Below are 72,089 nucleotides of genomic sequence, written 5' to 3' on the forward strand. Positions count from 1 at the left end.
TGATCTCCCACTAAATCTAATGTATTTACAATAAATAACAATGACAAGTAGGGGATACATTTTTAGGGGTGGGAACGGGCTATAAACCAAGCCCACTTTTATTACATATGACATTCATATCGGGCCATAAACCAGGCCCATTAATAAAACCAACAATAATAAAGACAAAATGTAAATTCCTAACATACACCTACAAAATTGGTCATGGCAATCGATCATCCTTATCCAATAACATTTAATTCAAAATTAATTTATTGGATAACATGCTGTGGCAATTCAAATTTAAACAAGATAAAATCATATTTTATATATAAAATCTCATTTCACATATAAAATCATATTTTATCTCTATATCAAATAAAATCATATTTTATCTATAAAATCCAATTTTACAAATAAAATCATATTTTACTTAATATATCATAAGATCATATCTTATCATCAATTGTACCAAAATAATTGATTTCAAAATTCAATTTACGGATAAAATATTAAAATTTTCCAAAAATTCAAATTTATCCAAAATCAATTTTAAAATTTACGGACTCGAACAATTCGATCCGAAATCTCGTGAACCAATCAAAAACAATTTTTGACCGGACCAAAAATAAAATTTTAACATATTAAAATTAATTTTTAAATAAAAATATAATTTTTCCCGCGGGCCGCCCGGGACACTCCCGGGCCGGCCCGCACCCGGGGCGCGGGCCGGGGGCAGCCCGGCTGCCCCCTTAGGGCAACAACAATTGCTGCCCTGGCGGCGCCTGGCGCCGCCGCTGGGCGGCGCCGTGCGTCGCCCTGGGCGGCGCCGTGCGCCGCCCTGGGCAGCGCCGAGCGCTGCCCTGCGCAGCGCCCAGCGCTGCGCTGGGCGGCGCCGTGCGCCGCTCTGGGCGGCGACGGTCGCCGTCCTGGGCGGCGCCATGCGCCCCCTTTGGGCGGCGCCGTGCGCCGCCCGGGGCAGCAACAATTGCTGCCCCACCGGGCAGCGATCCAATCGCTGCCCGGGTTTTGCCCCGAAAAAAAATTTTTTTTTTTTTTTTTTTTATTTAAAAATATTTATTTTGTTTCAAAAACCGAGACTCAAAAATTTTGTACAATTGATTAATTTAATCGTTTGATCTGAGCAACCTGGCTCTGATACCACTGTTGGTAAACGCGGCTCTCAGATCAATCACGATTGATACCCGGTGCAGCGGAAGTTTAAAAATTTTATCATGGAACAATTCCATGGTGTGTGTATCAACCATTCAACGATTAAATTATTGTGTGTGTAAAATTCAAATAACAATTATTAAATTTTACCTTCAATCTCGCAACGAGATTACTGGACACCAACAGATTTTATCTGCTCTTGTTGTCTCTCCCTGGAACCGATGAACTCCTTCAATCAGGTCCACGAATAGAGGTTTAATCCCTCTGATAGATTGCACTAGAAAATCTATCAGAAGTTTTCTGCGAAGAGAATAAACGAATCTGATTCGCTATTCCAGACTGCAATTCAAAATCACAGACCGGAAAATCTCGGGCAGAGGGGGAGGGGTCGGCCGAACAGAGAGAGAGAGCTAGGGTTCGAAATTTTCTCTGTCTCAAAAATTATGACCTGTTGTGTGTAATTTCTGTACTGCAATAACTTATTTATAATGCAGGCCACTAACACCTTAGGGCCCATTAGTCATAAGTTAGGGCCCGACAAGCAAAGCCCGCATGTTCAGAAATTAATATAAAATTCATCGTGACTCCGATTGATGAACCGATTTCACCAATGTGCACAGAAACCATTTCTGCACATTTTAAAGTCAAAATAAATTTTCCTGAATCCGAATTCAGTGGTTTCCAAAAATGGACATCCCTATGTCATTTTAGGAAATCCTACTCCCTTACTCTTATTTAAGAAGTCCAACTCCTTAGTTCATTAAATTTAACTCTTTAAATTTAACTATCTCAACGGGGATTAAAACTCCATTACACTGTGTGACCCTCAATGGTTCAGGGATACAGCTAGCCGTGGGCTCACAACTCCTTGTGACTCGGAACAACACTTTCCGACTTGCCCAACGAATCATGGTAAAGCGCCTAGCAACATCGCCCCATGATTCCCTAGGTATCACTGATAGTGCCTACAAGAACCAGTAGATTTTGGTTAGCGTACAGTACGGTCCCTTCATTCATATATCCCGATCGAATCAACAACCATTGGTATATCGAGAGTCGCTCAAGATTCGATAACTTTGCAATACATCTTGAAGATCAAATTAGTGACATCGCATGTGCTACTAAGAAACCATTTCTTAAATCACATCAAGTACTCTGGCCAGAGATTTGTCACACTAATATCTCCTCAGATCGCATAGGATATCCACACTCGCAAGTATGTGGTGAATCCTTGACAACAATGCATCGACTCCTATATGTGTCGTAACTGTACCCAATCTCGACACCTGATGACCCCCATAGAGTCGGTAAACGAGTCAAAGCACAGCACTAGCATATAGAGTCTCCATGATGTTTCAAGTCGTAAGGACTAATGGTGTACAACCAAAACCGCGGACTTTATCCACTCGATAAGTGATAACCACTTGGAAAGTCCGGATAGGGTAGTTCGATTATTCATCCTATGAATATCCATTTGCATGCTTCGAACATCTCCATGTTCCCTACCAATGAAACGTGGTACTCCGCATCGCAAATGCTAGTCTCAAACTAGAGCGATCCTTATCCTTATTATCGGACGGCTCAATCGACTAGGAACGGTTTTAGAATATACAGTGACTATAAGATGTATTTCATGATAGACATCTCCATGTTCTACCACATCTTACATACACTATAGTATATTCAAGGTCTTTATTAAAACAACAATAGTATATCACAATATAACAATATGAAGTAATATAAAGTCATTGCCATAAAAGTGTAAATAATATTAAACAAAAGATTGTTTATACAAAGAGTCATCAAAGCCCATAGCCACACAGTTGGCTCACTGGGCACCCACTCTTACATCAAAGACACAAGAATGTCCCTTATACGCCTCAGCAAAATGGTGTTGCTGAACGTATGAATAGAACTTTACTTGAAAGGGTGAGGTGTATGCTTGCATGTTCTGGACTTTCAAAAAAGTTCTGGGGTGAAGTTGTTTGTACAGCAGCTTATTTGATAAATAGAACCCCTTCTGTGCCTTTGAATGGTAAGTGTCCAGAATTTGTATGGTCGGGTACGCAAACTGATTTGTCAAACTTGAAAGTTTTTTGTTGTTCTGCTTTTGTGCATGAGAAACAAGATAAACTTGAACCTAGATCCGTAAAATGTGTTTTTCTTGGATATCCTGATGGGGTTAAGGGTTATAGATTGTGGTTAAGGGATCAAACTGGTTTTAAATTGTTAATCATTAGGGATGTTGTTTTCAATGAATCTGATTTTCCATGTTTATCAGCTTCCTTACCCATTCCCCAAGCTGCCACTACTCCAAACAAGGTGGAGCATTTGCCTGGTCCAAGTATTGTTTCTGAAAATGTGTAGAATGTGTCTGTTGTGGATGAAGTGTCTGATAATCTATCTGAAAATGCTATTGATGAATCTGAAGTGCATGAGGAAACTGCTGAAAATGTGCATGAAAATGACTTGAATGATTATCAATTAGCTAGAGATAGATCTAGAAGGAATATTAGGTCTCCACAACAATTTGATAACTTTCACATGACTTCTTATGCATTCAGTGTATTTGAATCTATTGATAGTGTTGAACCCAAGTCATATGACGAAGCTTTAAAATCTGAAAATTCTGGGAAATGGTTAAATGCGATGAAAGAAGAAATTAATTCTTTGCATGTTAACAATACTTGGATTCTTGTGCCTAAACCTGAAAATTGTTCTGTTGTGGAATGTAAGTGGTTGTTTAAGGTCAAGAATGAGTGTGAATCTGTCAGATTTAAAGCTAGGTTAGTAGCTAAGGGTTTTACTCAAAAAGAAGGGATAGACTATACCGAAATATTTGCTCCTGTTGTGAAATTTACTACTGTTAAAATTATGCTTACTCTTGTTGCTCAGTTTGATTGGGAGTTAAAATAATTAGATGTTAAAACTGCTTTTTTACATGGTGAACTAAATGAAAAAAATTTTATGAGGCAACCTGAAGGCTTTGCTAATAATAAGTATCCTGATCATGTTTTTTGCTCAAAAAATCTTTGTATGGCTTGAAGCAATCTCCTAGGCAATGGAATAAAAAGTTTGATGAATGCATGCTCTCTTTGGGTTTTACTAGAAGTAATTATGACCATTGCTTGTATTTCAAACAAAATGCTAAAGTTCCAGTTTTCCTGCTCTTCTATGTGGATGATATGCTATTGATTAGTTCTTGTGTGAAAACTGTTGAGCATGTCAAAAATTGATTGAGTGCTAAATTTGATATGAAATTCCTAGGAGATGCTAAACGGATTCTTGGCATGAATATTTATAGGGATAGAAAGCGGTCTATCATTTTATTGAATCGGGATACTTATGTAAGAAAGTTTTGAGTAAATTTTCCATGTCAAATGTCAAAACTGTCAATGTGCCTCTAGCTGATCATTTTGTTCTAAGTAAAGAGCAATCTCCTAAAACTGAATAAAATATTAAATGCATGAAGAATGTGTCTTATTCTAATTCTATTGGTTCTGTCATGTATTTAATGGTTAGCACAAGGCCTGACATTGCATATTCTGTGAGTTGCTTGAGTCGGTACATGTCTGATCCCGGAGTTTACCATTGGGAAGCTCTCAAATTTCTGTTGAGATATTTGAATGGTTCTGTGAATCATGGTTTAAAATTTTTCAGATCTGAAACTGATGTTAAATTGGTTGGATACATGGATTCTAACTATGCCAATGATAGGGACAATAGAAAATCTATAATTTCTTATGTGTTTACATTGTGTGGTGCTTGTATTAGTTGAAATCTCAATTACAACACATTGTTTCCCTTTCAACCACCGAATCTAAGTATGTAGCTGTCACTGAAGCATTAAAAGAAGTTATTTGGTTGAAATGACTCATTTTTGAAATTGGTTTTCTCGAAGGTGAAGTTGTTATATTTTCTGATAGTCAATCTGGAGTTCAATTGTGTAAGAATCCTGTTTTTCATGATAGAACTAAACATATTGATGTTAGCAGGGGCGGATTTACTGTAGGGCAAAAGAGGGCCACGGCCACCCCGAAATTTTTTTAAAATTTTATTAGTATAAGTATGTATTTTTTTGGTTATTGTATATATATTATGTGGCCCAATATTGTATCAATTGTTTGCATTTGGTCTAGTGGTTAGCCTTCCAAAATTATTCTCCCTCTGAAAGGAGAGATTCAGGTTCGAATCTTCAAACGCCACCCTTTCAATTTATTATATATTATTATTATTTTAGCACCTTTAATTAAAAACACTATTACCAATTTTTTTTAAACTTAGAACTTTTTATTTAAAAGCCACCCTTTCAATTTTTTTATTTTTATTATTATTATATATTATTATTACTTTAGCACCTTTAATTAAAAACATTATTACCATTTTTTTTTTTAAAACTTAGAACTTTTTATTTAAAACTATATTACAACTTTTTATTTTTTATTATTTAATTTTTATCATGATTTATTTAAAAAATTAAATAACGTTGATTTTTTAATTTTTTATTTAAATCGGATTCAATAAACATCTTGCTCGCTTTTTTAGTAATTTGAAGTGATTTTAAGGTTTAATATTTTGGGACTTTTTGGTAGCTGATAATTTCATTGTTTTTAAACCAAGTTTGGTAAATTTTTCGAATTTTCTTAACATCAAATTTGGTTATGTTTTTTTTTTTCATTTTGTTTCATAACTTCTCTAATCTATTTCGTTATGTTTTTGTGTTTGTTCTATGATGTGTTTTATTTTCTTATACCTACCGTCTTGATTGAATCTTATAAATTAATTACTTGTAAGTTGAAATAGTTTTTTTCTAATTAGAAAACTTACTTATCGACTTGGACAAAAAATAAAGTCGTGTTCACTTGTGCAGTTGTGCTTGCAAAATTAAAAAAATACAATAAAAGCTTAATTATAAACGAAAGATTACATATTATTTTTTTATTTTTAATATTTTGATAATATATAGAATGAAACATATATATGAATTGAGACTGTGACTCTCGCTTAGCATGTTTCTTTTGTTATAAACTTATAGATGAAAAAAACAATTATAAAATATAAAAAGATAACAAACTCTGATATGTACTACGATTGATTTTGATATATAATCAAAAATATCTTTTACAAAATATTTGGCTTTTCTCTTTTGGGAAAAAATTTAATGTTAACTTTTGATATTATATATATTTATTTTTTAAAATATTGTATTCATGTTATTGAAAATTATAGAAACATATAATAATTATTTTCGTCATTTTATATGCGAGCACGGCCTCCCAGAACATGGAGTCCTAGATCCGCCCCTGGATGTTAGATTCCACTACATTCGTGATATGGTTGCAAAAGGTATTGTCTATCTTGAAAAGATTCCTTTTGAATTTAATCCTGCTGATATGAAAACTAAGTGTTTATCTGTTGAAAAGTTTAGATCATGTTTGAAAATTTTAAACTTTGATACTTTCGACTGATTAGTACTAACTTTGTGTTTTGTTGTGGGGCAATGATGATAACTGTAGCTGACTCTCCAAAACCGATGAACCGACGTTGGGCCAAAAGGTGGAGATTTGTTGGGCTTTGGCCCAATTAATATCTTATAACCCAGCCCACTTTCAAAGCTTAGTATTTATTCTCTTCTCTTGCCCTAACATCAATGAGTGTGTTCCATCTAATTTCCTTGCCTCTGTGTGAGCAGCCGCACTCCAATCTGTGAAAAGAGAGAAGAAGCTCGTGTGCTTCAGCCTTACCTTTGCTTTGTGCAACTCTACTTCCCTGCGCTCGTCTCTCATTCGTCCTGTTTTTGGGAAGGGAATCTCTGCTGGGTTTGAGAGCTTTAAACGTGTTGTGCGTTTATAATAGGGGAAATCCTTATTGGTCCTCGTCTTGGGTTGTCTGTTGAAAAAAAGAGTCGATTTAGTTATCTGAGCCCCGGTGCTTGCAGATTTCTTCCCGTTTATTGAACTGTCGTTCCTTTCCTTTTATTTTCTATTCTTTCTTCTTGTTGCTGTTGGTTCCTTTCTATTGCAGGTAAGGGAAATTTCAGAAAGAAGAAGACAATGGCTATAAAGCGCTGGACAGTGGATACCTAAAGGGGTTTTGAGTTTGAACTCAACTGCTGAAAATTTAAGCAATTTAAAATTCAAGTTTATCACTAACATGCAAGATTAAAATTATACTGAAGAAATCAATAAGAAACAAGTCTTGGTGTCGGTCGACTACACCCTTGATATTTATTCATTCAATCATTGATTGCCTAAAAATAATTAATACTATCGAATATTCATCATTGAAAATTTAATTCCTATTTCACCTTAATCTTAGTTAATTAAACACCAGCGTTCTAGATTAACTCTTACCAATAAATCAACCCGGATACCAGCGATCTAGATTTAAATTTAAGATAGCATTCAAATGAGTAAAACAGATGAATCTAGACAACACAAATACCAGCGATTGTATTTAATCTAGTCAATTGTTGTTCCTACGATTTAACAAGTTCACCAGCGGAAAATATTAAACGCAGTTGCTTCGCAAATTAGTTGATTCAAACAATTATGGATTTGAATTCTAATTTAGCATTAAATTGTACAATGAAATTCTAGGGTGATCAATCCGAAAATCTCATAAACAAGCATAACAATCGATTTCAAACAACTCTCGATACTCAAATAAAATCAAACAATGAAAATCAAAATCTTCCAAATAAATAAATTCAAGGGTTCGTCTTCCTCAACCAAGAATAAAAACTTAGCCAACAATCTTCATTAATTCTCCAAAAAATTTCATGAAAGAAAAAGTAAATCTAAGAATAGGAGAAGAAAAACCTAGCCGCCAAGATATTCTCTTTCGTTCCAGCCGTCTAAGTCTGATAATAATCCTTAACAAAACGGAATAAAAGCCTAGTAAAATTCTAGAGTCCAAAATAAAAAAAAATTCCAAATTTTAAAATTCTTCCCCGAACAGACCCTCTCGCTGGATCGGTAAACTTTTGCAGATCGAGCAAGCTAAAATTCCAACCCCTATTGTTTTCATTCTTCATACGGCCGCTTGATCGGTAGAACTTTGCAGATCGAGCGGCCAAGCTTCCTGTCTTCAAAATATTCTTACTTCATGACCCTCGCTTGATCGGTAAAGTTCTGCCGATCGAGCGAGCAAGCTTCCTACCTTAATAAATCGTTTGCACATCAAACTAGCGCAAACGCGCCTCTTCATCCTCAATAGCGCATCATGTTGTGCATGTTGGAAACGCGGCTCTCAGATCAATCACGATTGATACCCGGTGCAGCGGAAGTTTAAAAATTTTATTATGGAACAATTCCATAGTGTGGGTATCAACCGTTTAACGATTAAATTATAAGTGTGTGTAAAATTAAATAACTATTATTAAATTTTACCTTCAATCTCGAAGCGAGATTATTGGACACCACACAGATTTCTCTGCGCTTCTTGTATCTCCCTGGAACTGATGAACAAGCTTTCCTTCAATCAGGTCCACGAATAGAGGTTTAATCCCTCTGATAGATTGCACTAGAAAATCTATCAGAAGTTTTCTACGAAGAGAATAAACGAATTTGATTCGCTATTCCAGACTGCAATTCAAAATCACAGACCGGAATTTCTCACGCAGAGAAGGGAGGGGCGGCCGAATTCCTTTTAGAGAGAGAGCTAGGGTTTTCGATTTTCTGTCTCTCAAATTATGACCAGTTGTGTGTAATTTCTGTACTGCAATAACTTATTTATAATGCAGGCCACTAACACCTTAGGGCCCATTAGTCATAAGTTGAGGCCCGACAAGCAAAGCCCGCATGTTCAGAAATTAATATAAAATTCATCGTGACTCTGATTGATGAACCGATTTCACCAATGTGCACAGAAACCATTTCTGCACATTTTAAAGTCAAGATAAATTTTCCTGAATCCGAATTCAGTGGTTTCCAAAAATGTACATCCCTATGTCATTTTAGGAAATCCTACTCCCTTACTCTTATTTAAGAAGTCCAACTTCTTTATTCATTAAATTTAACTCTTTAAATTTAACTATCTCAACGGGGATTAAAACTCCATTACACTGTGTGACCCTCAATGGTTCAGGGATACAGCTAGCCGTGGGCTCACAACTCCTTGTGACTCGGAACAACGATTTCCGACTTGCCCAACGAATCATGGTAAAGCGCCTAGCAACATCGCCCCATGATTCCCTAGGTATCACTGATAGTGCCTACAAGAACCAGTAGATTTTGGTTAGCGTACAGTACGGTCCCTTCATCCATATATCCCGATCGAATCAACAACCATTGGTATATCGAGAGTCGCTCAAGATTCGATAACTATGCAATACATCTTGAAGATCAAATTAGTGACATCGCATGTGCTACTAAGAAACCATTTCTTAAATCACATCAAGTACTCTGGCCAGAGATTCGTCACACTAATATCTCCTCAGATCGCATAGGATATCCACACTCGCAAGTATGTGGTGAATCCTTGACAACAATGCATCGACTCCTATATGTGTTGTAACTGTACCCAATCCCGACACCTGATGACCCCCATAGAGTCGGTAAACGAGTCAAAGCACAGTACTAGCATATAGAGTCTCCATGATGTTTCAAGTAGTAAGGACTAATGGTGTACAACCAAAACCGCGGACTTTATCCACTCGATAAGTGATAACCACTTGGAAAGTCCGGATAGGGTAGTTCAATTATTCATCCTATGAATATACATTTGCATGCTTCGAACATCTCCATGTTCCCTACCAATGAAACGTGGTACTCCGCATCGCAAATGCTAGTCTCAAACTCGAGCGATCCTTATCCTTATTATCGGACGGCTCAATCGACTAGGAACAGTTTAGAATATACAGTGACTATAAGATGTATTTCATGATAGACATCCCCATGTTCTACCACATCTTACATACACTATAGTATATTCAAGGTCTTTATCAAAACAACAATAGTATATCATAATATAACAATATGAAGAAAGATAAAGTCATTGCCATTAATAAAAGTGTAAATTACATTAAACAAAAGATCGTTTGTACAAAGAGTCATCAAAGCCCTTGGCCACAAGTTGGCTCACTGGGCACCCACTCTTTCAATCTCCCACTTGCCCTATAGCCAACTAGTCATACTACGTAGACCCATTGCTTCGCGATGTTTGTCAAACAATGGTCCTGGCAAGGGCTTAGTAAGCGGATCAGCGATATTGTCTGCAGAGGCCACTCGTTCGACAGTGATGTCTCCTCTTTCCACAATCTCCCGGATGATGTGGTATTTCCTCAGTACGTGTTTGGATCTTTGATGAGACCTTGGTTCCTTTGCTTGAGCAACGGCACCCGTGTTGTCACAGTACACCGGGACTGGACCAACAAATTCAGGAATGACGCCCAACTCTTGGACGAACTTCCTCATCCAAACGGCCTCTTTAGCAGCAGCTGATGCTGCAATGTATTCAGCCTCAGTGGTGGAATCCGCTGTGGTGTCCTGCTTGGAACTCTTCCAAGAGACAGCACCGCCATTGAGCATGAACACAAATCCAGAGGTTGACTTCGAGTCATCCACGTCACTTTGGAAGCTAGAGTCGGTATAGCCTTCCAATTTCAGATCTCGTCCTCCATATACCATGAACATATTCTTAGTCCTTCGCAAGTACTTAAGAATGTCCTTCACGACTTTCCAATGCATTTGACCAGGATTAGCCTGATATCTGCTCGTGACACTCAGAGCAAATGCTACATCCGGTCTGGTAGATATCATCCCATACATGATACTACCTATAGCTGACGCATATGGTACATGTGTCATATTCTCTATCTCTGCATCAGTCTTGGGACACATAGACTTGGATAAAGAAACTCCATGACACATGGGTAGATGTCCTCTCTTGGACCATCCATTGAAAACCGTTTCAATATGGTGTCGATGTAGGTTGATTGAGTGAGTCCTATCATTCTCTTAGATCTATCTCTATAGATCTGTATCCCAAGAATGTAGGATGCCTCACCCAAATCCTTCATCGAGAATCTACCTGATAACCATATCTTTGTTGACTGCAACATCCCTACATCATTCCCAATGAGTAGGATGTCATCAACATAAAGTACTAAGAATGTCACAGCATCCTTAACTACTTTTTTGTACACGCACGGTTCCTCCGGGTTCTTGATGAAACCAAAATCTTTTATTGTTTCATCAAATTTCTGGTTCCAACTTCTTGATGCTTGTTTTAGACCATAAATTGATCTCTGAAGCTTGCATACCTTATGCTCGCTTCCCATGGATGTGAACCCCTCAGGCTGCCTCATATAGATTTCTTCCTTAATGTCTCCATTAAGAAAAGCAGTCTTCACATCCATTTGCCATATCTCATAGTCATACCATGCAGCTATGGCAATAAGGATTCTTATGGACTTGAACATTGCAACTGGTGAAAAGGTTTCATCATAGTCAACTCCTTGTCTTTGAGTGTAACCTTTCGCCACCAATCGCGCCTTGTAGGTCAATACCTTACCATCAGGCCCAAGCTTTCTCTTGTAGATCCATTTACACCCTATTGGAACAATTCCATCGGGAGGATCTACTAAAGACCAAACTTGTTTGTATGCATCAAATCTAATTCTGACTGCATAGCTTCAAGCCATAAATTTGAATCCACATCAGAAATTGCTTCCTTGAAGTTTCTTGGATCACATCCAATGTCGGGTTCATCTTGATCCCCTTCAAGAAGAAGACCATATCGAATAGGAGGTCTAGAAGTCCTCTCGGATCTTCTAGGTGCAGGCGTGTCCAGCAATGGTTCCTGAGGTGTAGGATCGTTATTTTGTATTTCGGGTTCTTCTCGAACTTCTTCGAGTTCCATCATCTCGCCTTTCTTATCCAATAAGAACTCCTTCTCCAAGAAGGTGGCATTCCTTGAAACAAACACCTTTGTTTCAGCAGGATAATAGAAATAATATCCGATTGAATTCTTCGGATACCCTACAAAATAACATAAGCTGGATCGACTATCCAACTTATCTCCCACTGTCCGCTTCACGTAAGCAGGACATCCCCAAATCCTTAAGTACGAATACTTAGGAGCTTTGCCATTCCATAACTCGTATGGTGTTTTGTCCACTGCTTTAGTGTGGACGTTGTTTAACAACAATACCGCCGTTTCAAGCGCATAGCCCCAAAACGAAGGTGGAAGCTCAGTGAAGCTCATCATGGATCGAACCATGTCCAACAAAGTTCGATTACGACGCTCCGATACACCATTCAGCTGTGGCGTCATAGGAGGAGTCCACTGAGAGAGAATCCCATTCTCTTTCAGATAGTCCAAAAACTCGGTACTTAAGTATTCTCCACCTCGATCCGATCTAAGTGCTTTAATACTTTTACCTAGCTTGTTTTCTACTTCAGCCTTGAATTCTTTGAACTTTTCAAATGCTTCAGACTTATATTTCATTAAATATAAATACCCATACCTTGAATAATCATCAGTAAAGGTAATGAAGTAGGTGTGGCCATATTGAGTCCCAACTCTAAATGGACCACAAACATCTGTATGGATCAAATCCAACAGATTTTGACTACGCTCAGGTTTCCCCTTAAAAGGAGATTTAGTCATTTTTCCTTTTAGGCAGGATTCACAAGTAGGTAGAGAATTAATATCAGACATATCAAACATGCCTTCTCCCACTAGCTTGTTCATCCTCCTTGAGGAAATATGACCTAGCCTAGCGTGCCAAAGGTTTGCCGGGTTTTGGCTATCGATTTTCCTTTTGTTTGTTGTCGCCGGTTTATCAACATAATTTATTGGAACGTCTTTTAGTTTTAAGTTGTGTAGATCGTTTTCAAGTTGTCCATTTCCAATCAAACATTCATTCTTGTAAATATTGCAAATCTCATTCACAAAATTGCAAATTTAACCATCTCTATCTAGCATAGAAACAGAAATAATGTTTTTAATTAAATCCGGAACAAATAAAACATCTCTTAAAAATAACTTAAAACCGTTCTGCAAAATTAAACAAACATCTCCAATGGCTGTAGCTTCAACTCTGGAACCATTCCCGAGCCTCAGCTGGGTCTCACCCATTCTAAGCCTGCGACTTCTTGTCATCACCTGCAAATCATTGCAAATGTGAGATCCACATCCGGTATCCAATACCCAAGAAGTAGTATTAAGTTAAATGTTTATTTCAATATAGAACATACCCTTTGCAGTTCCCAACTGCTCTAGATATTCCTTGCAGTTGCGCTTCCAATGACCGGGCTTCTTGCTGTAATGGCAAACATCCTTGGATTTTCCATTGTTTGAAGCCTTTGTCTTGTGCTTCTTCTCGGGTTCGACTTTCTTGGGTGGGGCAGAACGTTTCTTACCCTTCGTACTTGGCCCCTTCTTAGCAGAAGATGAGGAGCCCACCAAGAAAGCTGGTTTATCCTTCTTTAGTGTGGATTCATATGTCACAAGCATATTGACCATCTCTTCAAGGGTGGCCTCTATCTTGTTCATATTAAAATTTACCACAAATCCGTCAAACGAAGAAGGAAGAGACAGAAGCAGTAAATCCACGTTGAGTTCATGCTCCAACACCAAATCAAGGGTCGCTAACTTTTGTATGAGCCAAATCACTCGTACCCCATGATCACGGACCGAAGTCCCTTCACGCATGCGACACGTCATTAGCTCCTTAACAGTAGCGAACCTTTCAGCCCTCGATTGAGCCCCAAAAAGTTCCTTGAGTTGAGCGTGAATGTCACAGCATTCACGGTGTCCTCAAATCGCCTCTGGAGTTCATCAGACATCGAGGCTTGCATATAGCATTTGGTCTTGATGTCATGGTCCCACCATGCATCAAGTTTGGCCAATTCCTCCGGACTTACGTCAGCTGGTGCTTCCTTCGGAGGTGATTTCTCTAACACGTAGAGCATCTTCTCCGAAGTCAAGACAATCTTCAACTTCCGGAACCATTCCGTATAGTTTGCGCCAGTCAACTTGTTTTGTTCGAGGATCGAGAATAATGGATTACGCGAATTCATTGTATGAAATACTGAAAAGAAAAACAGACATATATCAATGATTGTTTAAGCAATTTACTAAGACATAAAATAGGCGAATTTAATTTTATGAATCTCACTCCCACTATTTTAACGATTTCACTACCCTCTAGTGAAAACGGGAAACTTTTTCCTTAGTGAGAACATGGAGTCCAATTGACAAACTTATGGTCCCGAATAATATCAGCCAACCATAATTCTCAAAAGGTAGAGCCCAATTGCTTCCAAAGCAACCCCCATGTATTTACCTCATGTCCAATAAGGGCCCAATAATATGACGCCGTTTATAGTGACATGTCAAGATGACCCATCAATATTAAGTTGTGATGGACGGTCGCCATGTGGATCCCCCAATAATATGAGCCGATCCCATGGGAGTTCCACCCAACTTACAACATTTGTCGATCCAATGTACAGCTTTCCGACGAACGGGCCCCCCCAATAATATGAGCCGGACCGTATCTGCGGGTAGCATCTCATACATTGACCGTTGATGGAAGGTAGGAATATTTAAACAAATTTAAATTTCCTTTATTTATCTTGATATCAATTTTAAATCATATTTAAAATGAGGGATTTTTAATTATAAAAATTTGTCTCATCAATTTCAAATTATTGCATGCTTGCCGGATTCACGCAATTATGTCTAAAACATGTATACAATCATAATATCATATATTATATATAGGATGATCGATTCCATTTCTAATTGACTCGTGGTTGCCAATCACGAGTCTTAGTCCAATCCTAGGTAATATGCAGTATGCAATGCAATCCTATTACATTAGCTTCCAATTTACATTTCTTCGTCTTTATTGTCTGCTGGGCCCACCATCTATAAATCTTGATCTCCCACTAAATCTAATGTATTTACAATAAATAGCAATGACAAGTAGGGGATACATTTTAGGGGTGGGAACGGGCCATAAACCAAGCCCACTTTTATTACATATGACATTCATATTGGGCCATAAACCAGGCCTATTAATAAAACCAACAACAATAAAACAAATGTAAATTCCTAACATACACCTACAAAATTGGTCATGGCAATCGATCATCCTTATCCAATAACATTTAATTCAAAATTAATTTATTGGATATCATGCATATGGCAATTTAAATTTAAACAGGATAAAATCATATTTTATATATAAAATCATATTTTACATATAAAATCATATTTTACCTTTTATTAAATAAAATCATATTTTATCTACAGAATCTAATTTTATAGATAAAATCATATTTTACTTAATATATACATAAGATCAAATCTTATCATCAATTGTACCAAAAATAATTGATTTCAAAATTCAATTTAAGGATAAAATATTAAAATTTTCCAAAAATTCAAATTTATCCAAAAATCAATTTTAAAATTTTCGGACTCGAACAATTCGATCCGATGCCTCGTGAACCAATCAAAAACAATTTTTGACCGGACCAAAAATAAAATTTTAACACATTAAAATTAATTTAAATAAAAAAATAATTTTTTCCCGCGGGCCGCCCGGGACACTCCCGGGCCGGCCCGCACCCATGGGCGCGGGCCGGGGCAGCCCGGCTGCCCCTTTAGGGCAGCGACAATCGCTGCCCTGGCGGCGCCGTGCGCTGCCCTGGGCGGCGCCGAGCGTCGCCCCTGGGCGGCGCCGTGCGCCGCCGTGGGCAGCGCCGAGCGCTGCCCCTGGGCGGCGACGTGCGCCGCCGTGGGCGGCGCTGTGCGCCCCCTTTGGGCGGCGCCGTGCGCCGCCCGGGGCAGCGACCGTCGCTGCCCCACCGGGCAGCGATCCAATCGCTGCCCGGGTTTTGCCCGAAATTTTTTTTTTTTTTTATTTAAAATATTTATTTTGTTTTTTTAAAAAAAAAACCAAGACTCAAAAATTATTGTACAATCGATTAATTTAATCGTTTGATCTGAGCAACCTGGTTCTGATACCACTGTTGGAAACGCGGCTCTCAGATCAATCACGATTGATACCCGGTGCAGCGGAAGTTTAAAAATTTTATTATGGAACAATTCCATAGTGTGGGTATCAACCGTTTAACGATTAAATTATAAGTGTGTGTAAAATTAAATAACTATTATTAAATTTTACCTTCAATCTCGAAGCGAGATTATTGGACACCACACAGATTTCACTGCGCTTCTTGTATCTCCCTGGAACTGATGAACAAGCTTTCCTTCAATCAGGTCCACGAATAGAGGTTTAATCCCTCTGATAGATTGCACTAGAAAATCTATCAGAAGTTTTCTACGAAGAGAATAAACGAATTTGATTCGCTATTCCAGACTGCAATTCAAAATCACAGACCGGAATTTCTCACGCAGAGAAGGGAGGGGCGGCCGAATTCCTTTTAGAGAGAGAGCTAGGGTTTTCGATTTTCTGTCTCTCAAATTATGACCAGTTGTGTGTAATTTCTGTACTGCAATAACTTATTTATAATGCAGGCCACTAACACCTTAGGGCCCATTAGTCATAAGTTGAGGCCCGACAAGCAAAGCCCGCATGTTCAGAAATTAATATAAAATTCATCGTGACTCTGATTGATGAACCGATTTCACCAATGTGCACAGAAACCATTTCTGCACATTTTAAAGTCAAGATAAATTTTCCTGAATCCGAATTCAGTGGTTTCCAAAAATGTACATCCCTATGTCATTTTAGGAAATCCTACTCCCTTACTCTTATTTAAGAAGTCCAACTTCTTTATTCATTAAATTTAACTCTTTAAATTTAACTATCTCAACGGGGATTAAAACTCCATTATACTGTGTGACCCTCAATGGTTCAGGGATACAGCTAGCCGTGGGCTCACAACTCCTTGTGACTCGGAACAACGATTTCCGACTTGCCCAACGAATCATGGTAAAGCGCCTAGCAACATCGCCCCATGATTCCCTAGGTATCACTGATAGTGCCTACAAGAACCAGTAGATTTTGGTTAGCGTACAGTACGGTCCCTTCATCCATATATCCCGATCGAATCAACAACCATTGGTATATCGAGAGTCGCTCAAGATTCGATAACTATGCAATACATCTTGAAGATCAAATTAGTGACATCGCATGTGCTACTAAGAAACCATTTCTTAAATCACATCAAGTACTCTGGCCAGAGATTCGTCACACTAATATCTCCTCAGATCGCATAGGATATCCACACTCGCAAGTATGTGGTGAATCCTTGACAACAATGCATCGACTCCTATATGTGTTGTAACTGTACCCAATCTCGACACCTGATGACCCCCATAGAGTCGGTAAACGAGTCAAAGCACAGTACTAGCATATAGAGTCTCCATGATGTTTCAAGTAGTAAGGACTAATGGTGTACAACCAAAACCGCGGACTTTATCCATTCGATAAGTGATAACCACTTGGAAAGTCCGGATAGGGTAGTTCGATTATTCATCCTATGAATATCCATTTGCATGCTTCGAACATCTCCATGTTCCCTACCAATGAAACGTGGTACTCCGCATCGCAAATGCTAGTCTCAAACTCGAGCGATCCTTATCCTTATTATCGGACGGCTCAATCGACTAGGAACAGTTTAGAATATACAGTGACTATAAGATGTATTTCATGATAGACATCCCCATGTTCTACCACATCTTACATACACTATAGTATATTCAAGGTCTTTATCAAAACAACAATAGTATATCATAATATAACAATATGAAGAAAGATAAAGTCATTGTCATTAATAAAAGTGTAAATTACATTAAACAAAAGATCGTTTGTACAAAGAGTCATCAAAGCCCTTGGCCACAAGTTGGCTCATTGGGCACCCACTCTTTCAGTGCAAACAACATGCGCAAATGCTCTTGTCAATCCTTATCTGCACTACTTGTTGCGCAAACGCGCATGATTCTTCTTTATGTGCACTACTTGTTGTGCAAACAACATGTGCAAATGTCATCCAAGCCTTCATCCGCGCTCCATTCTTCTTCCTTGCTCATTTCCTTCCCTAAATCAAACCAAAAACATTCATTAGTAACTATACAATGAATTTAATCAACGCAAACTCTTCTAATCACACCAATTAACACACATAAATATAGAAAAATATCATCACATCAAGGTTCAACGATTGCTACGAAGAAACAAAAGAATATTGATGGTGAATCATCTCCATCTCTTTTCTCCACACCATCTGATACACAGACCTTCGAAGAAAGATGACGTGCAATAAGGGAGCATAACCATTAGACTGATGGGAAGAAAGGCCTTCAAAAGGGCAGCCATGAGAGGAGAATGATCGAAAGATGTTAACATGGTGAAAATGTTGAAAACAATAGATGATGATGATGTGAAGACTACTTGAACTAAATGGTATTATGCAACAATTATTCATAATATAGAAAAAAAAAAGATTGAAATGAGGATGATGGAGCACGAGACGAGGTTGAGGGAACAAGAAAGAGTGGAGATGGAGCAAGAAATTTGAATCATGGATAAACATGTTAACGATTTAAGAAAAACTGTCATTCGACGTCAATATTACATGATGATGCAAGATTCTTCAAAAATAATTCAATCAATTATTTATTTCGTCTGTATTTCATTATATTTTAATTTGTTGTAATCTTTTAAATTTCGTGTATTTTTTTATTTCGTGTATTTTGTTATTCTGTGTTTTTGTATTTCAAGTTTTAATTTTTAATTTGCATTTTTAATTTGTTATATTTATGTACAATTATATTATGTTTTTAAAAAATAATTATTTAATAAAATAAAAAAATCATATTTTCAACATTACTATTACATCATCACCACACCACTTTAAGAACATACAGAGAAGCTATCAACGCTAACATCATCATTTAGTCAACTAATCAGCTTCACCACACCAATTTTATTACATTGTCGAACATGCTCTAACAACTCATTGCATTCCAACTTTTTTTTTTATAACCATTGTATTCCAACTTATGAAGCAAAAAAAAAAAAAAAAAAAAAAAAAGCCACCACATCCAAGATTTGCAGGCCTTCAGCATTTTGCTTCCGAGATATCTTATGCCATGAACGACGCCACCAGTCAACAGACCAGTGACAACCTGTCTCGCACTGGAAACTGAAACTTTCCGTCTCAAAATCTTGCGAACACATTCTGCAACCTCTTCCTTGGAATTGATCACCCGGTCTGCACCGTTCGATCTGCAGAAAGAAGCCTCCTTATCACATACAATACTTTACGTTACCCTTTATTTGGTTTTAGTCCTCCAAACACATTTTTCATCCCTAGAATGAAACAAACACAATCACTTTATTTTTGGTTTTTTTTCCTAAACAATTTTCACACATTTGAAGCATGTTTCTTACATGCAATTCAACTTTTCAACCACTTCTCAAATATGTATTTTATTATTGTACTATACTTCACTCAAATATATTGATTTTATGGTTTTAAAATATCTAAAATTAATTGACATCCACACAAAAACAAATTCAAATTTATTTAACAATATTTACCAAACAAAATACTTATTACTGGAGATATACTGTATAAATTAAACTCTGAAAATAATACCAAACATTCTCCTTTTATTTTTCAAAACTACTTTTTAAAATATTACGTGAAAAAATTATCCCAAAACATAAATAAAATCAAATACTGCATTCAATATTGTGAAAATCGTAACAAAGTAAAGATTTCAAGGATATCAGACATGAAAATTCAACTCAAATGCATTGATTGAATTTGAGGATATGGTAAAATTGTCATGCCAAATACTAATTAAGTTGATTCTTAAAAGAGAGAATACATATATTTCATAGCAATTGACTGCCTGAGATCGTCAGAAATCATACCAGCTCCAACAATAATTTTCTTTTCTCCAAGTTTAGAACCCATGAGATCTCTTAGTTGCCAAGGAAGGGATGATACTAAGGAAGAAACAGTAGACAAGTCGCAGTCCTGGTTTGACAAAGAAATAGATCAAATATGTTCAAAGACACAATTACGTAATAACCTCCTAAAAACTAATGAATTACATAAACTTCAAAAGTACACAAATTAATACACTTCAAACATTCCAAGTCTCATAAAAAGTCATAACTCAAAACTCACCGGACATTGATGTTTTCAACATGTCTCCTATTTTAAGATGTCAAGTCAATAACTCCTCAATTCACCATTAACTTTCAAAATTCCAAGTTCTACATTCAATTATTTCCAAGCTCATACAACATGCAGATACATAACAACTCAGTTTGCTTAACAAGGGAATAGTAGGATAGTGAAGATAAGAAGTCGAGGGAAAATCAACTCTTAACCGTGAAAATTAGTTTTGTAAACATATCTCAAAGATTTGTTAACCTGCATTATATTTATTTGTGTTGAAGATGAGAATCTAAGCAAGTCCTGGGCAGCATATTCTTCCAGTGTTGGTTTATACATAGTTTGGAATAAATTAAACTGTCCTTGTACAATCTTTTTCACCTGAAAAATGGAAACAAAAAAAGAGAATATTTAGAGGATTTTAGAGTAGAAAATAGAAATGGTAACAGCTAAAATCATTTTTTATTTTTCATTATTTGCTAATGAAGTCATTTTTAGAATAGCCACGGTGACAAACTCAACGAGACAAAATAAATTTCAAGAACACGACTTTAGAATAGGAGCTCTCTCTCAATTAATATTTAATTGATTATGATACTTATCCTCACTGTATGCTCAACCCTATTAATGGTTGGTTGAGATCAAAATAGTCAGCTAAAACTTTAATGTCTTGCAAGTAGAGGACTTTTACCATCATTCATGTAGGACAATTAAATGTGTAGGATTGTATAGATGATTGAACCGCAAGGGATGCAGTTTCATAAGCATAGGACATGCATGAAATCAAAGTTAAATTCTCTTTGAAGTTGATTATTAGTGATTTCATCATTTTTACCTTGTTTTTATCCTCTGCAAAAAGCATTCGAATGTCCCCCGAGTATGAGAGACCACATATTTTGGCATATAATTCCTCCTGCATTTTTGACAGATTATACAATAAATGCTTCATGATTTTCCTCACACCAAGCATAAAAAATATATAAAACAGTAATTGTGATGAAACCTCGTTGAATTTTGAAGGTAAAAGTAGGAGAGCTGCAGAGGTTGCAGCCTTCAAATTTACGGAATTCAGTTCTGCTATACCCAAGGAATCCAAAATGATATTAACCTGGAAAATAGAAATGTCTATGATGTCATATGGAAGATATGAATCTAATATGTGTGCCTTATCTACAGAAAGAATACAACATACTGGGAAAAGTAGAACTAAAGTGCTAAAATAAATGATTGCAAAAATAAATAAATTAAAAGGATTAGCTAAAATATGAACTTTCGACATATTTGATTGTTGTCATACGATAATTCACATAAACGAAATTTTCATGAGTTAACAATGGGAGAAGGCAGAAATGGTACACATACGACTGCAAAATCAAATACAATCACAACGATATATCAACCCACAAAATAATACAAGCACAGAGTTAACACTTGGGGAAACGAGAGAAATGTTTGTTAACTCAAATAGTCAAATTATAGCTCTCTATATGCCATTGAAAACGATAATATTCTTCCTATAGAATATCCACAAGATACAATTGCGGTGTCCAGATCTAATCATGTTTTCTTCCAAGTCTTTTAAACACGTATTCTGTCCATTCCATCACTCTTCTTATTTCCTTCATACTCTTCATTGGCAGTGCCCCTTAAAACCCCACAAATAAATCAAATCTAAAGCAAAAAGAGATAACAGAGTTCCAATTCTTAAATTTCTCTTCAAGATGTAGCCTTTTGAGAGATACTCGATAGATATTTTATTTCTTTGACCTAGATTCATCAATGAGTTGCAAGAGTAATTTTCAAATTCATAATAGAGACATTTTTTTAAAAAATCCAAACATTTATAAGCTGTAATGTAATTCTTATAACCAAAATATTTCTTTGTAGTGAAACATTATCAATTACAAAATTTTGAACAAAGAATCAAGTGGCTTGGAAATCCTAGTCACAGTTAGTTATTCAAGAAACCAGAGGAATGGCCAAAGCAGGTAACTGTGAGGTTGGAAACGTAATTACTTGTATGGTGGATGATAGCTTCACATTGGCACACATGAAAATGGAAAAAAGATAAAAGACAACCATGAGAAAGAGAATGACACATCGGTTTCTGCAGACGGCCGCTCAAATAGAACCTCTCCCGTCCTAAAACATCCTGAACCAAATCATGCATTCGGACAACACCGTACTTGAACCTCTAGCAAAGAATTTGCATAAAAATTTCAGAGCAAGTAAACAAAATTATCTGTAAGTAATTCAAACATCCAAGTATATTTTAGCACTCAAAAAATATAGATGAAAATAGCCAAGAAATATTTTAACTAATAGAGCTTATTTACCCTGTCGTTGTGAGTTATAAATGGATTGAAGTGTACGCCAACCCCAATATCATCAGCAACATCAGTGATCTATCTAACCAAACATCGCATCAGAATAAAACAGCAACCAGTCGTGCTCCACCAAGGCGCACCATATTTAAGACGAGAAGATAAAAGCAATACCATTCGTGCTCCACCAAGGCCATCCAAGACGCATAATGGCTCGGGTTGTTTTTAAGATTCTTAATTTAAATAAGAATATATCATCCATCAGCGATTAAAAAAAAAAAAACACATTACAAAATTCAAGACAATGAAGAGATTCTAATCATTTCAAGGAAAAATCCGCAAATACCTCGGCATGCCATTGTCGGGGGTCTGCTACACCAAGAATGTAATCTATCATGGATGTCTGGAAAAACAAAACAAACATAAAAACCAATGAAGGTGTGTTGTTGGTAACTTCGAGAAAAGGAAAAAGGATACCTTGTCCGAATTGTTTGGATGGAGGGAGGACCCATAGATGCAGCAGAACTCAACTGGAGGAAGAATTTCTAGCAAACTTGTCAGCTCAAGTCTTTTGACGCTATCCATTCACTATCACTTCTCAGAATGTGAAAACTGCTTCAGTAGTCCGTGTATATATATATATATATATGATGGAAAAGCCCATTTATGTGAATAACTGATACCAGAAACTAAAAATATATATTACGTTTGAATATATCACGAGAACATTCGTCGAACAAGTTAGATGCCTGGCTCGTTTTCAAGTTTCAACAATGCATGCATTCACATTTGCCGATAAGTTATTAATTTGGAAAAGGTTGGTTGTAACAAATAAATCATACAACCAACGTTAGGCAAATTCATTGGGTTGCCATGATTACTAGCAGATGACAGTTATGCTCTGATATCAAATGTGTGGTCCAATGCTAGACTCTAAATCGAGCATATCCGAGTTTATGCTCTGATACCAAATGTGAGTGCCCATGCTCCTGATTAACGTTTAATGACCAAATAATCAAGTGATGCAAACAGCGAAAACGAGTAACATTTTTCTTTTTTGGACCTACAGAAATTTTGGCATGACCTCCTTGTAATTAGGAGGTCCTGAAAAATCAAAACAACACAACCTCTTAATACTCGAAAATAGAGTCACATTCAACAAATACAAATCCTACAGCCACACTGGCCAGGACTAAAACACATGCAGAGCCGGCAAGGCTCGATCACTCTACAATCAAATTCAAACCAATAACAAAGTGTATATACAGCTACTCGGGGTATCTCCCCGGCAAAAATCCAAACTAGACACAATACATATAAATATTTGGGAACACCACAACTACTAGTCTTATTGGGAACCGCAGCTTGACGCTCCAGCTCCAGCTCCAGCAGACGCGTCAGAATTCCCTGGAAATCCTGCTATGGCATCAAAAACAACCACAGCATAAAAAAAAACAAGGGTCGGACCCTGTACGACAGAACAGTAAATTACGATGTATATAAATGACATGTAATAATACCAAGTGAATGCAATGCAATTGTATGCAATGCGTGAATGATAACAATGAAATAACGGATACCAAGTGGAGTACCAACGAATAACGTCATCAACAGTGGCCAACCGTGCCAGGTTGCAACATCAAATCGCCGCTCGACCATGCACGTAGCATCGAGGGTACGGGAGCTACCCGCTCGCCCTCATGAGTGTACTAAATCCTATGTCACTCGCTCCATCGATGACTCAATAAATCTCAACAGATCGATATCAACAGCAATCAAAGGAGTCAAGGCTCAATATGCTATGTCATTTGATTAAAATGTTAAAATGTCTAGCTGACGAATATCCCTTTCGTTTTATTTAAAAAATATATATATATTATTTACTTAAAAAAGAGAAACTAAGGATAATTACTCAACTCAGCACATAATCTCATAATTATGCATGAATGCACATATAAATCATCCAAGGCATATAATAGCAATTAACAAACTACTTCATACAATTACATGGCGTTATAAGTATTGTCAGATACATGTTTGAGCGAACCTCGCAATCAAACAAATTACCACAATAGATCTTACGAAACTCTGGATCATTCTCAGTTATCCAACCCTGTTGGCAATTATCATTTATCATCAAATTCTGATATATATACATATACAATTCCTAAAATATGCAGAACTTGCCAAAAAAAATCAAATATACGATCCTAAGGTCGAAATATCAAATTTTAATCATTCTTAAATCTTCCGAAAATTACATTTGACAATCCTAAGGCATCGTACTTTCAAATATGAGATTTCTACGGCCCTAGAAGGTCGAAAATCCCAATAATACTAATCTGAATTTTCTAGAAATTCTATAAAATTCCATAAATTCGTATTAGACTCTCTAAAACATCTAAACATCCAAACATTAATTATTAAGAACTGAAACTCGAAAATCCTCAATTTAATAAATCTGAAATTTCCGGAAAATACCCATAAATTCCCTGAACTACCATATACAATTTCTAAGGCATCCAAGATCCAAATATTCAATAATTCAACTCAATAATTCGAAATCCCATATATATATATTCTGAAAATTCGAAATAAATTCCATAAAAATAAGAAATTTGATCGATACCTCCAATCGGCTCAAATATAGTACCTACACCCAACAAATAATCATATATCAATCATATAATTTCGAATGAACAAAAAGCCCCAAATTTCGAAACTCTAATTTTCGAATTATACCTTCTAGGCTACGAAAACAAGCTCCAAATGACTAAACAATCTCGACCCAAAGCTGAAAAGCGGCCAGAAATGGAAAATAGGCGGCGAACTACGGCTGCCGGAAAATGGGTCCGACCAACAGCGCTTGAAACCTTGCAAAAAGGGTAGTGGAAGATAGCTCTTGAAGAGAGGATTCCATAACTACACACGTAAAATTCCGATCACTGACGGCGGAGTTCTCGGCGGTCAAAGGTGGCGAAAATTTTGAAGGGAAATGCAAGAAACGGAGGAGAGGGTGACGGAAAGAAGATGATGGAGAGGAGAGAGACCGATATATTGAGTTATTTTTTAAAATAGAATTTATTATAAATAAAGGATTATTAAAAATGTCTCGAATACTTACGTAAAATATTGAAAATGCACATTTCTACTCTGTTAAATTTTAATAGTCATCTTCAACTCTGACCTTTTATAAAATTAGCACACATGCATCTTCATATGAGCGATTGTTGCGCACGCGCCCTTCATGCGACTGAGTCAATATTTTGATTTTTTTGGCACCACATACCCCTGTGAAATATTAAAATTACATATTTGACCCCTTGAGAGTATAATTTTTAAATCTATTCAACTCATAAAATCCAATTATAAAATATTTATCAAACATTCACATTTTATGAATTTTTATTTTTATTTTAAATTTATTATTATTAATTAATTTGTTTCTAAAAAATACTATTATTATATCTTGATATCATTATTTTATTAAATCACTTCGTGTTTTCAATTTTTCCATAAACATGCATTCGTTAACAAGGATTATATACCTAAACGTACTAAAATATTGAACCAATATGATAAGTTCATGCATATTACTTTTTCAATTTAAGACTATATATGTTTGAACCAAAATCTAAATTTTTCGAGAATATGTATTGCACAATTTACAGTAAATAATAATTAAAAAATAAAATTGTTATATAATGATAAAATTTACTATTAAAATATATTTTTTGTATAACTAATACTAAGATAAAATAACTAATATTTTCATAGTTATTTAATTAAAATATTTGTTATTTAATTAAATATAGAATTAATAATAAATTTTATCATTATATAATCATTTTATTTTTTTATTATTTATTGCAAAATTGTGTAATGCATTTTTTCAAAAATTTAGATTTTTGTTCAATACTATATAGTTTTAAATCGAAAAAATAATATGCTTGAACATATCATTTTAATTAGTTTAATATTTTGGTACTTTTACGTATTTAAATCTTTGTTTATGAATGCATATTTAATGGAAAAGTTGGAAGCACTAAGTAAATTTAATAAAATAATGATATTAAGATAAAGTAATAATATTTTTTTAGAAACAAATTAATTAATAATAATAAATTTAAAATAAAAATAAAAATAAAAATTCATACAATGTAAATGTTTGATAAATATTTTATAATTGGATCTTATGGATTGAAAATATTTAAAAATTAAACTCTAAGGGGGTCAAATATGCAATTTTAATATTTCACATGGATATTTGGTGCAAAAAAAATCAAAATATTTGTCCAATCGCATGAGGGGCGCGCGCGTGTGCAACAATCGCTCATATAAAGGGGCACGTGTGCTAATTTTGTAAAAGGTCGAGGTTGAAGATGCCTATTAAATTTTCACAGGAGAAAAGTGTGCATTTTCAATATTTCACAAGGGTATTTGGTGAAAATAACTCTATAAATAAATGCTTTAATTTCATATATGAACTTATCACAAACTATTTTAACACAACAATTTGATTATTTTTAGGTTGAGTGATCCAAAGAGGTTAAACTAAATCATTGAATATGAATTTTCTATTTATAACTCCATCGGACATCAACCATCTTTCGTGATTGATTACCAAAGAATTTTATTTACAAAGTTCAAGAGCACTCCTTGCAAATTGCAACATACAATAATAATGTTGTTAATATGCTAGATCGTACACCGTGAACCAATATATATTAATGATATGAAAATGGGAGTTAGTGCAAAATATATGAATTAAAGACAATAGACTACAACTCACTAAAATATCAATCTAAAGTTTCTTTGAGTGTACCCGTAGTTTCAAGTTCATTAGGTTCCCTCAAAACTGGTGAAACTAAGGATAATGCTCTAAACCGAGCTTGCTCTTCTTCATCTTGTGTAGTATTCGCCGATCTCTCTTCTTCCAATAATGCATCGGCAACATGTGGTGTCAAAAAATTATTCCCTTTATAAAATACCAGGAAGTCGTTATTTCTTGACAGTAGCATGCCACCGGTTAATTTTTGCATCAAATTAATATCGAGCATATTCAGGTATTGTAAGTTTACATGCATTATTTCAATGCTTACTTACGGTGAATCAAATATTGAAGAGCATATCTTCAATCACAATAAGCAGAAGATAATTAATTAATTTCAAATTTGAGTATTCTTGCATTACAACTCATATGCTCGTTACATTCTTGAGAATAACACTCCCATACACTAACACCTTCACTACTATGCATTGATGGTTTCACTCTTTGAAAGCATGCATTTACAATGAAAGCACATAATCATGCAATCATATAATTCTTGAAAGCATAAAGCATGCTCGCATGTAATGCACGTAATCACATATAGCATTCAATCTTATGCAATATAAATCAGTCAAACAAACTCAATCTACCCCGTTCATCCTTCTCAGTCCGAGAAACTTAAGCTCTGATACCATATGCTGTGGGAACCTCGGGTTGCTAATTTTATCTTAGAGCAAATTAATCATTAATCATGATTTAATGTGGGATAATAAAATCAAGACAAAAATTTTTTTTAAAATATACACGGACTCCGTGCACGGGTCCGTGCATTAACATGTAGTGACATTTCTAGGCTAACTGAATGTTTATATAATTTTTTTAAATATAAAAATATTACTTACAAACTGATAAAAAAACATAAAGATCACCAATATCTAATTTAATAAACCATTATACTCGTAAATTTATTATATAAACTAAATTAAAACAAAATGTTCAAATTCTTCGCGCTTTCTGTTGTGCAAAATTGTCAACTAAATCATCATAGTCAAGATTAGCTACCATATTTTTTTCAATAGATAATATTGCCAAACCATTCAACCTATCTTGTGACATAGTTGATCGGAGGTAGTTCTTTATCAACTTCAGCTTGGAGAAACTTCTTTCAGCAGAAGCTACTGTAACTGGTATGATTAATAATATTCTATAAGCTATCCAAGCATTAGGAAACCCATGATGAAAATTTTTGACATACTCCAAGACTTCATGTGGTTTGGTAATCAAATCTGGTAATGCTTTCCTCAATAACTGCAATTCAGAAAATAGTTCAAGCCCACTAATATCATAAGCATCCTCATGTTTCAAAAATTTCTCAAGTGTAGCACATGAATTGTTCAAACTCTCATCATCATCTTCTTTCAACTTGTTCAAGTCAAATAAAAATCCAAAAATCTCTTCATATTTCTGAAACTGCTCAAATCTTGTCTTGAGTGAAGAAAGAGCATGATCAACTATCTACAAAAAATAATTTACATGAAAATATTCTTCAGCTCCTTGTATTGGTTCATCTTGAGAATTTTCATCGAAATTTTTTTTTCTATGACGAATACGAGTTTCACGAAATATGGGTTCAACCTCCATTTCTAAGGCAATCTTCTCAACTTCACTCTTCGCATTTTCAAAACCAAAATTAATGTATTCTTCCAAAAAGATAATCAAACCTTTTAAGAGACTAATACCCTCAGAAATAACCATATCCTTTCTTTGGAGAATCTTGCTGATTTTATTTACTTTTTGCAATACTTCAAACCATATCACTATGCCCAAAAGGAATTCAAAGCTTTGAAGTTCATAATTTTCTAAAGACCCTGCATCACTGACTGTTGTTGCATCACCACTATGTTCAACTAGATGTAACAATGCTCCCTTATTTGAGGAGCTTGAAATCTTACAGCTTTTACGCTATCAAGATGAAAGAGTGGGTGCCCGGTTAGCCAACTTGTGGCTAAGGGCTTTTATGACTCTATGTATAAACAATCTTTGTTTAATATAATTTACATTCTTTAATGGCATTATCTTTGTCTTTCTTCATATTGTTATATTGTGATATACTATTATTGTTTTGATAAAGACCTTGAATATACTATAGTGTAAGTAAGATGAGATAGTGAATAAAGAGAGATCACTATTATGAAACACATCTTATAGTCACTGTATATTCTAAACAGTTCCTAGTCAATTGAGCCGTCCGAAAATAAGGATAAGGATCGCTCGAGATTGAGACTAGCATTTGTGATGTCAAGTACCACGTTTCATTGGTAATGAACATGGAGATGTTCAAAGCATGCAAATGGATATTTATATGATGAATGATCGAACTACCCTATTCGTACTTTCCAAGTGGTTATCACTTATCGAGTGGATAAAGTCCGCGGTTTTGGTTGTACACCATTAGTCCTTACTACTTGAAACATCATTGAGACTCTATATGCTAGTACTGTACTTTGACTCGTTTATCGAATCTATGGGGGTCATCAGGTGTCGGGATTGGGTATAGCTACGACACATATAGGAGTCGATGCTTTGTTGTCAAGAATTCACCACACGCTTGTGAGTGTGGATATCCTATGCGGTCTGAGGAGATATTAGTGTGACAAATCTCTGGCCAGAGTACTCGATGTGATTTAGGTTACTTGGTTTCCTAGTAGCACATGCGATGTCACTATTTGATCTTCAAGATGCATTGCATAGTTATCGAATCTCAAACAACTCTCGATGTACCAATGGTTGTTGATTCGATCGGGATATTTGGATGAAGGGACTGTACTGTACGCTAACCAAAACTTACTGGTTCTTGCAGGAACTATCAGTGATACCTAGGGAATCATGGGGCGATGTTGCTAGATGCTCTTACTATGATTCGTTGGGTAAGTCGAAAATTGTTGTTCCGAGTCACAATGAGTTGTGAGCCCACGGCTAGCTGTATCCCTGAACCATTGAGGGTCACACAAGTAATGGATTACTAAACCCCGTTGAGATAGTTAAATTTAAAGAGTTAAATTTAATGAAAGAGAAGTTGGACTTCTTAATTAAAGGGAGTGGAATTTCCTAAAATGACATAAGGGATGGGCATTTTTGGAAATCACTGAATTCGGATTCAGAAAAATTATCTTGACTTTAAAAGATGCAGAAATGGTTTCCGTATATATTGGTAAAATCAGTTTATCAATAAGAGTCACGATGAATTTTATATTAATTTTTATAATAACAGGCTTGGCTTGTTGGGCTTAAGTTATGGATTATGGGCCCTAAGGAGTTAGAGTCCTAATATAATCATAACTTAATCTAGTCTAGAAATTATCTATAAATATATGAGTAGTGTTCGAAAATCATAAGCATTCCATCTTGCAATTTTCGAAAATCACTCATAATATTCAAGGGGAATTTTCGAATTCCTCTGTCCTTTTTGAGAAAATTCGGCCTGTAATTTTTGTGAAAAATTACATTCCGAATTAACAGATCAAATCTGTTTATTCTCTTCGATAAACATCTGATTGATTTCTAGTGCAATAAATCAGAGGGTTTCTGTTTTCTATTCGTGGACTTAATTCCGAAGATTGATCGTGAAGCCATCGGTTCCCAAGATTTACAAGATTAAATTCTGTTGGAGTCTATAATCAAGCCTTTGCTTGAAAAGGTAAAATATTATTAATTGTGATTATTATTATTTTACTTATATAATTTAATCGTTAGGATTTGATACTCATAATATGAAATTGTTCCATATAAAATTTTAAACTTCCGCTGCACCGGGTATCAAGATCTTTGATCGCGAGAACGACACGTGTTCCAACAGTGGCGTCAGAGACAGGTTGCTCTCAGATCAAACGATTAAATTAATTGATTGTACAAAATTTTTGGCCTTGGGTTTTTGAAACAAAAACAAAATTTTAAATTAAAATTTAATGGGCACATCGGGCAGCGAACATCGCTGCCCTGCCCGGGCCCCATTTTGGGGCGCGGGCTGCCCGGGATTGTCCCGGGTAGCCCGAGAAAAATTAAAATTAATTATAATTAGAATTTTAAATTTTTGAAATTTTAGTTTTTGGTCCGATCGAAATTTTTTTTGATTGGTCAACGAGGCATCGGATCAAATTGTTTGAGTCCGAAATTTTTAAAATTGATTTTTGGATAAATTTGAATTTTTGAAAAATTTGTAAATTTTATCCGTTAAATTAGATTTTATAAAATTAATTATTTTGGTACAATTGATGATAAGATATGATCTTATGAAAGTATTATATAAAATATGATTTTATCTTTTAAATTATGATGTCATTGCATGTTATCCAATGTTTTAATTATTGAATTAATTATTGGATAAGAGGATGATCGATTGCCATGACCAATATTGTAGGTGTATGTTAGGTTGTTTACATTTGGTTTTATTGTTGTTGGGTTTTATTAATGGGCTTGGTTTAAGGCCCAATTTGAATTGTCAATTGTAATAAAAAGTGGGTCTGGTTTATGGCCCGTTCCCACCCTTAAACATGTATCCCCTACTTGTCATCGAAATTTATTGTAAATTTATTAGACGTAGTGGGAGATAAAGATTTGAAGACAATGGTGGGCCCAGCAGACAATAAAGACCGAAGAAATGTAAATTGGAAGCTCAATGTAATAGGATTGCATTGCATACTTGCATATCACCTAGGATTGGACTTAGACTCGTGATTGGCAACCACGGGTCGATTAGTATTGGAGTCGATCATCCTAAATATAATATATGATATTATTGGTGTTTGCATGTTTAGACTAAATTGCATGAATTCCGCAAGCATACAAATATTGCATGATGTGACAATTTTCAAAATTAAAATCCCTCATTTTAAATATGATTTAAAATTGATATCAAGATAAATAAAGGGAATTTAAATATTGTTTAAATTTTCCTACCTTCCATCAACGATCAATGTATGAGATGCTACCCGCGGGCACGGTCCGGCTCATATTATTGGGGGGGGGGGGGGGGCCGTTCGTCGGAAAGCTGTAAATTGGATCGATGCATGTTGTAAGTTACGTGGAACTCCCATGGGATTGGCTCATATTATTGGGGATCCACATGGCGACCGTCCATCACAACTTAATATTGATGGGTCATCTTGACATTTCATAATAAACGGCGTCATATTATTGGGCCCTTATTGGACATGAGGTAAAAACATGGGGATTGCTTTGGAAGCAATTGGGCTCTATCTTTTGAAAATTATGGTTGACTGATATTATTCGGGACTATGATTTGTCAATTGGACTCCATGTTCCCACTAAGGAAATCGGTTTTTCGTTTTTATTAGAGGGTAGTGAAATCGTTAAAATAGTGGGAGTGTAATTCATAAAATAAATCTCGCCATATTTTATGTCTTAGTAAATTAATTAAGCAATTACTGATTATTGTCTGTTTCTTTTTAGTATTTCATTACAATGAATTCGCGCAATCTACTATACTCAATTCTCGAACAAAACAAATTGACTGGCGCAAACTATACGGAATGGTTCCGTAAATTAAAGATTGTTCTAAACTCAAAGAAAATTTTCTACGTATTAGAAAAGAATCCTCCAAAGGAAGCACCGGCTAACATAAGTCCGGAAGAATTAGCAAAACTTAATCAATGGTGGGACCATGATATCAAGGCTAAATGCTATATGCAAGCTTCAATGTCTGATGAACTCCAAAGGCGATTTGAGGATGCCGTAAATGCTGCTGACATACACTTGCACCTCAAGGAACTTTTTGGAGCTCAGTCAAGATCGGAGAGGTATGCCACCGTCAAAGAGCTCATGACATGCCGCATGCAAGATGGGACTTTTGTCCGTGAGCATGGGGTACACATGATTGGGCTAATTGAGAAATTGGTAACACTAGATTTGACATTGGAGCATGAATTGAATACGGACTTATTGCTTCTTTCACTTCCTTCGTCGTTTGACGGATTTGTGGTGAACTTCAATATGAACAAGATAGAGGCCACCCTAGAAGAGATGGTCAATATGCTTGTGTCTTATGAAGCCACATTAAAGAAGGAAAAACCGGTACTATTGGTTGGCTCCTCATCTTACTCCAAGAAAGGGCCAAGTGGAAAGGGTAAGAAACGTTCTGCCCCACCCAAGAAAATAGTACCAAAGAAGAAGAGCAAGACAAAAGCTTCAAACGTGAACATATCTGGAGATGTTTGCCATCACTGCAAAAAACCCGGTCATTGGAAACGTAACTGCAAGGAATACCTCGAGCAGTTGCGAACTGCAAAGGGTATGTTTTATATTGAAATAAATGTTTCACTTAATACTACTTCTTGGGTATTGGATACCGGATGTGGATCTCACATTTGCAATGATTTGCAGGTGATGACAAGAAGTCGTAAGCTTAGGATGGGTGAGACCCAGCTGAGGCTCGGAAATGGTTCCAGAGTTGAAGCCAAAGCAGTGGGAGACGTTTATTTAGTTTTGCAGAACGATTTTAAGTTACTTTTAAGAGATGTTTTATTTGTGCCAGATTTGATTAAAAACATTATTTCTGTTTCTATGCTTGATAGAGATGGTTTTTCTTGCAATTTTGTGAATGGGATTTGCAATATTTACAAGAATGAATGTTTAATTAGAAATGGACAACTTGAAAACGATCTATATAACTTAAAATTAAAAGATGTTCCAATTAATTATGTTGATAAACCGGTAACAACAAATAAAATAAAAAACGATAGTCAAAACCCAGCAAACCTTTGGCATGCTAGGCTAGGTCATATTTTCTCAAGGAGGATGAACAAGCTAGTGGGAGAGGCATGTTTGATATATCTGATATTAACTCTCTACCTACTTGTGAGTCCTGCCTAAAAGGAAAAATGACTAAATCTCCTTTTAAAGGAAAACCTGAGCGAAGTCAAAATCTATTGGATTTGATCCATACAGATGTTTGTGGTCCATTTAGTATTGGTACTAAATTTGGACACACCTACTTCATTACCTTTACTGATGATTATTCTAGGTATGGGTATTTATATTTGATGAAATATAAGTCTGAAGCATTTGAAAAGTTCAAAGAATTCAAGGCTGAAGTAGAGAACAAACTAGGAAAGAGTATTAAAACACTTCGATCTGATCGAGGTGGAGAATACTTAAGTACCGAGTTTTTGGACTATCTAAAAGAGAATGAGATTCTCTCTCAGTGGACTCCTCCTATGACACCTCAGCTTAATGGTGTTTTGGAGCGTCGCAATCGAACTTTGTTGGACATGGTTCGATCTATGATAAGCTTCACTGAGCTCCCACCTTCGTTTTGGGGCTATGCGCTTGAAACGGCGGTATTGTTGTTGAACAATGTTCACACTAAAGCAGTGGATAAAACTCCATACGAGCTATGGAATGGCAAAGCTCCTAAGTATTCGTACTTGAGAATTTGGGGATGTCCTGCTTATGTGAAGCAGACAGTGGGAGATAAGTTGGATAATCGATCCACCTTATGTTATTTTGTAGGGTATCCGAAGAATTCAATCGGATATTATTTCTATCATCCTACTGAAACAAAAGTGTTTGTTTCGAGGAATGCCACCTTCATGGAGAAGGAGTTCTTAATTGATAAGAAAGGCAAGATGATGGAACTCGAAGAAATTTGAGAAGAACCCGAGATACAAAATAACGATCCTACACCTCAGGAACCATTTATTGACACGCCTATTACTAGAAGATCCGAGAGAACTTCTAGACCTCCTATTCGATATGGTCTTCTTCTTGAAGGGGATCAAAGTGAACACGACATTGGATGTGATCCAAGAAACTTCAAGGAAGCAATTTCTGATGCGGATTCTAATTTATGGCTTGATGCTATGCAGTCGGAAATAGACTCGATGCATACAAACCAAGTTTGGTCTTTAGTAGATCCTCCCGATGGAATTGTTCCAATAGGGTGTAAATGGATCTACAAAAGAAAACTTGGGCCTGATGGTAAGGTATTGACCTACAAGGTACGATTGGTTGCAAAAGGTTATACTCAAAGACAAGGAGTTGACTATGGTGAAACTTTTTCACCAGTTGCAATGTTCAAGTCCATAAGAATCCTTATTGCCATAGCAGCTTGGTATGACTATGAGATATGGCAAATGGATGTGAAGACTGCATTTTTTAATGGAAACATTAAGGAAGAGATCTATATGATGCAGCCTGAGGGATTCACATCTGTGGGAAGCGAGCATAAGGTATGCAAGCTTCAGAGATCAATTTATGGTCTCAAACAAGCATCTAGAAGTTGGAACCAGAAATTTGATGAAACAATAAAGGACTTTGGTTTCATCAAAAACCCGGAGGAACCGTGCGTGTACAAGAAAGTAGTTATGGATGCGGTGACGTTCTTAGTGCTTTATGTTGATGACATCCTACTCATTGAGAATGACGTAGGGATGTTGCAGTCAACAAAAATATGGTTAGCAAGTAGATTCTCGATGAAAGATTTGGGTGAGGCATCCTATATTCTAGGGATACAGATCTATAGAGATATATTTAAGAGAATGATAGGACTTACTCAAGCAACCTACATCGACACTATATTGAAAAGGTTTTTAATGGATGAGTCCAAGAGAGGACATCTACCTATGCGTCATGGAGTTTCTCTATCCAAGTCTATGTGTCCCAAGACTGACGAAGAGATAGATAAAATGACATACATACCATATGCATCAGCAATAGGTAGTATTATGTATGGGATGATATCTACCAGACCGGATGTAGCCTTTGCTCTGAGTGTCATGAGCAGATATCAGGCCAACCCTAGTCAAATGCATTGGAAAGCCGTGAAGGATATTCTTAAGTACTTAAGAAGGACTAAGAATGTATTCATGGTTTATGGAGAAAGAGAATTGAAATTGGAAGGCTATACCGATTCTAGCTTCCAAAGCGATGTGGATGACTCAAAGTCAACCTCTGGATTTGTATTCATGCTCAATGGCGGTGCTGTCTCTTGGAAGAGTTCCAAGCAGGACACCACAGCGGATTCCACCACTGAGGCAGAATACATTGCAGCATCAGCTGCTGCTAAAGAGGCCGTTTGGATGAGGAATTTCATCCAAGAGTTGGGTGTCATTCCTGAAGCTGTTGGTCCAGTTTCGGTGTACTGCGACAACACTGGTGCCGTTGCTCAGGCAAAGGAACCAAGGTCTCATCAAAGATCCAAACACGTACTGAGGAAATACCACATCATCCGGGAGATCGTGGAAAGAGGAGACATCACTGTCGAAAGAGTGGCCTCTACAGACAATATCGCTGATCCACTTACTAAGCCCTTGCCAGGACCATTTTTTGACAAACATCGCGAAGCAATGGGATTACGTAGTATGACTAGTTGGCTTTAGGGCAAGTGGGAGATTGAAAGAGTGGGTGCCCGGTTAGCCAACTTGTGGCTAAGGGCTTTTATGACTCTATGTATAAACAATCTTTGTTTAATATAATTTACATTCTTTAATGGCATTATCTTTGTCTTTCTTCATATTGTTATATTGTGATATACTATTGTTGTTTTGATAAAGACCTTGAATATACTATAGTGTAAGTAAGATGAGATAGTGAATAAAGAGAGATTACTATTATGAAACACATCTTATAGTCACTGTATATTCTAAACAGTTCCTAGTCAATTGAGCCGTCCAAAAATAAGGATAAGGATCGCTCGAGATTGAGACTAGCATTTGTGATGTCAAGTACCACGTTTCATTGGTAATGAACATGGAGATGTTCAAAGCATGCAAATGGATATTCATATGATGAATGATCGAACTACCCTATTCGAACTTTCCAAGTGGTTATCACTTATCGAGTGGATAAAGTCCGCGGTTTTGGTTGTACACCATTAGTCCTTACTACTTGAAACATCATTGAGACTATATATGCTAGTACTGTACTTTGACTCGTTTACCGACTCTATGGGGGTCATCAGGTGTCGGGATTGGGTACAGTTACGACACATATAGGAGTCGATGCTTTGTTGTCAAGGATTCACCACATGCTTGCGAGTGTGGATATCCTATGCGGTCTGAGGAGATATTAGTGTGACAAATCTCTGGCCAGAGTACTCGATGTGATTTAGGTTACTTGGTTTCCTAGTAGCACATGCGATGTCACTATTTGATCTTCAAGATGCATTGCATAGTTATCGAATCTCGAACAACTCTCGATGTACCAATGGTTGTTGATTCAATCGGGATATTTGGATGAAGGGACTGTACTGTACGCTAACCAAAACTTACTGGTTCTTGCAGGCACTATCAGTGATACCTAGGGAATCATGGCGATGTTGCTAGACGCTCTTACCATGATTCGTTGGGTAAGTCGGAAATTGTTGTTCCGAGTCACAATGAGTTGTGAGCCCACGGCTAGCTGTATCCCTGAACCATTGAGGGTCACACAAGTAATGGATTACTAAATTCCGTTGAGATAGTTAAATTTAAAGAGTTAAATTTAATGAAAGAGAAGTTGGACTTCTTAATTAAAGGGAGTGGAATTTCCTAAAATGACATAGGGATGGACATTTTTGAAAATCACTGAATTTGGATTCAAAAAATTATCTTGACTTTAAAAAATGCAGAAATGGTTTCTGTGTACATTGGTAAAATCAGTTTATCAATAAGAGTCACGATGAATTTTATATTAATTTTTAAAATAACAGGCTTGGCTTGTTGGGCTTAAGTTATGGATTATGGGCCCTAAGGAGTTAGAGTCCTAATATAATCATAACTTAATCTAGTCTAGAAATTATCTATAAATATATGAGTAGTGTTCGAAAATCATAAGCATTACATCTTGCAATTTTTGAAAATCACTCATAATATTCAAGGGGAATTTTCGAATTCCTCTGTCCCTTTTGAGAAAATTCGGTCTGTGATTTTTGTGAAAAATTACATTCCGAATTAACAGATCAAATCTGTTTATTCTCTTCGATAAACATCTGATTGATTTCTGGTGCAATCAATCAGAGGGTTTCTGTTTTCTATTTGTGGACTTAATTCCGGAGATTGATCGTGAAGTCATCGGTTTCCGGGATTTACAAGAAGAGCAGATTAAATTCTGTTGGAGTCCATAATCAAGCCTTTGCTTGAAGAGGTAAAATATTATTAATTGTGATTATTATTATTTTACTTGTATAATTTAATCGTTAGGATTTGATACCTATAATATGGAATTGTTCCATATAAAATTTTAAACTTCCGCTGCACCGGGTATCAAGATCTTTGATCGCGAGAATGACACGTGTTCCAACACAAGACGGCTTTCCCAACGTGTGTTCGACCATGATTTTAACGTAAGTCCTTCTCTATTTCGACCTTTTACAAAATATTTAAGGACCTCCTATCGTTTTGTTGAACTGGAGAATAATTTATAAATTCTTTGTATCACTCCAAAAAAATGATTTAGCTTGAACACAACTCATGGCCATATCACAAAGGGCACGGTTAAGAGAATGACAACCACATGGAGTGTAAAATGCCCTTGGATATTCTTTTAGTACTCTAATGCTTACTCCTTTGTATTGTCCTTTCATAGTTGAACCATTATCATAACACTGCCCTCTCATGTCATTAAAATCAAGATCCAATATTCCCAAAACAGATTTAAGCCCATTGAAAGTGCATCCCCGAATGTTTCAAAAACTTTCAAAAATTGAATAAAAAACTCTTCCACTTTTATAGGATTCTTAGAAACATCAACACATCTCAATATAAGAGACATTTGTTCTTAATGGCTAACATCCGGAGTACAATCAAGAATTACAGAGAAATATTTTGCCCCTTTAATGATTTCAATGATCTTATTCCTAATCTCTCCAGCCAACAACAGTATTAATTCATTCTGAACATTATGACCAAGATAATGGACACGACGGATCTCCTTTCTTCGAATGCGTCTCAGGTGTTCTTCCATGATCGGATCAAAATCAGCAATCATCCGAATTATACTTAGAAAATTTCCACTATTATGATCATCAAGCTTTTCATCATTACTTCCACGAAACGTCAAATTACTGCTAGAAAGAGTTTTTACAACGCTTATAATTCTTTTCAAAACATCTCTCCAAAATCTCTTTTCTTTCTCAATGAATTTTTGATTAGAAGAATCAATTGTTAGCTTTTTTCTCAACCTTTTTTCTGCCTCCATCTAGTTCGTTAAACTATTAATATGATCACTGCTTCTTTCATGCTCATTAAGTCTCGCATGAATATTTTTCCAATCACCATAACCCACAGTTGTTATCAAATGACTTGAAATAACTATCTCTTTTGAATAACACACAACAAAAGCAAAACACTTTATCCTTCTTCGGAGAGTACACTAGCCATGATCTATCAAGTTTTTCCCCATTTGACAAAGATCGGATATAATGTTTATCATTGAAGCTTCTACCTTGGTCATTAACCGGATACACAATATCCATAACTCTTTTTGGGTCTTTCTCTATTAATAAATCAATTTTCCTTTGAGGCATATTATTCTCCCAATTTCCCGGATCGAACAAATCATCTAATTCTTCATAAATCATATCTATATTTTCATTCAAATTTCTAGTATCATCTGCATCCCCCATTCCATTATTTCCTTCAATTTCAGTCCTTTCAAGACTATTATTTACTTGAACTTCATCATTGAAAACTATATTCTCAGTCAAAATTTGATCTGTAACTATATTCGTAGTATTCAAATTTTGATCATTGACACTAGCATTAAAGATTGGATCAGCACCCACTACAACATCATCCAAATCTGAATTTTTATTAGTAGTCAAATCTTCAACCGCGGAAACAATGGGTTTTATGTACCTTTCCATGGACCTAGTGAGAGATTTTGTAAGAATTTCTTGTCTTTCTTTCTTTTTCCTCTTTGAACTTTCAGATTCAAATTTTTTTTTTCCCTGTACAATGAGAATCTAACAAAATAAATAAAAAATTAAATATTAATAAATAATTATTGTTGATATGAAATTTAAAACCCAATCGCAATACACAAACATAAAAGAAAAATAAAATTCATTAAAAAACGTGGCTAACTTTTTTTTTTTTGCACGCTCCACTAGGGCTAACTATTTATTTTTTTCCCTGGTGTTGGATATGCAATCTTTGTATATTTGATGGCTCATGCTTTGTGTTAGAAGAGGTTTATAATGTTTACCGTAAATACAAGGGGTTAGTTATATATTTTAACATGAACGATTACCAACATAAAATAGCTTCCTGCTTTGACCAAAATTAAAAAATTTAACATTCAATTTGCCCATCATCACCTGTAATAACTAATAAATTAATGTGTAAATTTTAGGTTTTAGGAAAAATAGTAAAAAATAAAAATGTTTTTTTAGAAAACAATATCCTAATGGCTTTACATAATATCAATAGCTCGAAGCCTCAAACTACAAAATTCAAAAACACAAAAAAACAAGATAGATTTTTCAAATTGGAGAAGATATACAATTGAATAAAAAAATTACCTGGATGCACCTAAAATTTGAGGCGAGGAAGTTTTCTAGAGACGAACGAAGCTGTATTCCAAAATATAAAATCGAGCACGAGAGAGACAAGTGAAAATGTCAACGGGTGCGATGGTGGTTTGGCGACAGCAACAACTATTATGAAAAGAGAGAAAGAGAATTTGAAATTGACGAGAGAGAAGAATTTATGGGGCCTTTTCAATATTATTATTTTATTGTTCTTGGACCATGTTTTATTATTTAATAAATAAAAGTTAAAATATCAAATCTATATATAAATATAATATAATATAATATATTATTATAATTTTTTGAGGCCCCACATTATGGGGAGGCCCTAGGCAGCCCGCCTAGGTGGCCTCCCCCAAGAGCCGGCTTTGCACCTCCGTGTTCGGGTCCATGCTAATCAATACACTAAAATCCCAAGTTTTTGTTTTCTACAATGACCCCGTGCACCTTCTGTGCCCAGGTCCGTACACAACATTAAAAATTTTCCAAGTTTCTGCCTTGGATTCCAGACCACACGGACCCCTGCACGGATGTTGGCATGGGGTCCTTGCCTTCTTCAATCCGGACACCTTTCAACAAAATCGGGTACACGGACCCATGCACAAGGCATGCAAGGGATCCGTGCCTTGGTCTCAAAGTTCAAATTTATGAACATTTCAAATCTGAAAAATAACAACTAGAATCTTTATCAAATCATCAACTAATATACATGCATTCATTATTAATCTAATCATCTGAAATACGTGAATTCTCAAGCTTAAATGAGTACTCGACAATTAAAACATATACAAGACCGTAGAAGCTACTAATCTTTAACACATAACAAGTTCTTGTTTTCCAGCATGTTAAACAAAGTTTCAAAGTCTAAAACAACATGCCATCTGCTTAAACCCGAGTCACCACGTCTAATCTTCTCGATCTATCCCGGTCGTCTCTGACTCCATCCTGCCCCACCTATTGCCATGCACACATGCAAAACACATTAATAGCCGGATAACTCCGGTGATAATATAATTCTTTGTATAAACAACATAACATGAGATATCATAATCATGAATGCAACACATGTTTCAAGGATAGACTATCAAATCTGATATCAATAAAATCTTAGTTTTTGGGATCCCAGGGAATAAAATCTCAATCAAACCACCGACTCTCCCAATCGAGGTGGCGTCAAGTATCTTAACTCCCCTGACTTTGGTGCAACTATAATGATTCATCTAGCTTTGGAAGTAAATCTATCTTTCGTGCTACTCAATTACAGCTTGCCAAACGTCATTCGCAATCTAGGTCATTCGACCCTTTATGTTTTTCAGGTTAGGGTTCAAGATGAATGCAACATAATCTTGATGCATTAAATCATACAAATCTGTAAAACATCTTGAATAGAAAATCACATAATCAGTCAAAGCAACAATGATCATCTAAATCAAATAAAGGCACATAAACAAGCAAGAGCAAATAAGTATGTGATTTCAAAAGGGAATACTTGAGAATCATATCTATATCGAGTGTTCTATCCCATCTGGATTTGCTGTCAATTTATACCTTTAAATCTTAATTCTGAAAGTACTTCAAATCTAAAAATACATCAACAAACACATATCATAATCTGCTCAAATTCATGGCAAATCGATCAAATCAACTAACTTCAAACCTTCTTTATTTCTTGGCCGATTCGAATGGTAAATTCCCGAGCTCAAAGTACTATAATACCAAGCTGAAATAAATGATAACAAGCCACAATATCAGCTTTGAATTTCAACAAATCTCAGCTTCAAGAATAATACAAAAATATTGCTAATTCTTGAATCGACAGCGTAACGGCTAAAAATCGATTACCGAAACTATGTCTAAATCAAACCAACATTCATATACAACATAATTCCCCAACATATCAGAAATATATTCAACCAAAACCAGCTCATTCAGAAATGGAAACTTTTGAAATTCATAAGAAAATCATAACAATTTCAATCAGCGTTCTTTCTTCGATCCGTCTTCGAATATACAATACATGCTAGCTCAATCATATGTATTATCAATAATAAAAAAATTCCATCTTCAAATTTAAAATCAAGTATGATAGAACTTAAGAAAATTTGTACCAAAACGTAGCTCTCGGAGTGGTGATCGCAGATATATATTCAACTCTGAATTCTGACGGCCGGATCGCGAGAAATCGAAGCTTCAAAAAGTTGAAAATGGTGTTGGGAAGGTTTCTGATTTCTTATCCCTTTTCTGTTTATGATTCACGTTGGTGATGATGCTAAACAAGTGGGACTAAAGATATATATTAGCCAAATTGTAGTTTAGTCCCTGAACTTTGGCATAATTGCAAATCAGTCCCCGAAGAAGCGATGTAATTCAATTTCAATCCTAAATAATTTAGGAATATTAGAATTTTATTCTAAACTCTAAATATTCTCAAATTAAATATTTTTGGATTAAAATTAAGAAATCCCGGGCCTTACACTTGGCGAGGTGTCCAGAAGTCGTAGCGGAGTTGTGCCCAAGTTTTGGGGCTTTCGACAACAAATGGCTGACGACGGACGGAGGTATATACTCGAAATTCTATAAATAATTTGGGAATATCTATTAGCTTAGTTATGACTTTTAGATATGGTTTAGAGATATAGTAATCTTATGATTATAGGCTTGGACAGTAGAGCGGGATTTGCTTATCTGTTGGTTATTTAAGGTACAAAAGTACTGTTCGAGATACCCTGACTGAGTATGCATGTATTATGTGTCGCATTGTTTATATGGCATGATTTTATCTGCATATATTATGACATTTTATTATGCTGCATGCATGATTATCTTGAGTTTGTATCCTTATGATATCCTGTAGTAGGGTGTTTACCCTATCTTGTAAGTGGATGGTTGGGCACGTGGACTCGTGTCAGGTCACCGGTATTCCACTGTTGGGTATGGGAGCCACCTCCTGATGCGACGGAGCAGCATGCTACATACCTAGGACCCAAGTCTGTTCTTGATCAGATACTCTTGACCTCAAGTCTTGGTACCCGTACACTTGCATACATTCACATATAATATTTGTATACTCATACTCTCGTGCTGAGCATATTATGCTCATGTCCTCGTAATATTTGTGGGACACCCTATTCTATGGAGCAGGTTTGCGTTTGGATGAGGCGGGTGGTTCCGGGAGAGCTTAGGCTGCTGGTTGACAACATTTGGAGATGTTTGTGTTCTGTCTAAGCTTCCAGTATTTATGTTATTTGGGTTTATAAATTACTTTCGATATGGTTGTATAACTTAAATATTTACATATTCATTTCCTTGGAATTGTACCTGGTTATGTTTTTCGCTGTTTAAATCTGATTATTGTTTAATTAATTTAAATGCATGCATTAGTTCTTGATTAGTAGATGATCACGGTGAGGGTCACTACAATGATGCAAACCAAGAATAATAGAAAACTCGTCTGGAGTAAAAAGAATCATAATATCGTCACCAGCAGTCAAATAACATGAATCAATATTCTCAAATCTATTCAATATGAAATCAACTCTAAGACTACTGATATCAAGTTTGGCATGTCGATCCAATTAACAAAAAGAGTATTATATATCTTAATTCTTTTTTGTTGTCCTATAATTGGTTTTAGTTGTTCCATCGCATATTTATATATATATATATATACATACATATACACATATATATTAATAGTAAACTAGAATATGATCAAGAATTGTGATCCTCTTTTTAAAATTCAACCTATATGATAGAAACATAGAGGACATGGATATGTCAAGAAATATTGTTCAAGATCTCGGAAAAAAATTACATTATAAATAAAAACAACATGAATACAAACATACAAACATAAAGGATGTGGATATTATATAAATATTCAAACACGATAAAAATACATTACAAGTAAAAGCAACATAAATACCAAATTGAGCATATCCTAGTGACAATAGAGCACTACAACCAAGTTTCTAAAATTCATCGATATTGTTCAACCAATTGAATTTCTCATTTAAATATAGTCGAACAAAATATGAACGAACACATTTACAAAATAAAAAAAAAACAAAATCCTGGAAATTTGGGAAAAGGATTACCATAACAGATAGAAAATCAACACCACATAAGAAGAACACAATCCTAGAATTTGGGGGGAAAATGGGGTTCAAATTCGGAGCATTGGTGCACTTCAAACCTCGAGCTAATTTCAAACCCTCTGGAGCGTCGTCTCTTGTGGGGCCTTGGGTTATTAATCTCAAATCTTAAAGGGGAATTAATGAATAAGAATCATTAATTAAACAAAGAAGGATTAAGGATCAATTTTTTTTAAAAAAAAAAAAATCAAGCCCTGCGCTCGATCGGAGCAATTCGTGCGATCGAGCGCACACAAAAGTTCAAAGTTTCTGTTTTTCAAATTCAGGCCGCGCTCGATCCCACGTACTCATCCGATCGAGCGCACTCCAAAAACATAATTTCATGTTTTCGAAAATCAGGGGCAGCGCTCGATCCTGCGAGTTCATGCGCTCGAGCGTGCTCCTATTCCAGAAAAATCTGCAGAACTTGTTTGCTATCAAGGCATGATCATTCAATCAAAAGCAATACAAAACCAGCTCAAGTCATGTTTTAATAACTCTCAAACATGCATATATCCATGTAGTAAGTTTCTAACAACAATCAATGCGATTATTACATCAAACTAGTCGTTCAAAAAGCAACAAACGACACAACTATCGCAATTCTCAAAAGTGTACTTCAACCCACATTAAAATATCATGTTTGATGCATCTAACATTCTAATTTCAGCTATAACCCGAGTCCACAAATTGCTACACTCTCTCCTCCCAAGCTGTCAATGTCGTCTTTGACCAGCTCCTGCCCCCTCTGTTGTCATGCACACATACAAAACAAAGCAACAACCGAATAAACTCCGGTAAGAAATCATTCTTAGTATAATCGACATATAAAGCGTTAAATAAACACATCAACTCTATTCATAATCGACTCAACAATAGAGTAAATAACACATATATCGATCTAGAATTGATTCATAAAACGTCATTTCCATCAAGATTCGTAACCGATCTTGACATGGATATCCATCTATCGTAGTCATTCTTGACTCGAAAATAAGGCCGCCTCATACCTTGGCATAGAATCAATTCAATATCATATCATATCATTATCATATCGACTCAAACTCAAAGATCCACTACCTGTGATGGATCGACAACATCATATAAAATCAAAGCGACAAACAAGTATGTGATTTTGGCGGGACAACTCAAGAAACATCATTCTCGAGTTTCAAATCCCTGACTTGCGATGTCGTCATTATACCTTCGTATATGTTGGTTCTAACTACTTCAAATCTGAAATATAACATCAAAATATATATATCAGACTTCATTCAATCTTACCAATTCAGAATCGAATCAAAATCATCATCAGATCATCAATCAATATCATTTCAAACCTCGACTTCTTCTTATTTGATTCAACTCGGCGTCTTGATTTGTTAGCCTTCAAAATCAACTGAAACTGAACAATAAAAATGCTATAACATCTTCAACATCTAAACAAACATTTCAGCTCAGACATAGGCTATCAAAACAGTCTCAAAACTCTAATCGATGGCGTCGCGATTGAAACTCGATAACCGACGAAATACCGAAATCATTTCTAATTATTCCAATTCTTCATACGTATACTCAAATCCATAAAACATCATCCAAATCATCTTATCAGCAGCCATAATAATATATATACATGCTGGACTCATGACTGAAGACAAATAACATAAACTATTCAATCCGGTTTCGAATATACGAACGATAGAATGCCAAGAACAAGTTCATAATATCAGAATCTGATCTTTGCCAAATACTGATTTTGAAACCCAACTAAAACATCACAATACTTACACGAGATCTAAGCCCTCGTCGCAAGGATTCCAGAACAATTTACGGAATCTAAATCGGATAATCGGATCAAAAGATACGGCAAATCGAAAATCATGAAATCAAAGAAAATTAAAGAACTTCGACTCTCTGTTCAACTTTCTGAATTAAATATCCAAGATACACGTGACATGCTGAATATTACACTAAAATCAGATAACTTTAACCAATATTGCAATTTAGCCCCTCAATTCTTCAATATTTGCAATTTGGTCCTCGGCCCTTATTTTAATTCAATTTCAATCCTAATTAATTTAAGAATATTAGAATTTAAATCGAAACTCTAAATATTCCCAAATTAAATATAATCGGATTAAAAATTAAATAAGTTCGGATTAAAGAAAATAATCCCGGGTCTTACATTTCTCTCCTACTAAGACATGAGTTCGTCCTCGAATTCATAAACAGTCAAGATATGCATTCGGTATACTCATAAGAATAAAGAATAACAGAAAACTGAATAAGAACTCATATCAGTGAAACAGATAAGGAAATCTCTGCCTCATGTCTTCTTCAACTTCCCACGTTGCTTCTTCAACTCCGTGCCAACTCCATTGAATCTTTACCAATGGAATGGTCTTCGTTCGTAGTTGTTTTTCCTTTCTATCGAGTATCTGAATCGGCTGTTCAAAATAGCTAAGAGTTTCATCCAACTCAGCTTCATCCGGTCGCAAGATATGAGATTCATCAGGTTGATACTTTCGAAGCATCGAGACATGAAATACATCGTGTATACCAGATAAAGAAATAGGAAGAGCGAGTCGATAAGAAAGATTGCCTATCTTCTCAAGTATCTCATACGGCCCAATAAATCGCGGAGATAACTTTCCTCGCTTGCCAAATCTAACTGTACCCCTGAACGGTGAAATCTTCAAGAACACTCTATCTCCCTGTTCAAAAGATAATGGCCGACGTCGAACATTCGCATATCTGGCTTGTCTATGTTGCGCTGTTCTCATTCTCTGATGTATCAACTTCACCTTCTCAGTCATCTATCTAATCATATCCGGCCCTAACTCAGGTACCTCAGACACATCATTCCAATATAATGGTGATCGACACTTCTTCCCATATAACGCTTCAAATGGTGTCATATCTATACTCGTCTGATAACTATTGTTATAAGAAAATTCCACGAGTGGTATAGAATCTTGCCATGTAGTACCAAAATCAAGTACCATAGCTCTCAGCATATCCTCGAGCGTCTAAATAGTTCGTTCAGATTGACCGTCAGTTTGAGGATGGTAAGCGGTACTCAAATGTAAGCGTGTACCTAGAGCTTCCTGTAGGCTATGCCAAAAGTGCGAAGTGAATCTTGGATCTCGATCAGATACTATCGACTTTGGCACACCGTGTAGTCTTAACACTTCTCGAATATAGAGATCTGCCATCTGATCATGACGATAAGTCATTCGGTAGGGAATAAAGCACGCAGATTTTGTCAATCTGTCAATGATCACCCAAATAGCATCACATCCTCGGGATGATCGTGGCAATTTCGTCACAAAGTCCATGGAAATATGGTCCTATTTCCATTCAGGAATAGACAAACTCTGTAATAAGCCACCTGGTTTCTTTCTTTTAGCCTTCACCTTTTGGCAATTCAGACATTTTGACACAAATTCAGTCACATCAGACTTCATTTGTTTCCACCAGTACTGATTTTTCAAATCATTGTGCATTTTCCTGCCTCCAGGGTGAATACTGAATCGACTACAATGAGCTTCCTTCAAAATATTCTATCTCAATTTTAAAAGATCGGGAACAACAATTCGGTTATTAACATACAAGATATCATCATCACTAACCTTGTACTCAGATTGATGTCCTGATCTGATCATTTTAATCGACCTCTTAACATTCAAATATGATTTCTGCGCTTCTTTGATTCGAATCAACAGTTCTGGCTCAACACTGATAGCACAAATTCTGATCGGTCTCCTATCTATCTCAAATATATATCCAGAAATACAGCAATCTTCAATCAAATTCGATACACCTATAGTAGACAAGAATAAAGCACATATCTTCCTACTTAGGGAATCTGCTGCTGCATTCGATTTCCCTGGATAATATTTGATTTCACAATCAAAATCTTTCAATAAATCGAGCCATCTTCTTTGTCTCATGTTCAGCTCAGATTGTGAAAACAGATACTTCAAACTCTTGTGATCAAAAAAGATTTCAAACTTTTCACCATATAAATAATGTCTCCAAATTTTTAATGCAAAGACGATAGCTGCCAATTCAAGATCATGAATTGGATATCGAACTTCATGTGGTTTCAGTTGTCGAGAGGCATAAGAGACAACATGTCCTTTCTGTATTAAAACACATCCCAAACCTCGGTGAGAAGCATCACAATATACAACAAAATCACCAGTACCTGAAGGGATTGTCAAAATTGGTGTTGTAGTCAACCTCTTCTTCAGCTCAAGAAAACTGGTTTCACACGCTTCAGACCACACAAACGGTGCATTCTTCTGTGTAAGCTGTGTAATAGGCTTTGCAATAGACAAGAAGTCTCGGATAAATCGACGATAATATCCTGCCAAGCCCATAAAACTTCTGATTTCTAGCACAGATATCGGTCTCTGCCAACTGATCACAGCTTCAACTTTACTTGGATCAACTAAAATACCATCTCCTGATATAATATGACCCAGAAAAACCACCTGTTTCAACCAAAACTCACATTTGGATAGCTTAGCATACAGTTTTTCTTCCCTCAACGTCTTCAAAACTGTTCTCAAGTGATTAGCATGATCACACAAATTCTTAGAGTATATCAAAATATCATCGATAAATATAATCACGAAATCATCTAAATACTTTTGAAATACTCTATTCATCAATCCCATAAAAACTGCAGGTGCATTCGTTAGACGAAACGGCATGACTATAAATTTGTAATGGCCATACCTGGTTCTAAATGCAGTCTTAGGGATATCCTCATCTCTTACCCTCAATTGATGATAACCGGATCGTAAATCAATCTTTGAATATATTGATGAACCCTGCAATTGATCAAACAAATCATCGATATGAGGTAAAGGATAGCGATTCTTTACCGTTGCTTTGTTCAATTGTCGGTAATCAATACACAGTCTCATCGATCCGTCTTTCTTTCTCACAAATAATACCGGAGCCCCTCAAGGAGAAACACTCGGTTTGATGTAACCTTTGGCTAATAATTCTTCAAGTTTCTCTTTCAACTCTTTCAATTCAATTGGTGCCATACGGTAAGGTGCTTTTGATATCGGTTGCGTACCTGGCATCAATTCAATACTGAAGTCTACCTCTCGATATGGAGGCAATCCCGGAATCTTATCAGGGAAAACATCATCGAATTCACAAACCACTGGAAAGTTAGCCAAGTTTGGATTAGTCTTCAGTATATCAACTGCATAAATAAGGAATCCTTCTGCCCCTTTCTGTAACAAGTCAGTCATAGAAAGAACAGATATCAAAGGAATTCGGGCTCGTGAACCCTTACCATAGAATTTCCATTCGTAAGTCATATCAGGTCTGAATCTTACAATCTTCAGAAAAAAATCAAATGTAGCTCTGTACTTGGTTAGAATATCGATACCGATAATACCATCAAAATCAGATAAACCAAGAATAATACAGTCCAGCTCAATCTCAAAACCTTCATACTGTAGTACACAATTCCTGACAGACTTCACAGATACTAAACCTTTTCCCAACGGTGAAGATATAAACACTACAGTAGCTAATGGTTCAACAGTCAATTCATGTAACGCAACAAATTGCTCAGAAATAAAGGTATGTGATGCACCAGTATCAAATAAGACATAGGCAGGATAACTAGAAATGAAGCATTTACCTACAATCACATCATCTGGTGCAGCTTGTGCTTGCTCTTCAGTCAATGCAAACACTCTAGCCTGTTGCCTCTACTGTTGGCTCCCAGCTTGACTTCCTCCAGTGCGGCTCTGTGATGATGGCTGAGGTTGGATGCACTCAGGATGCTTGCCTCTCTGGCTGTGTCACTGATCGAGATGATCCAGCACCCTGAGTACTTCCAGAACCTCGCTGTGGGCATACTCTCACAAAATGTCCCGGTTGCTGGCAAATATGACAGGTGCCAAATACTCCTCTACATTGCTCATTGGTGTGACGTCCTTCACATTTGGAACAGTATGCATCAGATGTACCAGATTTCTTTCCCCTTCTGAACTATGGAGATCCACTTGAACTCGAAGAACTACTACCAGACCTCTTAAACTGCTTGCTCTTTCCCTTAAAGAAATTTTTCTTACCACTATTGCTACCTCCAGAATCAAATCGAGGTGGTGGTGGAATCTGTGGCTGCTCTTGTGTTTGTTACATCGGCTGTGGCACAAACTGTGCTCCTCGTTGCCTCAATATACCTGCTTCAGCTCCTTTTGCACGATTCAAAGCATCAACAAAGGTATTCGGTCTTCCCGAATTGACAAGAGTGAACACATCAGGATTCAAGCCATTGATGAATTGATCGGCTTGAGCTTCATCACTCACAGTAATATGTGGAGCAAACTTCAACAAGCTAGTGAACTTTGCAACATATTCTTCGATATTTAACTGTCCCTGTTGCAAACTTGCAAACTCTGCCCCTTTGTCCTTTCGATAAGAAATAGGAAAGAACCGTTGATAGAAATCAGTTCGAAATACTAACCAGGTAATAACAGTACATTTTTGTTCAAACGCTCGCTTCGACGCTATCCACCAACTCTTTGCAAGGCCATGTAATTGATGAATCACCAATCTCACACGACGATCATCATTATAGTCAAGGGATTCAAATAACTGTTCGATATCCTCCAGCCAATTCTCATAGTCAACAGAATTTTCAGTTCCTTGAAAAGTTGGTGGTTTAAATGACTGGAATCGTTTCAGAAGTTTCTCCATCGTATTAGCATCACCAAACACATCAGCAGAAGTACTACTCTGTCCATGTTCAGGTGTTGTCATTGGTATCTGTGCAGCATTAGTCTGCTCTGGCTGATTCATTGCCAAAGTCTGTCTAGTAGTCGATGCTGGTCGGGGAGGCATATCTGATAATCAAACAGATTAGTGTGTAATTCATCATCACATCATAACACAATTTTGTTTCAGTCCATCCTCTAATAAGCACACAATGACTTCTCAAGAGATCGAGTTCTGATTTAATTGCAGTCTAACATGCTTCCACTGATATCAGATAACATGCAAATCTTAAAGCTTTAAATCAATTCAGATAATAAACATGCTTCAAGAATAAATCAGAATAAAAGACTCGATCTACCCCGCTCATCTATTCTCAGTTCGAGAAACTTAAAGCTCTGATACCACCTATTGTGGGGCCTCGGGTTATTAATCTCAAATCTTATGGGGCAATTAATGAATAAGCATCATTAATTAAACAAAGAAGGATTAAGGATCAAATTTAAAAAAAAAAAAAAATCAAGCCATGCGCTCGATCGGAGCAATTCGTGCGATCGAGCGCACACAAAAGTTCAAAGTTTCTGTTTTTCAAATTCAGGCCGCGCTCGATCCCACGTACTCGTCCGATCGAGCTCACTCCAAAAACATAATTTTCTGTTTTCGAAAATTAGGGGTCGCGCTCGATCCTGCGAGTTCATGCGCTCGAGCGTGCTCCAATTCCAGAAAAATCTGCAGAACTTGTTTGCTATCAAGGCATGATCATTCAATCAAAAGTAATACAAAACCAGCTTAAGTCATGGTTTAATAATTATCAAACATGCATATATCCATGTAGTAAGTTTCTAACAACAATCCATGCGATTATTACATCAAACTAGTAGTTCAAAAAGCAACAAACGACACAACTATCTCAATTCTCAAAAGTGTACTTCAACCAACATTAAAATATCATGTTTGATGCATCTAACATTCTAATTTCAGCTATAACCCGAGTCCACAAATTGCTACACTCTCTCCTCCCAAGCTGTCAATGCCATCTTTGACCAGCTCCTGCCCCCTCTGTTGCCATGCACACATACAAAACAAAGCAACAACCGGATAAACTCCGGTAAAAAATCATTCTTAGTATAATCGACATATAAAGCGTTAAATAAACACATCAACTCTATTCATAATCGACTCAACAATAGAGTAAATAACACATATATCAATCTAGAATTGATTCATAAAACGTCATTGCCATCAAGATTCGTAACTGATCTTGACATGGATATCCATCTATCGTAGTCATTCTTGACTCGAAAATAAGGCCGCCTCAGACCTTGGCATAGAATCAATTCAATATCATATCATATCATTATCATATCGACTCAAACTCAAAGATCCACTACCTGTGATGGATTGACAACATCATATAAAATCAAAGCGACAAACAAGTATGTGATTTTGGCGGGACAACTCAAGAAACATCATTCTCGAGTTTCAAATCCCTGACTTGCGATGTCGTCATTATACCTTCGTATATCTCAGTTCTGACTACTTCAAATCTGAAATATAACATCAAAACATATATATCAGACTTCATTCAATCTTACCAATTCAGAATCGAATCAAAATCATCATCAGATCATCAATCAATATCATTTCAAACCTCGACTTCTTCTTATTTGATTCAACTCGGCGTCTTGATTTGTTAGCCTTCAAAATCAACTGAAACTGAACAATAAAAATTCTATAACATCATCAACATCTAAACAAACATCTCAGCTCAGACATAGGCTATCGAAACAGTCTCAAAACTCTAATCGACGGCGTAGCGATTGAAACTCGATAACCGACGAAATACCGAAATTATTTCTAATTATTCCAATTCTTCATATGTATACTCAAATCCATAAAACATCATCCGAATCATCTTATCAGCAGCCATAATAATAGATATACATGCTGGACTCATGACTGAAGACAAATAACATAAACTATTCAATCTGGTTTCGAATATACGAACGATAGAATGCCAAGAACAAGTTCATAATATCAGAATCTGATCTCTGCCAAATACTGATTTCGAAACCCAACTAAAACATCACAATACTTACACGAGATCGAATCCCTTGTCGCAAGGATTCCAGAACAATTTACGGAATCGAAATCGGATAACCGGATCAAAAGATATGGCAAATCGAAAATCATGAAATCAAAGAAAATTGAAGAACTTCGACTCTCTGTTCAACTTTCTGAATTCAATATCCAAGATACACGTGACATGCTGAATATTACACTAAAATCAGATAACTTCAACCAATATTGCAATTTAGCCCCTCAATTCTTCAATATTTGCAATTTGGTTCTCGGCCCTTATTTTAATTCAATTCCAATCCTAATTAATTTAAGAATATTAAAATTTAATCGAAACTCTAAATATTCCCAAATTAAATATACTCGGATTAAAAATTAAATAAGTTCGGATTAAAGCAAATCATCACGGGCTTTACATCTCTGAAGCTCTTCTGTTTCGTAACTCTCATTTTCTTCGCCTTAATGGCTTAACTCGACTTCTTTATCATTTGCTAGTAATTTTATTTTAGATTTAATGGTTTTTTCAGAAAAAAAAAAAGCTCTGGGAAGAAGATGGAAATCGAAGTCACCGTTGAGAATGGAGGAAGAGAAAATCACGTTCTCTAACTTTTTTATTTTTATAAGAGTATATTGGTAATTGGGTGCACATCGGGGAGTTCAAAGTAAGATTTATTTGAGTAACGGACTGGAAAAAGGATTTATCTACATGGGGACCGTCTCCAAATCCAAGTTTGGGTCCGAGGATTTACAGTGTGTTTGGAATCAAGGAATTACACGGGATTTGGTGGGATTTTGAATTGAAAATACCGTTTTAGTGTTTGGCAAAACGAGATTTCAAAACGGGATTAGTATTTGATTGGATTTCATGAGATTTCATTTAACTAAGTGAAATCCTTATAAAATTCGTCGGATTTCATGGTATTTCACAGGATTTGGGTTTATAAAAATAATAATATTATTTTTAATAATAAATTTATATACTTTAGTTATAAATTTTAAGTTTTCTTCAAAAAAAATTACAAAATATCATTTATCTAAAATTTATATTATCAAATTTCAAAATATATTTTAACTTTTTGTCAAACACAAAATAGAATTCCAATTCCTTGTATTGACTATTATATAATTGATTCATTAAAATATAACGGACTAAAAATATCACACACCAATACATACATGACTAAAATTAAAGTTTTGCCTATACTAAATACTCCAAAAAAATACAATATGTTTATATCAAGAATATAAAAAAGGTAAAAACAAAATAAATAGACACATAAAAATTTTGCATGTATCATTTTGTTTCAAATCTAAATATATATTATTTTTAGATGATTTTGTTTTAGTTATTAAGATAATTAATTTAAAAGATATATTTTGATTAGAAAAATACTTTAAGAAAAATTAATTAGAATCATCACATTTTTATAGAATTTGTATTTGTATTCACCAGTACTAACAAGTGAAACTCAATGTTGATCATTTGAAGCCGATCCAATTAGGTCTGGGAATTCAAAAGAGTTTCATGACTTGTTCTTGTCGATGCGGAATATTACTTAACTTACAAATTAAAGAAAATAATATTTTAATATAGAAATTTATTTATGATAAAAATTTGTATGTATTATTAAATCTAATCAACCAATCGAAAAACGGCAAACAAAAAATTAACAGTTCATGTCTAGCCATCCCATCGCATTGGATCGGATCGGATCCTCACATAATCGGCCAGCTTCTTCCCAGCCGTCCGTTGTCCCTCATTTCCACCAGGTCGTTCGTTCTTTGCATATATTATGACATGGTATTATGCTGCATGCATGATCATCTTGAGTTTGTATCCTTATGATATCATGTAGTAGGGTGTTTACCCTATCTTGTTAGCGGATGGTTGGACACGTGGACTCGTGTCAGGTCACCGGTACTCCACTGTTGGGTATGGGAGCCACCTCCTAATGCGACAGAGCAGCATGCTACATACCTAGGGCCCAAGTCTGTTCTTGACCAGATACTCTTGACCTCAAGTCTTGGTACCCGTACACTTGCATACATTCGCATATAATAATTGTGTATTCATACTCTCGTGCTGGGCATTTTATGATCACGTCCTCGTACTATTTTTGGGACACCTTATTCCATGGGGCAGGTTTGCGTTTGGATGAGGCGGGTGGTTCCGAGAGAGCTTAGGCTGCTGGTTGACAGCAGTTGGAGATGTTTGTGTTTTGTCTAAGCTTCCAGTATTTATGTTATTTGGGTTTATACATTAACTTCGATATGGTTGTATAACTTAAATATTTACAGATTCCTTTCCTTGGAATTGTACTTGGTTATTTTTTTTGCTGTTTAAATCTGATTATTATTTAATTAAGTTAATGCATGCATTAGTTCTTGATTAGTAGGTGATCACGGTGCGGGTCACTACAATGATGCAAACCAAGAATAATAGAAACTCGCCTGGAGTAAAAAGAATCATAATACTATCACATTTAATATTCTCAAATCTATTCAATATGAAATCAACTCTACGAATACTGATATCAAGTTTGGCATGTCGATCCAATTAACAAAAAGAGTATTATATATCCTAATTCTTTGTTGTTGTCCTATAATTGGTTTCAGTTGTTCCATCGCATATTTAAAAACAAGTAGGGGAGCATCGACTACAATAGAGTTTCATACTTTTCTTAATTTGCCCTTTATCAACAATGTTCTCTTCCACCGTTATATATATATATATATATATATATATATATATATATATATATATATATATATATATATATATATATATATATATATATATATATACATATACATATACACGTATATATTAATAGTGAACTAGAATATGATCAAGAATTGTGATCCTCTTTTTAAAATTCAACCTATATGATAGAAACATAGAGGACATGGATATGTCAAGAAATATTGTTCAAGATCTCGGAAAAAAATTACATTATAAATAAAAACAACATGAATACAAACATACAAACATAAAGGATGTGGATATTATATAAATATTCAAACACGATAAAAATACATCACAATTAAAAGCAACATAAATACCAAATTGAGGATATCCTAGTGATAATAGAGCACTGCAACCTAGTTTCTAAAATTCATCGATATTGTTCAACCGGTTGAATTTCTCATTTAAATATAGTCGAACAAAATATGAACGAACACATTTACAAAATAAATAAGAACAAAACCCTAGAATTTTGGGTAAAAGGATTACCATAACAGATAGCAAATCAACACCACATAAGAAGAACACAATTCTAGAATTTGGGGGAAAATGGGGTTCAAATTCGGAGCATTGGTGCACTGCAAACCTCGAGCTGATTTCAGATCCTATGGCGCATCGTCTCTCAAGCTGTTCTTTTTTGTAACTCTCATTTTTTCGCCTTAATGGCTTAACTCGACTTCTTTATCATTTTCTAGTAATTTTCTTTTAAATTTAATGGTTTTTTAAGAAAAAAAAGCTCTTGGAAGAAGATGGAAATCGAAGTCACCGTTGAGAATGGAGGGAGAAAAAATCACGTTCTCTAAATTTTTTATTTTTATAAGAGTATATTGGTAATTGGGTGCACATCGGGGAGTTCAAAGTAAGATTTATTTGAGTAACGGACTGGAAAAAGGATTTATCTACATGGGGACCGTCTCCAAATCCAAGTTTGGGTCCGAGGATTTACAGTGTGTTTGGAATCAAGGAATTACACGGGATTTGGTGGGATTTTGAATTGAAAATATATTTTAGTGTTTGGCAAAATGAGATTTCAAAACGGGATTAGTATTTTATTGGATTTCATGAGATTTCATTTAAATAAGTAAAATTCTTATAAAATTCGTCGGATTTCATGGGATTTTATAGGATTTGGGTTTATAAGAATAATAATATTATTTTTAATAATAAATTTATATACGTTAGTTATAAATTCTAATTTTTCTTCAAAAAATTTTTATAAAATATCATTTATCTAAAATTTATATTATCAAATTTCAAAATATATTTTAACTTTTTGTCAAACACAAAATAGAATTACAATTCCATGTGTTGACTTTTATATAATTGATTCATTGAAATATATCGGACTAAAAATGTCGCACACCAATACATACATGACTAAAATTAAAGTTTTGTCTATACTAAATACTCCAAAAAAATACAATATGTTTATATCAAGAATATAAGAAAAGGTAAAAACAAAAGAAATATACACATAAAAATTTTGCATGCATCATTTTGTTCCAAATATAAATATATATTATTTTTAGATGATTTTATTTTAGTTATTACGATAATTAATTTAAAAGATATATTTTGACCAGAAAAATACTTTAAGAAAAATTAATTAGGATCATCACGCTTTTATAGAATTTGTATTTGTATTCACCAGTACGAACAAGAGAAACTCAATATTGATCATTTGAAGCCGATCCAATTGGGTATGGGAATTCAAGAGAGTTTCATGACTTGTTCTTGTCGATGCGGAATATTACTTAACTTGCAAATTAAAGAAAAGAATATTTTAATATAGAAATTTATTTATGATAAAAATTTGTATGTATTATTAAATCTAATCAACCAATCGAAAAATGACAAACAAGAAATTAACAATTGTCTAGCCATCCCATCCCATCCCATCTCATCGCATCGGATCAGATCCTCACATAGTCGGCTAGCTTCTTCCCAGTCATCTGTTGTCCCTCATTTTCACCAGGTTGTCCGTTCTTCGCACTGCTTCGTCTCCCCTCTTGATCTCTGCACAGGAGGCGGCTATTACAACTGATCTGGCGGTGAAACAACAATGGATGTCGATGTTTGATTTCCGTCCACAAGAACTCAATGTTGATTCTTTAGTTTCTTGTTTGCAGTTTTTCGATCCGATGAGAAGATTTGAATATAGAAATCTGCAGTCCCCAAATCCAATCCAAAGATTTAAATATCAATGAAAATCCAACACGATTCCTCTACTTTTTCTACTTTCCATCGTCCAATTAGATTTTGAACGCTTTCGAATACCCAACAAATCTAATTTGATGAAGGCACCAGTTTATTATTATCGCATATTATTTTATTTTTTTAGGGAGGGGAGAATTCTCGATTCACGGTTCGGTCCCAAATATTTTGATGTTCTCAGTTTAGTCCTACACGTGTCAAAAATTAGCTCGAATTGATCCTTTTGTCAATTTAATATTTAAAATTAACGGAAAAAAAAGACTAAATTTAGTCCAAGATGATTGACTCCTTCCTCATTTTAGTCCTAAATATTTCAGACTTCTCGATTTAGTCCTAACTGTTTGTAAATTTTGATCGAGTTGGTCTCAAAATGACTCAATTTAAAATAGATAAATTTATCAGCGTCAATGGTTACAAACTTTTATATAATTTATTACTCAATTTTTTTTTCCATAAAAACTGAAATTATAAAAAAATCCCTAATTGAATTTTTGAACCTTAATTCTAAAAAATTTCAATGGTAAGATAAGAAAAAATAATAATAATAATCGAAGAATAAGAATACGAAATTCAACCAAATAAAACATCCAGAAAAAAGTGATGTTTTATTTTAATTTTTTGAAAAACCCTAAATTTAAAGTTCTAAATGTGGTCAGGATGCGAAAGATCATAAAGCCGGAGTTACCTGAGAGAGATAAATTGTGCGCAACAACGCCAATTTCATTATCAAGGATGAACCAAATTTATGAGTGTGATAGCAATGAGAAAGAAAAAAGTTTGTCCCTGCTCGAATTGGATGGTAAATTAGCGCATCTGATATTAATTTTGGGGATTTTAGTGGTATGACTGTCACATGTCATTTTAAAGTTAGTTTTAAGTTTTTAACCACTAAATTGACAAAACGACCAACTCGATCAACATTTGTAAATGTTCTTTTATCGGATATTATTGTGTTATTTTATCTATTTGGTATTGATATTTTAGATATACCATATATGGAAGAATTTCTAGTTCAGTCTCATATATTTGATCATTTTCTCGGTTTGGTCCCAAATATTTTGATGTTCCCGGTTTAGTCCTAAACGTTTCAAAAATTATCCCGAGTTTATCCTTCCGTCAATTTAATGGTTAAAATTAACGGAGAAAATACCAAGTTCAGTCCCAAATGATTGACTTCATTTTCGGTTTGGTCCCAGATGTTTCAGAGCTCCCGATTTAGTCCTAAATGTTTGTAAATTTTGACTGAGTTGATCCTTTCAACAATTTTGATCGAGTTGGTCTCAAAATGACTGAATTAGAAATGAATAAATTTATCAACATCATTTATTACAAATCTTTATTTAATGTATTACCCTTTTTCCATAAAATCGAAATTATATAAAATCTCTACTTGAAAAAATTGAAAATTTCGGGGTGCAATAACTGTCTCTACTGGTAGAGAGATCGTACCATGATGCTTGAGCTACTGTGCGGTTTAAAAGATTTGAGTTGCATCATTACTACCAACTATAGTTTTTGGTAAAGCAGCAAGCGCTCAGCCCTACAATTGGTATCAGAGTCAATGTCATGGCTTCGATTCTCATTTATTTCAAGGAATGCAATTATTGTGAAGGAAATTGTTGGGGTGCAATAATTGCTCCTAGTTGGTAGAGCGATCGAACCATGACGCTTGTACTGTTGTGCGTTTCAAAATATTTGAGTTGCACCATTACTCCAAACTACAGATTTTGATAAAGAGGCAAGCGTTCGGTCCTATCGAAACCGTAATTCTAACAAATTTCAATGGAAAGAAAATTAAACATAATCGATGAACAAGAATACAAAATTCAACTAAATAATAACACATATCTAGAAAAAGTGATTTTTTTTATTTTTTTAATTTTTGAAAAAACTCTAAATTAAAAGTTCTATAGAAATATTCGAATCCGAAAATAAGAAAATGTGGTTAGCCTGCAAAATAGAAAGTTGTAGTTACCAAATATAGATAAATTGTGTGAAACAACGTGAATTTCGTTCTCAAAGTTGAACCAAATTACTGAGTGTTGTAGTAATGAAAAGAACATTTTTTCCCCTGCTCGAACGTTGAGCCAAATTACTGAGTGTTGTAGCAATGAGAAATTAAAATTTTTACCCTTGCTCGAATTGGATTAAAAATTAGCGCATCTGATTTGAGTTTTAGAGATTTTAGTAGTATGATTGTCATATATTATATTTACAGTTGGTTTTGACTGTTAGATTGACAAAAGAACCAACTCGATCAAAATTTGTAAACATTTATGACTAAATCGACAACGCCAAATAATTTATGACCAAACTGGGAAAGAAGCCAAACATATGGACTGATCGGGGTTTTTTCCCGTTATATATCATGTCTACCATTAGGTTAACGGTTAATTTGGCGGAAGGACCAATTCGATCAAAATATGTAAACATTTAGGACTAAATCGGGAACTTTGAAATATTTGGGACCAAACCGGGAAAATGACCAAACATTTAGGACTAAACCGAGTTTTCCCACTACCATATATATTCAAATGATTAGATATATCAAATCCATTGGTTTGCTCGTTTGACAGCCCTAGTTGTGAGAATGCAAGCTTGTAAGCGAGAGAGACAAAGATTGCTTAAGTTCGATTCTTTGTGGTTGTCTATCTGATGCATCCTATATTTATAGGGACTTTTGCATGAGACAAATCAATGTTCATCTGTAGGCTCATTAATGCAAAATATTCTTGTCCTCATTCTTTTTTGATATGGAGTACACTTCAATATATGCGGAGTTTGGTTCTTTCCAAAAAGTAGAAGGCAACAGTCGCAGACAGTTCCTGTGTGTAAAATGTAGCAGCTGAATCTACTAAAACGAGTTATTGTTTGTTATCTCCAAAATAAAGGATTCTAACACAATATGTTTGTATCAAGAAACAAACCAAAACAAATATATATTTTTTTTAAAAAAAAGATATTTAAGTCAGAATCAGTTACTTAGGATAATCACCCTTGTATAGAATTTGTAATTTTTATATGGAACAATGAGTGTGTGTGTGTGTGTGTGTGTAAATGATAGTAGCAGTAGCACGAGTCTCTCAAATTCCATTGGATCAAAGAAATAAAAATGGATTTGATATTCTCAAGAAACCTCCTTCTCTCTTCGCCATCTGGGCCTGGATTCTTCAAATTCTGAAATCTAGAAAACCATGCAAGCTCCCTCCGGGGCTGAAACCATATCCCATAATCGGAAACATTCTTGAACTCGGCAAAAAACCCCACCAATCTCTCCCAAGTATACGACCCCTTGATTCATCTGAAACTCGAAATCTTGACTACCGTGGTTGTATCCTCTCATGAAATGGCTAAAATATTTCTGCAAAATCACAATCAAGTTTTCTCTAGTCGGATCCACCAAGGCGCAGTACACGCGCTGGATCACCACAAACTGTCTATGGTGTGGCTTCCGGTCGAGAATCAGTGGCGAAAGTTGCACAAAATATGTAAAGAGCAAATGTTTTCCGTTCCGAGTCTCGATTCAAGCCAGGGTTTGAGGAGGGATCGGTTGTAGAAACTGTGCGAGTATGTGCATCGTGTTACATTATTTTCTTAAGTCCATAAAATAATTTAAATATGATCAACATATTTTATCAAGATAAATATGGGAGACGTCTCATTTTTAAAAGAAAGTAAATCAAGAATATTATCTGGATTAAGATGGTAAATATTTTAAGATTTGAATTATCATATCCCAAATATATATCATCAAGTTTTACCAAATCTTGATTGATGGTTAGAGAACATCTATAAATAGTTGTAGGGTCCCTAAATCTATGCAGTTATTCAGAAAAACACCATCTCATAAATTGCACAAAGGTTTAGAAGATCTCTGTTTTCTCGTGTTCGTGAGATCTCGCCGGTTGATGTCTCAATTCAATATCAATGGCTAGAGGTTAGATCGTTCCTGCCTTTATTTTCCGCATATCGATCTTTATGTGTTATGTTCATGTGTATGTAGATCGAATTTATGTATTTAGTATGTTAAAAATTTCTAACAGTTGGTATCAGAGAGATTTTTGCCTTCGCCTTGATATTTTTGAGATTTTTTCGATTTGGGAAAAATCAGTGAAAGTCATGTTGATGCGATTTAATTTTGTATCATGAATTTTTGCATAATGTTCGAAATTAAAATAAAAACCCAAATTAAGATTTGAAATTTTTAATATCAAAATTGCACATGAACCCTAGTTTCAAAATTGACAAAATTGGTCGTCGTACGGAACCCAACTCCGACGAATAAATTCACTAGCCGAAAGCCCATTACGGGGCGGCCACCATAACGCTGTTGACCGAAAATATAAGTCGGAATTTGGCCTGAAACTCGCAACCTTAGCTGCACGATTTGGGCATTGTTTTTTCGGCTATAAATCTTCGTTTTCGGCCATTCAAGCTGTGGCAATGAAGGAAGAGGTCGGTTCAGACCAGCTCGACGCTATGGAGGTGGTAATCGACCGTGGGTGGGCGTCACCTGGCCGAAATTTGGTCTGAAGATCGCGCGATCTACGCGCAACCATATAAACAAAACAAAATGATGGCTGACCGATTTTGGATCGGAGATGACACGACATTGGTCAGCCGTGGGGTGATCAGAGATGGTGGCGGCATGAGCAATTGAGATTTGGGATTAGGTTTATTCGAAATTCGGGTGTTATTTTCAATTTGGGGATTTTTTATTTAAGGACTTGTTTGGCAGTCTGATTTTGAAAATTTCAAATTTTGATTCAGATTGGGGATTTTAATTGAAGTTCATGTTTAGTTGTATGTGATCTGAAAATTTTAGAAAACTTGGGATTTTGATCCAGTTTAAAATATTTTCAAAATTAATTTTGATATTCAAAATTATTGATTTGGGATTTCGGTTGTTTCCCAATTAAGAGTTTTCAAATTTTGGAAATTTTGAAATATTGACATATTTCAATGTCATTTATTTATGAAATTAAAATTCTAAAAATTGGTTTTAGAAATATTGAAATTTCAAATTATAAATATTGACATGTTGAGATATTTATTTTCATGAGATATATTATACCAAAATTGCATATATGTAATTATTGTTTTGGTTGTACATGCAATTTTTATGTTGTGATATTGCATTTATTTTTATCGGGATATTACATGCAAATAAAATTAAGCTAATTGACATATTAAGATTCACATATTGTTCATATTTAATTATTATTTTGTTTGTTATAATTTTATATGAACAAATTAAGTTAAAATGTGAATAATGAATTTACTTAATAAAAATTTTGATTTATAAAGATACATCTATATGGATGCTTAAGTTGAATAATAACTATAAAATAATACAAAAAAGAACATAATCTGAGAGAGTTCTTTAGTCTCCCAGGAGAACGTTTCTCTGTCTAGGAGATAGTTTTTTAAAGAGCTCTAAGCCCTACCTATCTTTCCTGGGAGCACTGTGACGTCCCATATTTTAAACATTGAATGAAAATAGTTGCGGAAAAAGAGTGAATTTTTTTTCAAAACTTTAAACAATGCAGGGGATGCATCACATTAACTCCAAAAGAATTTAAAATCTAAATCTATAACAATAAAACTCGTGACTCAACGTTCACAAAGTCTAAGAAGCACCGATGCAACTCTACAACAAAGACCATCTAAAATACGGCACGTCAAAAACTACTACTAACATTTAAATGGGATAAGGGCATGTGAGTTTAATTAACTATACACATAAAATACATTTGAAAGTAAACTAAGAACTCACACAACGATGTCAAGCTGAATGAACATTTAAAATTTACATAATTGAAATTATCAAACTCAATATAAAGACTTAAAATAAGATAATCAAATCTTAAATCTTTAAAAGTTGAACATAAATAATAAAAAAAATATAACATAGGAAAATCTTTAAACTTTAAAAACATCGAAATTATGAAACTGTCGTGTCATGCAATGCCTTCGTCACTTGGACCCTTCAGCCGATGAAACGACCCTAACTCTATAATTAATAAATAAATATGCGGAATTCTTTTTTTTTATATACTTACTAAATAAAATATGTACATATATGCCCATACATATATGCACAGAATAAAAATATTTAAAAATAAATAAATAAATAAACAATTAAATACTTAAATAAAAATGCATTCTTTAAAATAAAATAAATATCTGAGTCAAACATTTATTTAAAAATACTGCATAAATAAAATGGTTAAAATTTGCATGCACTGACAATATTCAATAAAATATTCAAACCTCACAACCACTGAAAAATAATATAAAATGTGTAACGTGCTAACATAATCAAAAACATGCATGTGACTCAGACATCTATCACGGTCACAGGGTCACTGCATGCCCGCTCATACATCCTCGCCTTCGGTGGGTACAACCTCATCCTCAACGTACTCACCTGCACCATACCAGTGTAGTGAGCCTAGAGGCCCAACATGCTAACATAACAAGGGTTTAAAATAATTTAAAACAATTAAATACTAATACATACATATACATGAATGAGCATGCTTGAAAATAACATAACATAGCATAACTTAACTAAACTTAAATAACATAATACATAAACATTGTTGAGCAATTAATTTTCTAACATAGCATGGTTGTATCCGTAGTGTAACCTTAAATCATACATTAAATACTGATCAGCGTGGAAACCAACGTACGTGGCGGTGACGAATCACCTCTTAAATTGGCAGTAAACTGCCCTTCAATAGTTCACATATGGGGACGAATCCCCCTTAAATTGTCACACTACTTCAACTTCCAACATAAAATATTTTATTATTGCTCAACCTTAAACATTTAATTATGCATAAAATTATTTCATGAATGCATGTACTTAATTAAAATGTGTGTCCTTCATATATATTTAATTTAAATTTCTTACTAACATATAAATATTAAAATAACTTCAATGCATAAAAATAATTAAATATATAATCAGGACACATGCAATTTTCTCATGGATTGTCCTGGACTGCTGACCCTAACACTCAAGACATTTACTTAAATCTGGCCCATTAACATACTTAAGCCCAATAAAATTGTTCTAAGCCCAAACAAAATAATTTAAAGCCCATAAAATATTCTAGGCCCAATAACAACTTAAACTGACCCAATGGGCCCAAAAACCCAAAAACTGGCCCAATAACTTTTATGGGCTCAAAAGCCCATAAAATTAATGGACTAACTTAATTAAAATTTTAAAATCCCAAATAAAATTATTTGGGAGTCCAAATAATTTTATTTCAAATTAATTGGCCCAAAAACCCATTAATTCATAAAATATTTTAAGAATAAAAAGACTCGAGCCCGGCCCACCGAACCTGGACCCGGACCCAATTAACCCGACCCACTACCCTACTGACCCGACCCGGACCACAGACCCGACCCGGACCACACCTAGAACCCTAAACCCGATCCCCCCTACCCGATCGTCCCTCGGCCGTGAGCAGCAGGCCTTCATGGCCTGCTGCCGGCCAGCTCCGGCCACCCCTGGCCGGAGCGCCGCCGCCCAGACGTAGCCAACGTCTGGGCGGTGCTAACCTGCCATGGCTCAGCCCGAGCCACGGTCCCTACCTCCAGCCCGAAGACTCCTTCCATGAAACCCTAAACTGTACCCCCTTGGACCATCATCGCATCAGTTGGATTCCTGGGCTCGTTTGGCTCAAACCACTCGAGCCACTCGAGTCCAGACCACCCCTACACGACCTCAAGACCCCTGGCCAGCAGCTGAACACCCCCATGGCACCCAAAACATGAGCATGATGCACAAAAGCATGAACAAGGTGCATACATTCATCCAAGTTCGATTCTTTTCTGAAAAAATCTTAAAAAAATGATGTTCATGCACACACACACATATAACACTGATATAGTACAAAAAAAATAAGAAGAATCATGCCTTTCACCGATGTTTGAGTTTAGAAGCGCGTAGAACGATTCCCGGGACGACGAACGATAAACAACCCTTCAAAACTTACAAAAATTGAGCTATGGAGTCTCCTTGGCTTTGGTTCGAGAAAGAAGATGAAGATGGAGGAGAGGGAGGCGGCTAAGAGTTTTTGGTCGATGGGTTTTGGAGTAGATTAGGTTAGAGTTTTATTTTAATTAAAATAGGTTTTAGGATAATTAAAAGGTTTAAATATAAAACATAAAATTTTAAAACTCTAAATAAAAGTTAAAATCTGATAATTTAAGTTAAACATATGAAAATCCCGAAATTATAAATTTAGGGAATTTTAAAAATACTAAAAATTCAATATTTTGGCTTATTTTGAATAAAAAGGACTCCTAAAATTATATAAAATTAAATACTAAAAATTTTGAGATAATAAAACTCAAAATAATATTTTAGAGCTCTAAAAAAGCTCATGAAATTAATTGGCTAGAAAGTTGTCATCTCGTCCGTCCACGGTCCCGTCTACGCGATAAAATAATTAAAATACTAAAAAAATCATAAAAATCACTACTTATGGGTTAAATGCTTAAAAATAAATTAAATCATGCACCAATATTTCACATAATTATTTAACCCATAAATCTAAAATTTAAATAATTAAATATCCTAATTATGCATGCGGATTTACGTAATTAAAATACCGGGTGTTACAATTCTCCCCCCCTTAAATTGAATTTCGTCCTCGAAATTAAAGTACTTACCCGAACAACTCCGGGTAGCGAGTCCTCATATCTGCCTCGGTCTCCCAAGTAGCTTCCTCCTCCGAGTGATTCAGCCACTGGACTCTGACCATCGGTATGACCTGCGTCCTAAGCCTCCGCTCCTCCCTTGCCAAGATCCGCACTGGCCTCTCCTCATACACCAGATTTGGTGGCAACTGCAAGGGCTCGAAATCCAACACATGCGATGGGTTGGAGACATATCTCCGAAGCATGGATACATGGAAAACGTTGTGCACTGCCGCTAGCCCTGGTGGTAGAGCTAAATGGTAGGCCAACGTGCCAACTCTCTCCAAGATCTCGAATGGCCCTATATACCTCGGATTAAGCTTGCCTCTCCGGCCAAAACGCACTACTCCCTTCATCGGTGACACCTTCAGGAATACGTGATCACCTACAGCGAACTCCAAATCTCGTCGTCTGGCATCTGCGTAACTCTTCTGCTGACTCTGAGCAGTCCTCATCCGATCTCGAATCTGAGTCACTATGTCAGCTGTCTGCTGCACAATCTCAGGACCCAGTAAAATCCGCTCACCAACCTCATCCCAATGCACAGGAGATCTGCATCTCCTCCCATACAATGCTGCATAAGGAGCCATACCTATAGACGACTGAAAACTGTTGTTATAGGTAAACTCCACTAATGGCAGCCTAGTCTCCCAAGAGCCCCGAAAATCAATGACACAAGCTCTCAGAAGATCCTCGAGAACCTGGATCACCCTCTCAGACTGACCATCTGTCTAGGGATGAAATGATGTACTGAACAAAAGCCTCGTCCCCAAAGCCATGTGCAGACTCTTCCAAAACGCAGATGTGAATCTCGGATCTCTGTCTGACACAATAGACACTGGTATGCCATGCAGTCTAACAATCTCTCTGATGTAAAGCTCTGCATACTGTGTCAAAGAATAAGTAGTCCTCACCGGCAAGAAATGAGCTGACTTGGTGAGTCTATCCACAATCACCCAAATCGCTGTGCAACCTCTGGCACTCCTCGGTAAGCCAACCACAAAGTCCATCGTAATATTCTCCCATTTCCATTCTGGAATAGGAAGAGGTCTAAGAAGTCCTGCTGGACGCTGATGCTCTGCCTTGACTTGCTGACAAGTCAAGCACTCTGACACCACTCTCCCGATGTCACTCTTCATCCCGGGCCACCAATACAATAGCTGCAAATCTTTGTACATCTTCGTACTTCCGGGGTGAATGGAGTACGGAGATGTGTGAGCCTCTGCTAAAATCTCAGCTCTCAACTGATCGAAGTTCGGTACCCACATCCTACCACGGTACTGAACGATACCATCCTCCACTGTATACAAGAGGTTACCTCTAGCCTCATCTCTCTGTCTCCATCGCTGCAACTCCTCATCAGTAGACTGTCCCTCCCTAATCCGATCTCGCAGAACTGGCTGCACCGTCAACACTGACAAGCTCGGTGCATGGCCACTCGGATAACACTCCAAGCCAAATCTCTGAATCTCGCTCTGTAGTGGTAACTGTACGGTCAAACATGATACCAAGCCCCCTAACCTAAGTGGGCCTACCTGCGAAGCAACTGACGACTTCCGACTCAAAGCATCGGCCACTACATTAGCTTTACCCGGATGGTAGCTAATGTCACAGTCATAGTCCTTCACCAACTCCAACCATCTGCGCTGTCTCATGTTCAACTCCTTCTGTGTGAAGAAGTACTTGAGACTCTTGTGGTCTGTGAAAATCTTGCACTTCTCTCCATACAGATATTGCCTCCAGATTTTCAAAGCGAAAACCACTGCTGCTAACTCCAAGTCATGCGTCGGATAATTCTGCTCATGAATCTTTAGCTGCCTCGACGCATACGCAATAACCTTACCACACTGCATAAGCACTGCGCCTAAACCTAGTTTAGACGCGTCGGTGTACACCACTAACTCCTCGTGTGGTACTGTCATCGCTAACACTGGTGCAGTAGTGAGTGCTTCCTTCAGCTGATCGAAGCTCCTCTGACAGTCTGAACTCCAGATAAACTTCGCATTCTTCTTGGTCAAGGAAGTCAAGGGTACTGCAATAGAGGAAAAACCCTTGATGAACTTCCTATAATATCCTGCCAAACCCAAGAAACTGCGAATCTCCGAAGCATTCTTCGGAATACCCCAATTCTGCACTGCCTCAACCTTCGACTGGTCAACTGCAATCCCATCTCTCGAAATAATGTGGCCCAGAAAGGCCACCTGCGCAAGCCAAAACTGGCACTTGCTGAACTTGGCATACAACCGATGCTCCCTCAAAGTCTGCAAGGCTGTCTGAAGATGCTGTCTATGCTCCTCGATGCTCCTAGAATAGATCAAAATATCATCAATAAAGACTATGATGAACTGATCCAAATACGGCTGAAAGACTCGGTTCATAAGATCCATGAAAACCGCTGGAGCATTGGTCATCCCAAATGGCATCACTAAGAACTCGTAATGCCCATATCGTGTCCTGAAAGCAGTCTTGGACACATCTGCATCTCTAACACGCAACTGATGATAACCAGATCGCAGGTCGATCTTGGAGAACACCGAAGCTCCCTGCAACTGGTCAAATAAATCCTCTATCCTCGGCAATGGATACTTGTTCTTCACTGTGACCCTGTTGAGCTCTCGGTAATCGATGCACAGTCTCATACTGCCATCCTTCTTCTTCACAAATAACACCGGAGCCCCCCCACAGAGAAAAGCTAGGACGAACAAAGCCTTTCTCTAACAACTCCTGAATCTGCTCCTTCAACTCTTTCATCTCGGTAGGAGCAAGTCCGTACGGTGCCTTAGAGATAGGCACGGTGTCTGGCACTAAGTCGATGCTGAACTCCACCTCTCTCACTGGTGGAATTCCGGCAACATCCTCCAGAAAGACATCCGGAAAGTCACGAACCACCTCTATCTCTGATAATGAGCTGCTAGATGGCTCTGAAGTCGTGACAATACTCGCTAGAAACCCCTGGCAACCCCGTCTCAACAACTTCCTCGCCTGAATAAGAGATATCACCTGAGGAATATCACTGCTCTGAGATGCATGAAAAGTGAACGGGTCGCCCACTGTAGGTCTCACTGACACTGATCTCCGACGAAAATCAATCGAAGCTCCATTGACTGTCAACCAGTCCATGCCCAAAATCAAATCGAATCCACTCAATGGCAAAACTACTACATCTGCTCGAATGGAGTGTCCCTGCAGCTCCAAATCCAGTCCTCGAATAACCTTCGAGGTAGAAATAATCTGCCCTGACGGCATAGTAACATCATACCCACTGTCAATACTCTCAGGTGTGATGCCTACCCGCCTGATAAACTCCAGGGAGATAAACGAATGCGTAGCCCCTGAATCTAGCAACGCAAACGTGGAGTTGCCTCCAACTAGAATTCTCCCTGCATGCAGAAAATTCCCAACAGTTTCATACCACTACTAAATTTTCCCCAACGAGTCACTACTAATTCTTAATTCTAATCACAAGTAAAACATGCTTCCTATTCTAACATGCAGTTAAATAACCCAAATAACAATAATTCCAAATTAAAGACTAAATTTTAACCAAAGTAAAATTATTAAAATGCTAGGGATAAGATATACCGGTGATCAAGGAGGTGTCTGGATCTACCTCCTCGGCCTGCATCACAAACACCCTACCAGCGGTGTTCTTCTTCCTCGGGCAGTTAGCTATCTGATGCCCTGGCTCCCTACAGTGGTAGCAAACTCCTGCTCCCAATAGACAAGGTCCCGAATGCATCTTCTGACACTTCGGGCAAGTAGGATAAGCTATGGCATTAGGGGCCCCGCCCCTCTGCTGCTGCGGCCTCTTCTGCTGTGGCCTCTGCTGTGGATTCGGGCCCTTAGCCGGCCTTGTAAACTGCTTCTTTGCAGGAGGCTGCGAAGATGGTCGCTGATACCCAGCCTGAAACTGCCTCTTCCCTTGCTGCTCTCTCTGAATCTCTCTCCGACCCTCCTCGAAACGCAAGGCTCTACTGACTGCAGACTCATAAGTAAGGACGTCTGCCATGCGAACATCATGCTTGATATCCGCCCTCAAATCCTCCACAAACTGCCTCAACTTCTCTGGTGGACTATCTGAAATCAGAGGCACAAAGTGACAGCCCCTCTCGAATTGTCTCACATACTCAACCACTGTCTTGTCCCCCTGACGGAGACTCATAAACTCTCGGATCATGCGACTGCGCACATCCTCAGTGAAGTACTTGGCGTATAAGATACGCCTAAACTCTGCCCATGTCAGTGTAGGAAGGTGAACTCCCCTGGCTGCACCCTCCCACCAGAGCGCTGCATCACCCCTCAGCATGTACGTCGCACAGTTCACCCTGTCGGTGTCTGTGAATCCATATAAGCAAAGATGGACTCCAGAGAGCGAATCCATCCCTCCGCCACCAAAGGATCGGTGGTACCCACAAACTCCTTGGGTCCCTTCTTTTGGAACCTCTCAGCAACGTCCTCCTCATGGGACAACCTGGGACGAGTAGCCTGCTGCTCTAACAGAGCAGTAATCCCTGCCATCATATTCGCATTGGCCTGCTCCAATGCTGCTA

At 36.2% G+C, this 72,089-nt stretch overlaps 2 protein-coding genes and 1 long non-coding RNA gene across 3 annotated transcripts; all 3 read right to left on the reverse strand.

Annotated features, from left to right (window-relative positions):
* Nucleotides 1-19,204: 19,204 nt before the first annotated feature.
* LOC140864122 (uncharacterized) lies at nt 19,205-23,644 on the reverse strand. Its single transcript, XM_073268068.1, has 10 exons — nt 23,072-23,644; nt 22,941-22,997; nt 22,714-22,827; nt 22,607-22,675; nt 22,368-22,464; nt 21,274-21,395; nt 21,106-21,183; nt 20,529-20,651; nt 20,021-20,126; nt 19,205-19,366 (listed from the first exon to the last, which is right to left on the reverse strand). The coding sequence occupies exons 1-10, from the start codon at nt 23,177-23,179 to the stop codon at nt 19,344-19,346; spliced, it is 897 nt and encodes a 298-aa protein (XP_073124169.1). The 5' UTR covers nt 23,180-23,644; the 3' UTR covers nt 19,205-19,343.
* Nucleotides 23,645-23,704: 60 nt separating this feature from the next.
* On the reverse strand, nt 23,705-25,636 carry LOC140864123 (uncharacterized). The gene is made up of 4 exons (XR_012144124.1): nt 25,337-25,636; nt 25,224-25,247; nt 24,642-24,707; nt 23,705-24,010 (listed from the first exon to the last, which is right to left on the reverse strand). It is a non-coding gene; the product is annotated as an uncharacterized lncRNA (long non-coding RNA).
* Nucleotides 25,637-28,361: 2,725 nt separating this feature from the next.
* Nucleotides 28,362-39,557, reverse strand: LOC140862796 (uncharacterized). Its single transcript, XM_073265831.1, has 3 exons — nt 39,161-39,557; nt 29,001-29,245; nt 28,362-28,880 (listed from the first exon to the last, which is right to left on the reverse strand). The coding sequence occupies exons 1-3, from the start codon at nt 39,555-39,557 to the stop codon at nt 28,362-28,364; spliced, it is 1,161 nt and encodes a 386-aa protein (XP_073121932.1).
* Nucleotides 39,558-72,089: the final 32,532 nt, after the last annotated feature.

The sequence above is a fragment of the Henckelia pumila genome, chromosome 4 (assembly GCF_033568475.1).
Source record: "Henckelia pumila isolate YLH828 chromosome 4, ASM3356847v2, whole genome shotgun sequence".
NCBI classification, from domain to species: Eukaryota; Viridiplantae; Streptophyta; class Magnoliopsida; order Lamiales; family Gesneriaceae; genus Henckelia; species Henckelia pumila.

Excerpts from the sequence above, each read along its gene's own strand:
- LOC140864122 (XM_073268068.1), bottom strand. The coding sequence starts at position 23,179 with ATGGATAGCGTCAAAAGACTTGAGCTGACAAGTTTGCTAGAAATTCTT. Across the intron at positions 22,828-22,940 it reads CCCGACAATGGCATGCCGAG|AATCTTAAAAACAACCCGAG; the intron begins GTATTTGCGGAT and ends ATTTAAATTAAG. Across the intron at positions 21,184-21,273 it reads TACCTTCAAAATTCAACGAG|GAGGAATTATATGCCAAAAT; the intron begins GTTTCATCACAA and ends TCAAAAATGCAG.
- LOC140862796 (XM_073265831.1), bottom strand. The coding sequence starts at position 39,557 with ATGGAGGCAGAAAAAAGGTTGAGAAAAAAGCTAACAATTGATTCTTCT. Across the intron at positions 29,246-39,160 it reads TTTCTCTGTAATTCTTGATT|TCAGTGATGCAGGGTCTTTA; the intron begins GTACTCCGGATG and ends ATGCAACAACAG. Across the intron at positions 28,881-29,000 it reads AGATTGCCTTAGAAATGGAG|ATAGTTGATCATGCTCTTTC; the intron begins GTTGAACCCATA and ends TATTTTTTGTAG.